This window comes from Cajanus cajan, chromosome 5 (genome assembly GCF_000230855.2).
Source record: "Cajanus cajan strain Asha chromosome 5, NIPB_CcT2T_4, whole genome shotgun sequence".
Lineage (NCBI taxonomy): Eukaryota > Viridiplantae > Streptophyta > Magnoliopsida > Fabales > Fabaceae > Cajanus > Cajanus cajan.
This window is the reverse complement of record NC_138521.1, coordinates 54,991,761-55,045,258: the sequence shown is the minus strand read 5'-3', so window position 1 is coordinate 55,045,258 and position 53,498 is coordinate 54,991,761. Positions and strand designations below refer to the sequence as shown.

General features: G+C 29.7%; 3 protein-coding genes and 1 long non-coding RNA gene across 4 annotated transcripts; 2 read left to right on the top strand and 2 right to left on the bottom strand.

Moving 5' to 3' along the window:
- Positions 1 to 7,934: 7,934 nt before the first annotated feature.
- Positions 7,935 to 12,324, top strand: BETA-VPE (beta vacuolar processing enzyme). Its single transcript, XM_020370788.3, has 9 exons — positions 7,935 to 8,406; positions 8,490 to 8,654; positions 9,788 to 9,944; positions 10,634 to 10,719; positions 10,815 to 11,014; positions 11,168 to 11,216; positions 11,296 to 11,505; positions 11,600 to 11,806; positions 11,919 to 12,324. The coding sequence occupies exons 1-9, from the start codon at positions 8,182 to 8,184 to the stop codon at positions 12,099 to 12,101; spliced, it is 1,482 nt and encodes a 493-aa protein (XP_020226377.1). The 5' UTR covers positions 7,935 to 8,181; the 3' UTR covers positions 12,102 to 12,324.
- A 1,652-nt stretch (positions 12,325 to 13,976) lies between these two features.
- LOC109807020 (auxin-responsive protein SAUR36-like) lies at positions 13,977 to 14,497 on the bottom strand. Its single transcript, XM_020369545.2, has 2 exons — positions 14,145 to 14,497; positions 13,977 to 14,046 (listed from the first exon to the last, which is right to left on the bottom strand). Exons 1-2 carry the CDS (start codon positions 14,495 to 14,497, stop codon positions 13,977 to 13,979), a joined length of 423 nt encoding a protein of 140 aa, XP_020225134.2.
- Positions 14,498 to 36,574: 22,077 nt separating this feature from the next.
- Positions 36,575 to 42,690, top strand: LOC109808913 (NAC domain-containing protein 7). Its single transcript, XM_020372097.3, has 4 exons — positions 36,575 to 37,296; positions 39,513 to 39,695; positions 39,801 to 40,072; positions 41,816 to 42,690. The coding sequence occupies exons 2-4, from the start codon at positions 39,536 to 39,538 to the stop codon at positions 42,464 to 42,466; spliced, it is 1,083 nt and encodes a 360-aa protein (XP_020227686.1). The 5' UTR covers positions 36,575 to 37,296; positions 39,513 to 39,535; the 3' UTR covers positions 42,467 to 42,690.
- On the bottom strand, positions 41,785 to 45,691 carry LOC145958372 (uncharacterized). Its single transcript, XR_014434114.1, has 2 exons — positions 45,010 to 45,691; positions 41,785 to 42,454 (listed from the first exon to the last, which is right to left on the bottom strand). It is a non-coding gene; the product is annotated as an uncharacterized LOC145958372 (long non-coding RNA).
- Positions 45,692 to 53,498: the final 7,807 nt, after the last annotated feature.

The window sequence follows — 53,498 nt, the reverse complement described above, 5'->3', positions numbered from 1 at the left end:
CCTTGGCCACTTGAATGTTGAAACTTGAGAGATGAAAACCAGATATTTTATTTTAATATAATTCAGCCTTAATCAATACAAATTAAAACACCTAAAGGCTAAAGATAATATTCTTTAGGGGGTCATGGATTCGTTCAATACTCAATTGATTACCTATAAAATATCTGGTTTCAAACATTAATTTGTTTTGTGGTTCTAATTATCTGCGTTGTCATTCAATACGAGAAAACAATCAAGATTGCTAAGCCGCAATAATTAATCCACCGGAAAGGATTGTAAATATATATCACGACAATTGCAAGTGCAAGATATTTTCTCCGTCTCTATACTATACTATGGTTTATTGATTTGGAAGAATCATGAGTTCATAATCTTGGATTGAACCTTGACACATTCATCAATCCCTTTACCTAAAATATATAAACAATGCAATACACATCAATTATGGGAATAATATTAGTTGCGTGAGTGATTAGTTTTCTTTTACATTAGAAAAATTGTAACGGTCACATTGAGTAAAGAAGTCTTTTACTCCCTTCTTCACCGTTAGATTGATCCTTACCTTAGGTCAATATCTAAAAGTTTATTTTCTTCCATACTCAAGAAATAATGTGATGTGTGTGATTTAGTTTGATAAAACTACTATTAAATCTACGAAATGTACATGTTGACATAGTTTATTATATTGACCAGTGACCTAATCGAAGGTTCAAATTGAATTTTATTGAAAATATAAAGGATTAAATTAAATTTATTTAAAAACATAAAAGATCAAATTAAATTTATTTAAAAAGATAAAGAATAAAAATAGAATTATGTATTATTACAATTTCTCATATTGATATATTTAGAAATGAAACATTCTATAAATAGTATAGACTTTGTTAAAATACAATTAATTAAATTTGAATCAATTATGAGAAAGTAAAAAAGGACATTTACATAATAATTTGAAAAAGTTTTAAGTTACAACAAATCACATTATAAATATGAAGTTTCATTTTCTTAAATCATTACAAAAATAGTTACTTCAAATCAATTCGAAAAAAGTTCCACCGCTTAATAAGTAGCTAAAATTAGTTCACAAAAATGTTGCACAAAAGCATTATATTCTAATAGCTAATTAAAATTAGTCCATAAAAATCAAATTAGAAGCTCCATTGATTTGCCTCTCCTTCTCTCAATTGTAGTTGGTTGTATTTAGTTTAGTACAGAAGATTGAGTTTGGGTTGATGCAAAGGTTAGTTGCAGTTTTTAACATTTTTATAAAATAATAATAATAATAATTTATACTTATTATAAAAGAGAAACGTGATAACTAATATTATAAAAAATTACATTTAGTAACATACGAGGAATAAGATTATAAGAAATATTACATACAATAACATATAAAAAAATGTCACTACAAATATAAAATATGTAAATATAAAATTTATTTGACATATAGTTATACACAATTTTAGTATTGATTTATAATGATATTTAACAACATATGTTTTGTGTCATTATAGTTTATACCTATATATCAACGCATATTATATCTATAATGTAGGTAGAAGTAATTTTTAGTGATAAATATTATCTTATTATAGAATGTATATCACTATTTGACAATTTTTTTTTGTATTGTACCCAATTTTGCTCTCTATTTTTAGTCGATTGACTATATCTTTCATTTTTTAAGAAAAAATAAATAAAATAACTCATATTTTCTAATTAACCTCTCACAACTATTCATTCATTTTTTAATTATTTATAATTTTTTTTTAAAGAAAACATAAATGATCTCTTTTGTCTACTAGTAATAGTGATGATGATAATAATTAATTAATTTTAGTCAACTTAAATTAATTTGTGATTTTTATTTTTATTTTAATGAATTAAGAAGGTGTTTTTTCAATGAGATAAAGTTAGTGGATTATTTTTCTAAATTATCCTTCTTTAAAACTTGTAAACAATAATAAAAAAGAACATTAAAAATAGAATCATTATTAAATAAATAATATTTTATAGATAACATTAAATAAAATGAAATTAGTTAAAAATCTCATTAATCGTGAGTCTTTGATAAGAAATTTGAGTACAAGACTACCTTCAACTTTTGGTTTTGCTTATATTTAATACTAATAAATACGTTCTAATTTCTAATGATTCAAAATTAGTACGTCTACTTTGAAACAGAAGATGGGGGGACAGATGAATGAATGTTGTTGTCCTTCAAAAGTCGCACTTGGGTTGTAATGTTATTTAAGGAGATTTCTGGCTTCATTGTTTATTGACATGATAACTTAGTTTTAGACTTTTAGTCCCACACGGTGCTACCACTCGATTACAATTGATAAACGATTTTGCTTATATAGGCTAAGAACCATCGGAAAAATGATGAGAGGTACCAAATTATTACTGCTTAACTAATATTTTTAAATTATAATTATATTAAACATTTAGAAAGAAATTTTTTTATAGTAATTTTATTTAATTTAAATAGAATAGTTTTTATTATAAAAATATATATAATTAATTTGTACCTAAAAAATGATTGGTGAGAAAAGAAAAGAAAAATAAAAGAGTGAGAGAAAGAAAAAATAATATGATATAACATAAAAAATATTTTAAAGAGAATGATAAATTAAAAAAATAAAAATGTTGTACTGATACATGCATATCATCGTTATTTAATTCTAAGGATAAAGTCCCCGGATCAATCATGAAGCACCTAAAGTCTGCTGCTCAAATCTCACAAAACAAAAAGGAAAACTATTTGGTAGAGCCGGTTCCATTCCAACCTGCCATAATACAGATCATATACATCGTTAGATCCCCTTATTTATCGAAATATTGCTTCAAAGTTTAAATTTTAATTTTAAATATAAAATATTATGTTGAAAAGAGAATATTTCTTTTATATAGGCTCATAATTTTTAATAAAAATTAATTATAAATTTTAAATCTTAAAAATTAGTAAATATATTTTACTGTGAATATTTCATATTAATTAATCGTAATTATCATAATTTAAAAATTAGATTAAATTGATTGATTGGACCAATTTAATTAAGAATTGATCCTTAATTAGTTTGATTAATTTTAAGAATTGTTTAATAAAAGCTGCCAATAAATTGGTAAAATTAATTTAGAATTGGTCAAAATTGATTAAATTAACTTCAATTGCTTCAATTAAAATAAAAAATTTATTTTTAAGTTTAATTTAAAATACTTTTAATAAAAATATATGAAAAAAATATAAATTAGAATAATTTATTTTTAATATTTGTCTTACGAATATAATTCAATCATTTATGTTAATTTATAATTTTTAATATTTTTATTTTTTTATAATTTATATTATATTAATTTGATATTCTTTATTTTAAATTAAATTTTTTATTATTAATGAATATTTTTATATTTCATTAAAATTTAAATTTAAATATTATATATTATATTCAGTTTAGAACATAAATATTATATCTCATTAAATTTTATAAATTTAAAAATAATATTTTAATTTTAATTTTTAATGTTAAAAAAATAGGATATTATATTTATTTAATATTAATTTATTATTATTAATAATTATTATTATTTTATTAATACAGTTCAATTACAATTGAATTTGTAACACTGTAGGTTGAAAGCAAGTCTGGGGTTACTAAAGGTTTAGTAACCTTAGGGGAATGGTATTTAAGGTTCTGTTTTGAGTTGGAACCTATTATTTTTAAACTCAACAGAGTTTAGAAAGAAGTTTTAAAGAGAAGGACTCTAGGTCCGTGAGCCCTATTCTCCCTAAAACTCCTCTATTTTTTATTCCTTTTTTCCCTAGATCCTTAATCTCTTCTTTCTCCCCATGAATTCAGGCTTCAATTATTGTGATTGAGAACGTTGTGTTGTTGTTTCGAGGTTGACGAGTTTATCCTTTCTTCTCCTTCTTCTCTTGGCTGTTTTGGGCTTAGATTCAAGTTAGGGAAGCTAGAATAGTTGTAATTTGATTTTGAGCATGGGATTCTTATGTTCCTTGCTGTTTGGGGGGCTACAAAATTTTGAAGGATCTGGATTTGGGGTTCATTCGTTGTTCTGGTTACTTTTGTGGTTGAATGCGGAAATGGGATGTTTTGGTCCCATTTGTTGTTGCATGTGTTGATTTTGAATATTTTGAAGTGCCCAAAGGCTGGTTTCTGTATTGCATGTGATTATTTTGTGGAATTGTAGGTCTAATTGGTGTTAGGAATTGAAAAGATACTAGTTTTGTTCAAAAATTTATGGGGATTTTGTTGTCATATATATACATACATATATATATATATATATGTATGTATGTATGTATGTATATATATATGTACATACATACATACATATATATATACATACATACATACATACATACATACATACATATATATATATATATATATATATATATATATATATATATATATATATATATATATATATATATATATATGCAGTTTTGGGTTTGGGTTGCATGTAGATTTTATTTCAATTTTTGAGTCTTTTATGTTGCATATATGAGTTGTTTTGGTTTAGGGTTGTAGTGGGAGGTTTGGATATAAGTTTGGGGTGGAAAGGAGTGAGTTTGGAAGTGTTTTAAGGCATTTTCGTGACCTTGGACGTTGGTACACTCTTTTGTTGTCTGGTGCAAGGGATGTTTTTGCTACAATTTTGTTGTGCCCGTATCAGTGCTTTATTGATAGAATTAGATTTTGTAGTTTACATGAGAGTTGTAGCCTTGAATGTTAGTTTTCCAATGACACTAAAATCATTTAAAACGAAGGTCTAGAACTCCAGTTATGACTGTTTTAGTGAACAGAGGTCAAGTTGTCAACACTAATTATATCTGTTGCGGTTTTTGAAATATTTAGCTAAGTAGATGATCTTTTTATAATTTTATATCTTCATAAGAGTTGTAGCTCATTCTCTTAGCTTTCTTTTGAGATAGGTTTGAATATGTGGAAGATTTGTTTAAGATTATGGGATGCTATGTTGTAAAGTTGGTTCATATACATGTTATACGATGTAAAATGGTGATTGATTCATAAATATGCTTGAGAGTGATATATGAATATTTAAACATATATTCTAACATGATTTAGTATGCATGTATGTTGATACGAGGATGATGATGATTAGGATGGTGAATTGACCATGTATGTGATGCATTGTTGTATGTTATGCCTTATGACATGTGTCTAGCTTAGGATTTGAGGAGAGAATTTTTTTTTTTTTTTAAATCTTGAAGAGCTCACATAGAGTTTTTTGAAAGTGTTGCTTGTATTGACCACTGATTTGAAAGCTCTCTTAGAGAGGTAAGTATTTGGGAGTGGTTTTTGGCTGAGGTGAGTCTCCTCTAAGTCCTTAACTGATGTTAGAGCGAGGTAGGAGGTCAAGGGTTCTTTCCTTAACCAGGTACCTAGGAAGGTTGTTTGGTCCCTTGCAGATAGTCGATGGGTGAACTCCACAAGTGACTTGGTAATGTATGCCAAGGTTGTGGTAAGCCTATACCCAACTATACTATACCTAATGGTGGAACCAGACTTTCATTAGTGTAAGTGACACGATCCGAGTAAATCCAATAAGGGATTTGATATCTCGATTTGCTATGACCAAGCAGACGCATTGGGCGTGAAAATGGTTGGAGTGATTTCGATAGGATGAGATGTCACTTATACTATTTTGTTAATAGGGAGATCTTTTAGGTGAATGTGTGACAACGCATTAGATGATTGATATACATTAATATCTTTCATGTGTTCTTTAATTGCATGATTTTTGTTAATTATGATGAAGTGTATGACTGTATGGTGCTTACTAGTACAAAAGAGGTGTACTACGTCAGACATTTTCAGCTTTTTACGTCAGAAAACATACCGACATAGAAGCGGGAGACGTAAATTTTACGTCGGATCCACAAAACCGACGTAAATTTACGTCGGACATTACAACATCCGACGTAAAAAAGTAGGAAAAAAAATAAAAAATAAAAACATAAAAATGCCAGCAGAACGGCCCGTTCTGCTTCTAGAACAAGTCATTCAGCTTCGTATAACAACCCAAAAGAAAACGCCCACTACCTATACAAATAGAACAACCAAAAAATCAAATAAAACAGATAGCCAGAGTAGCAATGCGAAGTAGAAAAGTGCTAACGAAACCTTGATTCATACCTGAGGAGCAGCAACAATGTGCAAATGAGTAACAAAGAGTTCATCCCTCTGCAAAAAACAAAAAAAATGATTCAGTAACAAAGGAGAGGGAGAGGGTTTAGAGAGAAAAAAATGAAAAGTGATGAAGAGTGAATGCGCGCGGTGTGCCTCGCGCTGTCTTATTCAAATTTGCGTCCTTTTTTACGTCGGACCTGGTAGGGTCCGACGTAAAAAAGTTCGCAAAAATTACAAAAATGCCACCGCGTTTTTTTTACGTCGGATTTAAGTATTTCTGACGTAAAAGAGGTGACGTAATATGCTAATTTTCCACTAGTGTTGACTTCATGATTGGTGATTTGATAACTGAGTAACATGGATGTTGATTCTTATGCTTGTATGGTTGTTTATTAAATTCTAGCTTATCCTTCTGTTTTCATGTGAATGGACTGTTATGATTATACTATATATGGAAGCAGGTTAGAGTTAAGTTGGAGCTGCTATGATCGTTGCGGAGGTGTTGTAGTTTTGTTTTAGTGTCAAAGTTATTGTTGGAGTAATTGGTTACGTGTGCTTGCCTGGTATTAGGGTAGTACTATTTTGGATGACTGTATATACATAGTATTCTATTTTGTACATAAATATGTGATTTTATCATTACATTTATATAGAGGTGTATATTTTGTTATCCAATTTAATATTTTATCTTAGTCGGCTAGTAAATTCTACAATTTCTCTAAATGTAGGAACTATAACGGATCGTTATAAAATCATTACATCTTAAATCAGTATTTAGATCAATTAAATAATCAATCTAATTTTAAAAAATTAATAATTATAATTAATTAACACTAATTTTCTTTTACTCTAACAATTTAAAGTTATATAACTTTTTCTAAATAGTTTTATCATAAAATACACTCGTAAATATAAGTTGATTTTCAAATATCAATAAAATTCTCTTTGATTCTAATTATAATATAATTTTCTAAATTGTAATCTTTTAAAAGATATTTTACTATTTTTATAAAATATTATTTTTACTATATATGTTTTTTTATTATTAAATAATAATTTTTTTAAAATATTTTTTTTTTCACTTTAAAATTCTTAAAAATTCTAATCGATATTTATCAATTATTATTAATATTGATGGATATATTTTGATATAACAAAATATAAAAGTTAAATTAATACATGATAATTTAAAAATCAATAAAATTAAATAAAATGACTATTTATATTAGTATGTGTAATTGTATTATAAATATCTTATAATAAAAATTGAAGAAATTATTTACTAAGTTAGTTGAAATAGATGCATAAGTATTTAAATTCGATGGAATAGTTACACTCACATTATGACAAATAAAATTAGATTCTGACACAACGAATCGAAAATAACAAAATACTTAATAAGTTCGTCGCCGGTAAAATAAATTATTCATACTAAATTAAGATATATTTATTTCATGGTCTTGTTAACCAAAAACATTAGTTAAAGAACTAATATATAACCTTTTAAATTAAAATCCAAAAAGAAGATACATATACAAAAATGTATATACAAATTGCTAAAAAAAATATTATGGTTCAATTCTTTATCCGTAGCTAAAAGCACCTTAACATGTTGCTTATTTCAATTTGTGTATAGAAGTTGCTTTCACGAATCCTACATATATTTGTTCGTATAATAATTAAAGTAACGTTAATCCCTCACCCAAGCACAGTACCCTAGTCAGTGGATATAAATATACTAAACCAGCGGCAGCAGAATAAGCCATGCTTTCATACAAGTGAGTGGTTTCCTGAAAAGGAGAGAGAGACAAAAATAAGCTCCAACACAGAAGAAAAAGAAAAAGAAAAAAAAATAACAAGTCTCGTCGCGGAGGCAGTCCTAGACACGCACACGGAACCGTTTTTAACGTGTCACGCTCTAAATTTGCATGGCATCTTGTCCTTGATCGAGTCAAATCCTTAATAAACCCTCTCCTCACTCTGTTTTACAACGTTTGTGGTCATGGCGGATCATCGCTCTCATCGAAGCAAAACGACGTGGTGCAGCCTCGTATTATGGTCATGGATGTTGGTGGCGCACAGTGCAGCCGCGAGGCCCAACCGGAGGGAGTGGGACTCGGTCATAAAGTTACCGACTGAACCGGTTGATGCTGATGCGGATGAAGTGGGAACGCGATGGGCTGTTCTGGTTGCCGGTTCCAACGGCTATGGAAATTACAGGCATCAAGTGAGTTTCCTTTTTTAGTTTTTATGTTTTTTATTTATGGATGTGATGATGAATTAAATTAAATTAAATACAATACAATACAGGCAGATGTGTGCCATGCATACCAGTTGCTGATAAAAGGTGGACTCAAAGAGGAGAACATTGTGGTGTTTATGTACGATGACATAGCTACCAACGAGTTGAATCCTAGACCTGGAATCATCATTAACCATCCCCAGGGACAAGATGTGTATGCTGGTGTTCCTAAGGTGACTTTTTTTTTTTTTGGTTAACTCTCCAACGTATAAATTAAGCTAACAAATTTAAGTGCTTAAAGTTTGATTAAAGTGGGATACACGGTGCTGATTATTTAATTCGTTTGCCATCGCATGTGATTATGATCCGATGAAAGCTCTCTAATTCTAAACCAATGTTTCAAGCTTTTGCATCTTTTTTAAATTAATTATTTTTCCCAAAAGGTGAATGGTTGTAATAATATTACTCCATTCTGAAGTGGACAACTTTTTCTTTCTTAAATTTCTTTTTCTGAAAATAATTTGGTGCAACAGGTGTGCACGGGATGGGTATATACTTATATATTCGAAAGGAAAATAAATGATATCGATTAAACGGAATTTTGTTTGGATGTCTTTGATATAGTAATACTATATCAACATTAATTTATTGCGTATAGGAAGAAAACAGGGGTATGTGAAATAAAATGGGCTATGAAATGGAAAGATAAGAACTGAAAAATTGTACAACAAAAAAAGGTGATGTGAAAATAATATTTCTAAAACCAAATAAAAAAAAGCTCACCTAATAGTTGTTGAAAACTAAGATTAAATTACCCATAAATAAAAAGGAAATGGGCATTATTTAACATTTATCTCATGGACGCCTGTGCGTTGGAGCATCTCCTAAGTTGAATTTCTTTTTGATGGAAAGGTACGTTGATATTATATACTTGACTCGCGAATCAACTTTTCTTTTCTTTTGAAAGAAAAAAAGAAGCTCCCTTTGAAACTTTTGTTGGTGGCAATTGATTTTTTTGATTAGAGTAATTGTGGTTCTTTGCATATCCATCATAATGGAGTAACTTCAGATATAATATATTTGGCTTGATAAGTTTGAAGAGAAAATTGGTTAACCAATTGTTGGGTTGTTGATGATAGGTATTAGCGTGGTGAGACGTCTTTGACAAATAAAATAGACGTTTAAAGTTTGCGTTCCTATTGAAGATATTTTTTCAAATAGTAATATTTTAATGGTCAATTCACAAGCTAGCACTATTATTCATTGATTACAGTAACAAAGTAGAAAATGGGTTGTTAGCTATTGCAAGTTGAGTGCATGTTCTGTATATCTTTTGATGAGAATTTTATTTTATTTATTTCTGTAGGATTACACTGGTGATGAAGTGACATCGCAGAACCTCTTCGCGGTAATTCTTGGGGACAAGAGTAAAGTTAAGGGAGGAAGTGGCAAGGTGATCGATAGTAAACCTGAAGACAGAATATTTATATATTACTCTGATCACGGTGGTCCGGGAGTTCTTGGTGAGTTAAGTCTCAAGTCAATTAAGTGTGACTTCAATTTTTTCCTAGGGTTCTTCTAGTCCAAAAATATAAATTAAAAATTCCCGATACCGTAGAACCTTTTCTTTAGTTGGTCTTAAATTATTCAGTTGGTTCTAAATTATTCAGTTGGTCCTAAATTAAAAACTCGAAGTGGGTCCCTAATAATTGGGTTTTCGGTCATGCGAATGTTTTTTAAATTGAGTCCAGCTTTTTTAAAATTGTCTTGGGTTTTTAAAATTCAAGTAAATCATCATTCTTTTAGTGGATTTAAGCTGTCAGAAACTAATTCCAAGACCTTTTTATTTCTTATTTTAGTTTAACAACAAATTTAAAAATTCTTAAACCATTTGAAGACTAATTTAGCCTTGTTCCGAAGTAATATCATGACCCAGTTGCATATCTTACTATTCTTGTACTATTATAAGATTTGGTACACTTGGATGCATTTACGAATTTCGAAATACCAAAATTTGATCATATGATTGACAAATACATTTTAATAATTAATTCCCCACATCGATGAGAATTACGAGAATGATCGACAAATATGAACCTTCAAACTTCAGCCATAGAGATACATTTTAATATGAATATAGTTGTATAAAATAAAATTATCCATGGGTGTAAAAATGATCAAAACAGCTTATTCATTTCCTATTTGTTTGCAGGGATGCCAAACATGCCATACCTCTATGCCATGGATTTTATTGACGTTTTGAAGAAGAAACATGCATCTGGAGGCTACAAGGAGATGGTAAAAATTTCATATCTCTAGTATATCATGACTGGAAATGATGACATTTTAATCATGATAACTTATTAAGGAGTTATGTATCATGTGTCATGTAGGTTATATACGTGGAAGCTTGTGAAAGTGGAAGCATGTTTGAGGGTATAATGCCCAATGATCTGAACATTTACATCACAACTGCATCGAATGCTCAAGAGAATAGTTGGGGAACTTATTGTCCAGGAATGGAACCTTCTCCACCTCCAGAGTACATCACTTGCCTAGGGGATTTGTACAGCGTTGCTTGGATGGAAGACAGGTACTAATATATTGTCTTTCACATTGGAATTCAATTGTTATTAATGGCCTCAAATTTTAAGTATTTTAATGATGATTGAAGAATTAATGGGTTGATCATGTTGGCACCTTAAACATTAACTTTCTCTCCCTCTGGTGCTTGAATTTGCTGCAGTGAAACTCACAATCTAAAAAGAGAATCCGTGAAACAACAATACTATTCGGTAAGACATTCTTTTAATGAATTCCAATATTTATTAGCATCGGGGAAAAGAACAAAAATACAAAGCTATTTTTGTGCAGGTTAAGAAACGCACTTCAAATTTTAACAACTATGCGATGGGTTCTCATGTGATGCAATATGGAGATACAAACATCACAGGTGAAAAGCTTTATTTATACCAAGGTTTTGATCCCGACACTGTGAACTTTCCTCCACACAACGGCGAGCTAGAAACTAAAATGGAAGTTGTTAACCAGAGAGATGCAGAGCTTATCTTTATGTGGCAAATGGTATGGCTATTTTCCCCTGAAGTAATCATCATATACTTGTGATCTTGTAATAACTAACATCAATACATAAAATTGTTTTTTTCTTTTTTTACAGTATCAGAGATCAAACCATCATCCAGAAAAGAAGACAGATATCCTGAAACAAATTGCGGAGACAGTGAAGCATAGGAAACACTTGGATGGTAGCATGGATTTGATTGGTCTTTTACTGTACGGACCAGGAAAAGGTTCTTCTATTCTACAATCCGTGAGGGCCCCTGGTCTACCCCTTGTTGATGACTGGATATGCTTAAAATCAATGGTAAACATAAAGCCTGAGTATTCTTGTTCCTTTTAAACATTCATTGCACATGAACAAGAGTTTAAATGTTATCATCTTACATTGATTATTGATATTAAACATGGGGTTGCAGGTGCGTGTGTTTGAAACACACTGTGGGTCACTGACTCAGTATGGCATGAAACACATGCGAGCATTCGCCAACATTTGCAACAGTGGCGTTTCTGAGGCCTCCATGGAAGAGGCTAGTGTGGCAGCCTGTGGTGGCTATGATGCTGGGCTATTACATCCATCAAACAGAGGCTATAGTGCTTGATTTTGGGTTCTAACACAAAGCCTTAAAAGCCCGTTTGATAATGTAATACCCTGAATTGCATTGTTCCCTACTGTTTGTGTCAAATTTGTTTTTGGTATAACTAGACCAGTCGAATAGCATACCAAAGTGTTATACGTTCGTGCATTAGTCATGTACATATGTGTAATACCTTTTACCTTTTTATAAGATAAATTAGTTTATTAACATCCATTTGGGATGAAAATCTTATGTCTCCCAAGTCTGTCATCAATTCCTCACGTCAGTTAAAAAAATATTAACGGAGTAGTTTCACTTCACCTCACAACGGATTACCAGAGAATGAATATGTTTGGAAATGTTTCTTCCATGGTTTACGTGCGGTTTCCTGCTGTTTTTTTTCCATGTTTATCTGGTTCTTGTTTCATTTTCTACCATAGTTATTCCATTCACACCACATGAATTGAATTCCACCTCTTGCACAATTTTGGTTTCCTTCCTTTGATTGTACAGTAAATTCCTTATTCTTTAATTTCTTCAGCATGGTGTCTAAGTTCAAGGGACTAGAAAAGATCTTTGATTGCGTTAAAGTTTCGGAAAAACATTCTCTACCTGTTTTCTGTGATTGTTGATGCATCTGAGGTGCGAAACAGACCCAGGATTATTAGAAAGCCTTGGCCAAACACAGATAGATTCGCAGAAATTAGAGAGAAGATGGAAAACTGACCAAAGACGTAAATTAATTTTAACTTTAATCTAAATTTAACTGATGTGATTATTCATTGACGTGGCATTTTGTTATTGGGGGACAGAAATTAGGCACAAGGTATAAGTATAAACAATCTATTCGATGTTCTATTTTCTTTGGTGGAGCAGAGTATTCTGTTGCTTTCTTTTCATGAAATTCATCATTAAGTATAAACAATATATTGGTCTAAACTTCTTACCAAAAGAGAAAAATCAGTTCCATTGGACCAGAGTAAATTAATAGTGACTGTAACGAAGCTTGAACCATAATTGAGATTATATTTTTAGCTGAAAATTGGCCTTAGTGTTTCGAAAATACCACTGTTTTTAGTTTTTATTTTAATGTCAAACAATTAATAAAGTGAAGGTTAATTAAATATTTGTCTGCATTACTTATTTAAAATATAATAAGATTTTGAATTTAGAAAAAAAAAAATCATTTAAATATACATTATTTTTTAATTTAATATGGTATACCAACATGTAGAAGTTAAGACTAATTAATTGTATTTAATTCTATTCAAGACAAATAAAAAAAAATGAATATATAATATCTTTAAGGCTTAAATATGTTTTATGTATTTAATTCTATTCAAGAGAAATAAAAAGAACACATGAATATATAATATCTTTAAGGTTTAAATATGTTTTTAGTTCTTCAAATTTAAGACAAATTTATTTTTGGTCTCTCAAATTTAAAATTATTGTTTTTAGTCTCTATAATTTTTAAAAATCTTATTTTAGTTCTTTAGGTCACTAATAACATATTTAAAAATGATTAATTAAGACAGTTATGTATTATCAACTAGATTTAATGTGATATTTTTACTAATAGGGATACTAATAGATAAATTTTATGTAATAATGTTTGATAAATTTTTTAACAAAATTTAAATATAAGGACTAAATTAAGATTTTTTTAAAATTACAGAGATTAAAAATAATAATTTTAAATTTGAGGGACTAAAAATAAATTTACTCTAAATTTAAAAGATTAAAAATACATTGAAGCCTTTCTTTAATATATAGTGTTTCATACTATCTTTCAACTAATAAGTTTTGGATTGGACCATGTTTTAAAATTTGAGTTTGAGCCTCAAAAGTTAACTCTCACTCGTGTTCAACAGCATGGATAGATCCACTATTGACGACTTATATGAGTTGAATATCCAATGTTTTGTATAGAAACAGAGAAGAAGCTTTTGAGTTAGAAACCCGTAAACTGAGTGAAAATTGCATTAATGTTATTACAGCATGGTACTGAGAGCATTTTGGTTTTACTGTGATTTTAAGTTGATGGAAGCACAAGTGCCAAGGCACCTGTGATAGCTTGGGGTGGTGGCAATAATCTTTTGAACTCTCTCAAACTCGGAGATTTTACAGGGTATGGTTATGACACCAGGATGATCGAATCCGTAAACATTTTCTGCATCCTCCAATAGCTTTCCAAGCAGAGGGTGATTGAAGTGAGTAACCGGTACCAATACACGCTGTTTCTCATCTTCAGATTCACCCACATACACTGCCAAGTGTCCCTTTGGTAGCTCTATTGGGCTCTTGCCCAATTGCACATACTTGGGTTCCCACTCTGGCAAACACAACCAATTGGTTCTTTGTCCAAAACATCGCACCAATTTCAAGATCACATACTTGGGGTTGGCACACTTTCTCATCATTCTCACGGCCTATGGCAATAGTTTCAACTTTCACACGAGTATGTACTCTTTTATTAGTTGATTATGGTCCTTTTTAAAGACCCGAATGAAATAGTTCCGTACTATGATTCACTTGGCATCGGAATTTCGCTCGTGTTTTTATTCGAACGATAAGATAAAGGAAGAGCACTAGAGGTGAGACAGAATAAGTGGCAAGCCGGTGAATGGTCCAAATATTTATCTTGTCTTTTATGGAAATATGACAATTAAATTTGGAAGAATTTTCTTGTTAGCCTTTTCAATTCTTGGTTTTTATCAACCGGCATATCCTTTTCCTTCGACATTGCCCAGAAAGGTTTTTTCATATTTGTAGCTTGGGAAGAGAGAAAGGAAACACGATATATCCGTCCTTGTGAGATTATGTGACGCAATTGGAGTTAAATAATGACCAATTTGTGGTACTTTTCGGAATAAAAAAGGTTCAATTTATGGTGCAGTTTGAGACTTGGTAGGGGAGAATGAGTCGGATTATATATTTGGATGATAGTTTCTAGGCTAATTCTATAAGAGACTTAGTTATGCAAGTTAATGTCGTGGTAGGCTCACACCAAGCTATTCTACCCTGGGATGAATACTAGATTTCCTAGTTTAAGTGATGAAATTCAAGAAACCATGTTATGAATTTGTATCCAAATTGGTTATTGGTTTAAAATGTGTAAAAAGATTGTGTTGGTTTAGTAGGATCAAATCACTTAGACTGCTCACTTTTTTTATAAGAGATCTCCGTAGATAAATACATGATGACTAATATAGTTGAGGTTTTATGCATATGATGTGTTGATTATGATGATGCTCATATGCTATGTTGAATGACATGATTGTGGTGTAAGTTGAAATGTTGTGATATCATCAAGTTAGTTACCTTTTAAGGTTGTTGAATACCATGTTGAGGTGTTGTTGTTAAGTTGTTATGTTGTAAGCCATGTTGTAGTTGTGTTGTGTGGTGTACATGTTGGTGTGAGTAGTATAATTGATTAACTTCTATACTTATTATATAATTATTCTTGTGTATACTAATTTATCCTTACATATTTTTTTGTAGTTGGACTACAATGATCATATTTATATGAGAGCAAGGATGGGAAAGGTTCAAGGTTCAAGGCAGAGATGTTTAGAGGCCATGCAGAAGGAAGACATGTTATTTTGTTAGGTTACTCTGATATAACTAATTGGTTTAGTTATTGTTTGACCAATTACTTAGAATTATTATTTAGTACTAAATTTTGTACATATGTACATACTTGTATAATTATTATGTTGCATTAGTCATGGTTGCAAAATTATTTATATATATATATATATATTATTGCTTTAGTTGTTCCGAAATTCTTTACATCTATATATATTATTGAGTTTATATCTAGGCATTTGTTATATATAAATCTTAGATAATTAAATATTTTTTGTTACTAGTAATTGAACCATTAAGAGTAAAAATGACAAGTCATTATACTAAAACTATTATTTTTTAATAAATAGTATTAATGATTTTTTCTTGTTACTTATTTAATATTTTAAAATATGCAAACTTTGCTAATAAAAAATACGAAAACTTTTAATTAAACTGTGTGTCTGTCTGCCATAATAAGAAATACAATGTTATGCGTCGTAAAGAGTTGGGACTTATATTGCATGTACATTATTAACTGTTTGGTAATTAATGAAGAAACTGTATGCAAATGACCACTTGTAAATGTTTTAACATTTAAGTAAGTTTTAAGTTGTTGTAAAAAAAAAAAAAAAAGTAAGCTTCGAGTTTAATGAAAAATTGTAAAAATTAGAGGAAATAAATATGAAATCTCTATATTTCTTTTTCAATATATTTATTTTAATCAATCAACTTAATAGATAGATAGATAGATAGATAGATAGATAGATAGATAGATAGATAGATAGATAGATAGATAGATAGATAGATAGATAGATAGATAGATAGATAGATAGATAGATAGATAGATAGATAGATAGATAGATAGATAGATAGATAGATAGATAGATAGATAGATAGATAGATAGATAGATAGATAGATAGATAGATAGATAGATAGATAGATAGATAGATAGATAGATAGATAGATAGATAGATAGATAGATAGATAGATAGATAGATAGATAGATAGATAGATAGATAGATAGATAGATAGATAGATAGATAGATAGATAGATAGATAGATAGATAGATAGATAGATAGATAGATAGATAGATAGATAGATAGATAGATAGATAGATAGATAGATAGATAGATAGATAGATAGATAGATAGATAGATAGATAGATAGATAGATAGATAGATAGATAGATAGATAGATAGATAGATAGATAGATAGATAGATAGATAGATAGATAGATAGATAGATAGATAGATAGATAGATAGATAGATAGATAGATAGATAGATAGATAGATAGATAGATAGATAGATAGATAGATAGATAGATAGATAGATAGATAGATAGATAGATAGATAGATAGATAGATAGATAGATAGATAGATAGATAGATAGATAGATAGATAGATAGATAGATAGATAGATAGATAGATAGATAGATAGATAGATAGATAGATAGATAGATAGATAGATAGATAGATAGATAGATAGATAGATAGATAGATAGATAGATAGATAGATAGATAGATAGATAGATAGATAGATAGATAGATAGATAGATAGATAGATAGATAGATAGATAGATAGATAGATAGATAGATAGATAGATAGATAGATAGATAGATAGATAGATAGATAGATAGATAGATAGATAGATAGATAGATAGATAGATAGATAGATAGATAGATAGATAGATAGATAGATAGATAGATAGATAGATAGATAGATAGATAGATAGATAGATAGATAGATAGATAGATAGATAGATAGATAGATAGATAGATAGATAGATAGATAGATAGATAGATAGATAGATAGATAGATAGATAGATAGATAGATAGATAGATAGATAGATAGATAGATAGATAGATAGATAGATAGATAGATAGATAGATAGATAGATAGATAGATAGATAGATAGATAGATAGATAGATAGATAGATAGATAGATAGATAGATAGATAGATAGATAGATAGATAGATAGATAGATAGATAGATAGATAGATAGATAGATAGATAGATAGATAGATAGATAGATAGATAGATAGATAGATAGATAGATAGATAGATAGATAGATAGATAGATAGATAGATAGATAGATAGATAGATAGATAGATAGATAGATAGATAGATAGATAGATAGATAGATAGATAGATAGATAGATAGATAGATAGATAGATAGATAGATAGATAGATAGATAGATAGATAGATAGATAGATAGATAGATAGATAGATAGATAGATAGATAGATAGATAGATAGATAGATAGATAGATAGATAGATAGATAGATAGATAGATAGATAGATAGATAGATAGATAGATAGATAGATAGATAGATAGATAGATAGATAGATAGATAGATAGATAGATAGATAGATAGATAGATAGATAGATAGATAGATAGATAGATAGATAGATAGATAGATAGATAGATAGATAGATAGATAGATAGATAGATAGATAGATAGATAGATAGATAGATAGATAGATAGATAGATAGATAGATAGATAGATAGATAGATAGATAGATAGATAGATAGATAGATAGATAGATAGATAGATAGATAGATAGATAGATAGATAGATAGATAGATAGATAGATAGATAGATAGATAGATAGATAGATAGATAGATAGATAGATAGATAGATAGATAGATAGATAGATAGATAGATAGATAGATAGATAGATAGATAGATAGATAGATAGATAGATAGATAGATAGATAGATAGATAGATAGATAGATAGATAGATAGATAGATAGATAGATAGATAGATAGATAGATAGATAGATAGATAGATAGATAGATAGATAGATAGATAGATAGATAGATAGATAGATAGATAGATAGATAGATAGATAGATAGATAGATAGATAGATAGATAGATAGATAGATAGATAGATAGATAGATAGATAGATAGATAGATAGATAGATAGATAGATAGATAGATAGATAGATAGATAGATAGATAGATAGATAGATAGATAGATAGATAGATAGATAGATAGAGGAAGATTCAAATAACACCGGTATAACTTTTACTAAGTATTATATCGCTAAATAACTTTATATTACATATGGATTTTACAAATCCAACCATTGAATTATAACTTTATATCACTTTATATGTTTATATCAATTTTTGTTAAAATTAAACAACTTGAAGGTAATCAAAATGTTCATATTTTATTAGATTTTGAAATGTATATATTACATCAATTTTGTTTTTATAAGAATGAAGTATCAAATCATCTTGGATTAATATAAAATTTTGTTTATATGATCTAAGAGTAAAGAACTTTCAATCTAACGATTGGATTTATAAAATTCACATTTAATATAAAGTTATTGAACGATATAATATTTAGTAAAGGTTACACCAGTATAATACTTAGAGAGAAAGAGAGATTCACTTACTCTAAGAGTAAGTTTACCTATATTTACTTCACACAATAAATCATGTTCTATATCAAATTTCAACAATCTAACCGTTGAATAAAAAATTCTTAATATATAGATCAAGCTTGTAAATTTTTAAAATTTTGAAAACTATTTGATACTTCATTTCATTAATTCAAATGAACATATAAAATATTTTTATGATTATCCATCAATTTGAATTAAAGAAACAAAGTATCAAATAATTTTAAAAATTTGCAGACTTGATAAACTTTATATATAGACAACATAACTAATTCAACAACACAACAACCTATGTGTTGTCATGCATATCAACTAAGAGATCTCTTATAACATTGGTGAGCATTCTAAGTGACTTGACCTTACCAAACAAACAACAACATGATATCAATCCATAATACAACATGGTTTCTTGGATTTCACCTCTTAAATTAGGAAAGTCTAATACGCGACTTCAAGAATAGTGTAGCTTAGGTATAAGTCCGTCATGACATTAACATGCATTAATCAAGTCACTTATGGTTACAACCCACTAATTATCCCTATGACACCATGCATACCTTTCTATTAATCAATTAAGGATTTTACCTCTCGACTTCATACCTTACTCAATTTGGCTACTTCTAAACTAGTATGGTTCGACCTAACCCCTATATGATATCAACTAAGGACCTAGAGGAGACTCAATGCTCCACTTCAAGACACAACTATACTCAAGAAGAGTTTTTCAAAAACTAAGCTCTAAAAGATAAAAAAGAAGAAGGGAATTTCTTTAGCTCTAGAGCCTATCTATCCAATTTCTCTCTAAATTTCTTAAGAAAATGAATTTATGAAGTTCAAATCTTAAAAAAATCTTATATATATTATCTTAAACTTGATCAACAATGACTTTAGCTCAAAACAACTCTAAATAACTAAAATCATAAAATTCATTAATCTTTAGAATTTTAAAACATTAAACAACAAACCATATAAATCACATATTTAATAAATTTAAATAAAGAATCATATAATTTACAATATTACAACTAGAACATCATTAAGACATCTCCAGTTTGAAATTCTCTTATACCACGCTTAACCCTATTTTTTGCAGCAGGACCACTGAAATGGCGTGTTAAGTTATACGTCCAAGATTCAAATTAAATTGTTGGGAGACGGTGGTTGGCACATGATTGTAAATTTTAATATGTCAGGGTAAAATAATGGAGTAAGAGGGTAATCATTCCAAGTTCCGCACTCTGAAACTTTGTTTGTTCTCATTTCTTAATCTTATTATTAATGATATAATTGTAAGTATTATTTTGAAGGGGACATGTAAACCAATTATCATCATGTATCGATTAAATATAGTATAGTCCGTGTAGCCTTTCACATTATTGTTGTTTATCTCACTTTTCACTGTCATTACAGTCATTCCCAATCCGCCAATCGAAACTTAAGAACAAGTTACAACGTATAAAAAATTTATGATTTTATTACCCTTTTTCTTAGAAAATCTTTTAAATTTTAGAATAAAATATTTCTGTAAAAATTTAAATTAATAATATTATTGCTATAGTTTCTCATCATAATTTTTAATTAAATTTTTATATATTAATTGGTTTAATTATTTTCTAGCCAAAAAAAATCACATTAATGAGTTCTTTAAATATATTAAGATATTAATAAAATTATGATAAAATTAAACTGAAAATAAAATAAAAAATGTACTAATAATTTTTTTAAAAAGCTTAATTTATTAATCTTTATTACTTCCATTTCTCTTTACCTATATCCTCTCAAGAAGCTAATATGCAAATTAAGACAAACCATTAAGTTTTACCTACTAATAAGAGAATTAGAATATATATATATATATAATTATAAATTCAAATTTTATTGTCATCATTTCAATTAAAAATAATACAATACATTATGCTTTCATAAGTTAAAATAGTATTTTACTCGATCCTTAAATAAATTTACAATTACTACAACCTCTTTTAATAAAAGATCTGCTCAATGAATAAAAAACTTAATTACACTTATAGTTATTCTAATATTATAATCATGCTAATTTAGTCACTTAAATTTCAGCCACACAAAATTAAAAGTAGTATCAGTTCGGATTAAATTTGATTTTTTTACTAAACCTAAAGGCAAAATATAAACACACCTATTTTTTTTAAAATTATTTTTAACCCCTTAATCAACAACCTTAATTTACTAAATAGGGCTTGTTAGTACATTATTTTTGAAAAATAAAATAAAGTAAAAGGACACTGAAATTTGTAATTATTAGCCATCGAGCATTTAGCCAACAAACGATACACATGATCTGTGCATGTTTTTCCGTGCCAGAACAGTTATTGACCGGAGCAGTCGGTTATAAATTTATAATACGAGTATTATGATGAACAAGATTATCCATGACTTTTATGTACATTTATTTTAGGTTGATTTAAAAATATCTGTTTTAAACTTTTATAAAAAAATAAAAATAAAAATATTCTAAAATAAATTAAAACTTAGACATGCAATTTCATCTAAACATTAAATAAAAATTTCATTGTAAATTTTAATAAATTAATAACAACTATATGACAAACTTCAGCTTAAATATCATCTCTTCAAATCACTTTACATATCCTCATATAATATATGTAAATTTTAATATTAAATAATTTGATTATTTAAAGAGGAATAATTTTTTTTAGAAAAACTAAATTGCTAAAAAAAATAATTAATTCCTTCAAAATAAATCATACGCACTTCAAGCTTCTCGTTATTATTTAATTGATTGTTATGATTAATTAAATGCATATACGAGTGGGCTAACTCTAATTATATCAACTTGTTCTTGAAGATCGAATTGTTATCCAAAAATTAATTACAAAACAACATTTTTATTACTTCATAAAAAAAATGTCTTCGAACTAAAGAGGAAATTTTTTAGTATTAATTAGATGTGTTCGTTATAGTATATAAGCTGCAACTTGCAATGTGTTTCTTGATCTCTTGGACGGACTATCAAATCCTCCTATCATATTATATAGGAGTCTGCATTTTCGTTTTGAATGAAATAAAAAAAATATTATTTGTTTTATTACATGAATTCAAAATTAAAATTAAACCATTAATATAATAAATAAAACAAACTGGTATAATTTTGGCTAAATTGATTTGACCTTGTTTGGGATATCTTTTTAAAATTAGTTCTAAAATTATATTTCATAAAAAATGTTTAAAACTGATTTTAGTTCGACAATGGTTTTTACCCTAAATACGTTTGAAATTTTGATTAAGACTATGTTGATGGGTAGTTCTTTAATTGAATTCTTTATCGGCATGCAGCGGGATGTTTGTTTAATTTAATTTTGACTGTATTGGATAGGTTCCAGATTTTCATACATCGAAGATAATATTCAATAAGTCGAGGAATTCTCAATCTTGTTAGACACATTTACTCTATGATTAAACTCTGGAGAAACTGGTGTATAAGTGTTACATAATAATAAAAAGTCTTCTTTGTATTTAAATGATTGAATTTTTAATCATATTATTTTTTCATCTATAAATATCTGCAATTCACTTTCAGAAGATATATTTTTATTTAAAAATATACCTAATACTCCAAACACTTCCTATAAGTATTAGAATCATTTTTACAGATTTACAAATACTGTTTGCAATCTTAATAAAAACTAATGACCAAATACTTTAATTTGAAGAGTTTTGAAAAGTATATTTCTCAACAAGTACATGACTATAATATTACAAGTTTGTTTAGGCCGAGGGTGTAAGGTAGGATCCCTAATTGGATGCATTCATTACAAATTCTAGATAAAACTCTCATCGTTAGTGGAATACAAGTAATGAGTAAAATGTATATTCAGGTGCAAGTGCGACGAAAAGTAATTCCATTTTTAGTTGGTGGTGACATTATATTTAATTAATGGAATCTATCTTACGTGTGCTCCGCGATTAATGATGATAAATCCGTTGCGAAATTTATCATGCATAAAGTGGCTTTTAACTTTTGTTTTCTCCTTTCCTCTAAGGATTTCAGTATTTATTTATTTATTTTTATTTTATGTTTTTTAACTAACAAACATATTGCACATTTGTACAAATACATATGAATACCATTGGTAATAATAGAGTTATGGATCTCTTCTAGAGGGACCTTTCTTTTAGTATAGTGCCTTAGTTGTTTGTCATATTTTTCCCATGTACCAAAAAAATACTTATAAATACGGATGAAATATAAAAATATTAATAAAAAAAAAGCATATAAAAGTTATTTAACTTTCCTATAAAATAAAGTTATTTTACTCTTATTAAAATTAAATTACAATAGAAGTATGAATTTTCTAACCTTAAATATGAAAATTCTCAAAAATATAAGGAGGGTTATAATAATACTAGTGTAACTTTTATTAAGTAATACACTACTCAATAACTTTATATTAAATGTGAATTTTGTAAATTCTACCGTTAGATTGAAAGTTCATATCACTTTATATGTTTATATCAAATTTTGTTAAAATTGAACAATAACTTGAAGGTAATCAAAGTGTTCATATTTTAGTATAGTATAATTTGAAATGTATATATTACGTTAATTTTGTTTTATAAGAATGAAGTATCAAAGCATCTTGAATTAATATAAAATTTTATTCATATGATTTAAGAGTAAAGAACTTTCAATCTAATTGTTGAATTTATAAAATTCACATTTAATATAAAATTATTGAGCAACGTAATACTTAATAAAAGTTACATTGATGTTATTATAACCCTCCTTCAAAAATATATAACTTAACTAATAGAAGATTATTTTGATGATAGTTATTACTCAAAAAAATCTAAATATTAATTAAAATAATTAAATAAATTTAAATATTTTATTAAATAATTAATAAAGAAAATGTAAATTTACTTTGATATCTAAGAAAAAAAAGTAAATATGTTAAAACAAAAAGAAGTAAATATGTATCACTATAAAAATAAAAATAAAAAGAAAGAAAGAAGTTTATTATATAGAGACAGATTAACTTCATTTCTTCCTTCTCTCTCTTAGATATCAATCAATAAACGTCTAGTTTTTCTTCCTCCACCATCCTCCACCAAATTTTTTTCATATAATTTCTCCACCGTTATCTATTTTCAATTTAGTTTCTTATCTATTTTTTACATCGTCAGAATTTAAATAGAAAAGGAAATAAACTTAGACAAAACAAATTAATAAGATGCAGAAAACTCAAAAAGACCACTTTTTTTTTTTTGGGTATGTGTTGTTGTGCATTAGGGAGGTTATCACACATGTCTCTATATTAGTGAGATATTGTCCGCTTTGGGTCTAAGTCCTCACGATTTTGCTTTTGGACATCAACCAAAAGGTCTCTCAACCAATAGAAATAACTGTGGGTATATAAACTCATGTTCATCTTCTTGTTTGAACAATGTGGGACTTTACTTGCATCCCAACAATCCTTCCCTTAAACAAAAGACCACGGTTTACCCCCTCCCTTACAGCGGAAACTACGAGTATTATCTGATGGTGGCCCCACAGAGCTCACTACTCGCGCTCAGAATGCTTGCACCGCCGCTCCATCATGACCCTTCATGTTACTAGGAAGTCTCTCTTCCACATGGACCCACCGTTAGGAAGACTTTCGACACAAGGGATCCCAAACTTGAATCCACCTGCCAACTCTCATACTTGTCGAGCCGGTCACCTGATCATACTATCGGCTCTAATACCACTTATTGTGCACTAGGGGTTACCACACATACACACATGTCTCAACATTGGTGAGATATTGTTCGTTTTGGGCCTAAGCCCTCACGATTTTGCTTTTGGACATCACCCAAAAGACCTCTTAACCAATGAAGACAACTGTGTGTATATAAATCCATATTCATCCTCTTGTTTGAACGATGTGAGACTTTGCTTGTATCTCAACATGTGTTTAGGTGAATAGTTGTAAAATCGATTTTAGTTAAAATTAATTTTTATGTAAAGTGGTTTATATTCGCACGCTTTTATCTTGAAAGCGAGGTAAACACGTTTATGCAAATTTTAGTGTAAATTTTTCACTCAACACAAAATCTATATTTATCTCTTATAGTCAAATTGAAGTTTCTTCGAGGCAAAACTAAATTTTACCTAACAATAACTAAACATCTATATATATGTGCATGTTTGGGTTGAATTCACCTATGCTTTCACATCGTATTGGAAATAATCTTGTATAGCTTCCAAGTTTTTATTGAGAGATGAAAAAATAAGGACATATATATGCACGTCTTTTAGCCGAATCCAAACAAAACACTACTAGAAAATTGCAAAATAGCGACCGAAATTAGCGACCAAAATTTATCAGTTGCTATTTAGTGACTGATTTAGCGACCGATTATGAAAAATCAAAATAGCGACCGTTTTAGCGACCCAAATAAGTTGTCGCTAGAAAATCGGTCACTAAATAATTTTTTTTTTTTTAGCGATGGAATTAAATTCGGACGCTAAATTATAAATTTTGATTTTTTTTAGCGATGGAATTAAATTCGATTTCTATTTCAGTCGCTAAATTATAAATTTTGATTTTTTTAGCGACGAAATTGAATTCGGTTGCTAAAAAGTAGTTAAATTTAGCGACGAAATTAAATTTGGTCGCTATTTCGGTCGCTAAATTATAAATTTTGATTTTTTTTAACGACGGAATTGAATTCGGTCGCTAAATAAATAGTTAAAATTAGCGACGAAATTGAATTCGGTCGCTAAATAGTAGTTAAATTTAGCAACGGAATTGAATTCGGTCGCTAAGTATTAGTTAAAATTAGCGACCGAATTGAATTCGGTCGCTATTTCGGTCGCTAAATTAGAAATTTTGATTTTTTAGCGACAGAATTGAATTCGGTCGCTAAATCAAAAATTTTGATTTTCTTAGCGACGGAATTAAATTCGGTCGCTAAATATTAGTTAAAATTAGTGACGGAATTGAATTCGGTCTCTAAATCAGAAATTTTGATTTTTTTAGCGACATAATTAAATTCAATCGCTAAATATTAGTTACAATTAGCGATGTAATTCTATTCGGTTGCTAAATATTAGTTAAAATTAGCAACGAAATTCTATTCGGTAGCTAAATATTAGTTAAAGTTAGCGACGAAATTCTATTCGGTCACTAAGTAAAACTTAAAAATATTTATAAATTACTTAAAAGTGATGATAATATTTTTGTTGAGTATCGATCCCATTTTCTTTTTTTTGTAAGAGTAAGACATTAATTTATATTAAAAAAATATTTATATGCACTCCTACATAATTAATACCAATATTTTTAGACAGTTTTTTAATTAGAGTATATGAATTTTAAAATTTCTTATTTATTTTGATCCATATTTATAATATATATTTCTAACTTATGATAACTTTATTTTTAAATGAATTTTTATATTTAACTTTTAAATTAGTATTTTATTAATGGTTGATAATTAAAAATAAAACAAGGATAAATACATTTTTTGAATTTTATATCTTAGATTTAAGATGAATAAATATATTAAGTTAATTAATAATTTATTTAAAATGTTAAAATTTAATTTATAAAAATAATATTTTAAAAGAGAATGGTTATAATAACATCGGTGTAACTTTTACTAAGTATTACATCGTTCAATAACTTTATATTAAATGTGAATTTTATAAATTCAACCGTTAGATTGAAAGTTTTTTACTCTTAGATCATATATACAAAATCTTATATGAATTCAAGATGATTTGATACTTCATTCTTGTAAAACAAAATTGACGTAATATATTCATTTCAAATAAAATATGAACACTTTGATTACTTTTAAGTTGTTGTTTAATTTTATCAAAAATTGATATCAACATATAAACTGATATGAACTTTCAATCTATCGGTTGGATTTACAAAATTCACATTTAATATAAATTTATTGAGCGGTGTAATACTTAGTATAAAAGTTATACCAGTGTTATTATAACCATTCTCATTTTAAAATATATAAATTATTACTTAAACTTTTAAATTTATAATAAATAATTTAAATTGTATCATAAAATTAACTTTAAATAGAAATAAGTATATTGTTAATTATAAAAGTAAGTATATATATAAATAAAGATTAATTAAATATAATATAATTATTATTATTATATATTTATAACGGTCCGGATATACCAAAATGATAAGGATCCAAAAATAATATAAGTATGAGATTGGATAGTTGAGGATGACTTAAATGAATTAATTTGTACTACTTATACTAACAACATGCATTTGCTTTTTGGTAGCTTATCTCATAAGAATTTCACAGTTAAGCGTGCTCTACTTGGAGTAATGTAGGGATGAGTGACCTTTTGGAAAGTTTCCAAAAATTGTGTAATTAAGGACAAAACATGCTAAAAACTTAAGTATTGTGAAATAAAATCCTTAAGAGGCCAAATATGAGTAGTTCATAGCGACCAAATTTGCGACGTCTATAAAATTTAATAAAATAAAAAATAAATATTTAGCAACCAATTTAGCGACCGATTTATTCGGTCACTAATTTGGTCTCATATACTTCAATTTAGCGATCGAATTAGCGACCGAAATTTTCGGTCGCTAAATAGCGACTGGATATTTTTCGGTCGCTAAATAGTTTAGCGACCAGGGTTTTAGCGACTGATTAAATTCGGCCGCTAAGGTAAATAACGACCGATTTTTGCAATTTAGCGACCGATTTTGGTGGTCGCTAAATTGCATATTTTTTGTATATATATTTTACTAATATCATGTTGAACCATAAGTAAATTTTGTAAGACTTTGATTTTTTTTTCAAAATTAAATCGATACAATAGTGTTTATGAAATATTCTTTTTCTGGTTTTTAATTAAATAAAAATTATTTTAGAATTATTAATTGGACTGAAAATAGAAATGGTTGTTTTTTTTATAGAAAAATAAGTGTTGAATGAGCTGATGTGTTTTATTTAAAAATAATTGTCAGAATTTAGTTTTTGTGAGCCTAACACCAGAGCATTTAGAATTTTAAGACCTAGTATCTCCCTATTGCTTACTTTTTACTTTTATTTTATTTTATTTTTTGAAATTTTCATGTTGTCAAAGTTGTGAATAGTGGAGCAAAAAGTTTGAGAAATATTCATTGATGCATCCTTGTTATGCGAAATCTTCTTTATAGATGAGGGAAAAAGATTTATCTATCTCATTGGTGTGAAGATTAAATTATGAATAATTGGATTAGCCTCAATTTATCTTATAAGTTTGTATTTTCTATTTTAATTACTCTAGGCGAGTTGTTAATACTCGAATAAATTTTGTTTTTCCTATCATGAGTTATGAAGTATCGACTCCAACATAAACACTAGGCATGACATAGACACTATAATGATCCAATAAGTCTCTATATTTATTATAATTTAACAACTAAGTAGTGAAAAATATAATACATCAAACCTAGGATTCTCATACAATCAGTATCTTGATATTCATGCAATAATATATATGTATAAGAATAAAAAAAATTAAAGTATAAAACCCCTAAGTGATATTACAACTCAATCTTGTACATATATAGACATGAATATCAGAACACAAAACAGTTGCTTGTCAAGTAATAACTAGCTGTATTAGAACAACCTCTACCAAAATAAGCATTACCAATATGACACAAAATCCTACTAGCCCTCCAATCTAATATTGTCCTACTATCATAATAATATGATCATTGCAGTTCAACAACATGAAAAAACAAGAGTAAACTTGTATGCAAAGAAAATAACATATTATAAAAACAATTAAACTAACTATAAAAACATCTTCATGTCAATTATATAACCACAACCATAAGCTTAATTTTATATACCTCAATGCTTCCCGGGTCAACTCACACACACTTAAGTTATATCTTCTATAACTTAATCCTATAGTTATCTCAACTCTAACTACCATGCCACATAGGACAAAAATAATTAAAAAGCCATAAAACATCATTCTTAATTACATATATCATCAATATACATAATTAAAAAAATACGATGTTATAGATACAAATCACGATCTACTAATACCATAGTGTCAAATTAGTGAAATGACATCTTCAATATTTTTTTATAGAATGTTAATTCAAGTGATACAATCATTGTACATGATCGATGATATTAGTAATTAGATTAAGTATATAAAATTACATATAATTTTAAATTTATTTGGTAGTTCATTATATCAATTTATTTTAACATATTATATGATATTCAAAATATATGTAAATATCTATTATTAGATAACATATACATAATAGTCCAAATCATTTGAAATTTGACATATGTGATCATGAGTATAATATCATCAAATACAATGATCGAGTCGGTTGAATTTGCATTCTATAAAAAATATTGAAGGTGTCATTTTACAAATTTGACACCACAGTGTTAATAGATAATGACCCAATATGTGTATGTGTGTATGAGGTTTACTATTATACTTACCCCTTTGTTTAGTTCGAATGCATTAGGAATCTACACAAAAAATGACAAAAATAACCCCATAAGTAGTTATTTTGTTTTAACATATTTAATTTAAAGATAGTATAGTAATTTATCATATATATATGCAGGAAAAAGAACATTTTTTTCTTTTTCTCATCTTGATCTTTTTGCATAACATGATTGATGGCTTCAACCACATCCTCTCATGAAATATGGGAATAGTGAGGTTTTAATCTTTCGGGACATTCAAGTTTAGTGAATATCCATGATCCTTGCCTTGATGTTGTACATTCTTGCCAACCCCCAAATTTTCATCCACCTTGTTAAAACCTATTATGCTATATCATGTGAATGAATGATTTGTTGTTTAGACTTGTAAATGTTTTTGACATTCAACTCTAGTTGTGCAAGTGGTTCCCTTTGTCGCACATCCATAGTGCCCACTCTACCTTCTACTAAATTCATTAACAATGTTTTGTATAAATAAAGTATTATTTATCAAATCACTTTTGACTCTTACAAAAAGATAAACTGATGTAATCTTTGACACAAAAACCTTTCTAGGTTTTTGACATAAGTATACTTTGACTATAAGTCTCTTTTGACTTTCTCATTAATAAAGTTTAAAAGAAACTTTGAGAAAAATAACTATTGTCTTCTAAAAAGACAAAATATTTCAATTTTGGGTTGGAGAGACAATTTGAATAGTAAACTAATTAGAGCTTGAATATTTTTAACAACATGTGTTCTCCATTTTCAAGAAAGTTCCACATCTATTTATAACTTTATTAAGGAGATGGTCATTGTAACTTCCCTTCTTGTGTCCTTTCTCTTTGTTGGCTTCATCTACTTCTTAACATGAACATCGAAGAAAACTATTAAAGCACAAGATTATTTGCATTAATGCTCCCTTTTATCTGACCACTTCTTATCTAGTAGTAGGGTGTTCTTATCTTGCTTTGCTCATAGTGAAAACAAATTTTGTGGAGTTGTTTAGAGTAGGTTGACTTCTTTGTAGAGAAACAATTTTTTTTATAGACAAAAGTGGGAGGCAAAATTTGTCTTCTTGTTAATAAAGCCTCTTTCCAAAGATATGTAGCTCATTCACTTTGTAGAATTATTAATCCTTATGTCGATTTCATTTTATTTTATTTTGCAAAGGACCAAAAAGAAAAAGGCATCAATTCATTTAAGGAACAATTAATACAATCTATGGTGTCCCGTCTATTACAAGTGATACTTATAAATTATACATATAGAACAAAGAGCTCAAAGATACTTTGTTTGAAGCATAAATTCACAATAAAGAATATGTTTCAAAAACTTTGTTATGTTATAATCAAAACATAATCACAAATAGGAGTCCTAATTCATTCTTTGAACTAAAACCCTTTGTAGTTCTTGTGCTTAGTGTGCATGGAGGTTTCAACGATTACTAGGAGACCAAATAGTTAGTGTGGCTCTCATGCTTAGTGAAACCTTTGCCTTACTTAATGCCAAAAGAATAGAGATGCATTCTATTCCTTTATGAGTCTCATACCTAGTGTGTGGAGACCCTAGGTTAGTTAATGACCTAGAATTGGGGTTCTATGAACTCCTTTTTAAACTCACTTTTTTTTAGTCCAATTCCTCTTAGTTTTAACTCAAGTTTATGTACTCATTCTCAATAGGTTATTCGGTACAAAGGAACACATACAACATCAATTGAAAAATCATAATATTATGACACTAAATTGGACCCACAATTAATTCACATCTTGAGGGAGATAACTCATTAATTTTCCCTTATTTGAAAAAGGTGTTCTCCTTCATGGCAAATGTGTAATGACATTGATCTTCAAGCTTCTTGCTTTTGATGATTTACAACACTAGGATTTCAAGAGAAAAACACCAAACAACATAGTATTAAAAATAAAACTAGAAGCCTGTTTGGATACAATTATCTTATAAGTGCTTTCAAGAACTATTCTCAATTAGAAATAACTCTTTATTTTCATTTTTCCAATAGATAAATTCTCAAGAACACTTTTATGTCAAATAAAATCTATATCAAACTCAAATAACCTTTATAAAATAGTTGGGACAAGCCCAACACTCCTTTTTAATTAAAACATCAACCCTATTTTTTTTCTTTTTCAAAATCCTCTTTTCATGGCATTTTACTCTAAAATACTTATTACTAAGTTAAAACATTATAAAAGAGCGGATGTTAAATAGAAATAGTCGGTACGAGGGATTGAATCTGATGTAATAGAATGACTTACAGAATTAATTCAGTATACGTAATCCTATTTTTTTTTTTTTTTTATCAAATTAATCAACATTTCGATCAGTTTTTCATTCAAACTAAATCCTCCTCTTCCTACTACTTCATTGGAAGTCCATTATCTTTTACACAACATAAAATCCTCCTTCTAATACCAACAATCTAGAGTCCTAAAAGGCTTAGGACTTCAATCCAGACATTTTTCTTTTACTATAAATTCTCAAGTTCCATGCATGGCAACTTGGCTATTTCTCCACCCATTTTTCAAACAACCCTAGCTATATATCCATTCTGCTCGTCATAACTTTTATGCATGTCTTATATACCAAGAAATTTTATTCCAATTACGCAGATCTATCAACTCTAATAAATTCAAAAAGAACTTCTTAAAATCCCTCATTAACTTTTTTAATCATTTAGCGTTTTCCTCCACCGTATTAAGACACACAGCGGTAGTACTCTACCTATAATCAATTAAGATTAGGAAATTTGGGTGGCATGATGTTTGATCAGGCTGAAGTTTGCTATAAAAACATATTACCGGCTTTACAAACGTGGAATCTTAGCCAGAGGAATAGAAAACAACAATTTCTAGGCTCTCTTCGCCGAGAGAATGCTGTGAGTGTAAGCTATGAAAGAAACTTATATTAATTTGACTAGCCTAAAAAATAATTTTGACTAAAATAATTTTATTTAGTACGTTACATTAAAAAAAATTAACTTATTTTCATATCTTACTTCAACTATGAAAATAAGTTAGGTTATGAACCATGTAATTTTTTTTTTTATTAATTACTTTAATTTTCTTGCCTCAAATAAATAAATTTTTATATCATTTTATGTTTATCATTTAGTCATATAAGATACTTTCAATTCAATCAATTAACTTACAAATTTTTAATTTTTTGATTATTAACTTATAATTTATAAGTTTTCAACTAATTTATATACCACTTTTACCATATACAAGTAAAATGGTAGGTTTCAAAATTCTATGTAAAACAGTAAAGAGACGTTTTTCAAGTTATATTTTTCAATTCTAAAAAATAAGGTAAGAATATCTATTCCTATGTTGGTAGAATATTAAAAAAAAAAAAGCTTAAATATATCTTATTCTCAAGAATGTTAAACCTTTTGTATTTGACATACTTCTCATTCTCATGGTGAAAAATGAATATCATATAATGGAAGTTACTTTCTTTAATAACTATCTCTTTCCATTTATTATTTCAAATTTCTTCATTAGTTTTCACCTTTTAATTAAATAAAAAATTCTAAAATTAATATATGTGAACCAAACATAACCAAACATGTCCATGGTAATAATATTTTAAGAATGAAATTTTAGGAAACACAATATTATACTCTGAAATAAAACACCCTAAGAAGTAAGAAAAGGATAATGACGTACTCTCACATAATCACATTCCTTTGGAGTTTATACTCGACTTAATTACTCATTTACGCTCATAAAATAGATTAACAAGTAAAGTAATAATAAAACATTCGATGATACATTATACGCATACTACGTTTGGTTTAATGAAGTTAACTTATAAAATATAGTTTTATTTATTTATTTTGTAAATTTTTAAAAATTAAAAATAAATAATTGTTTCTCTAAATTTTTAAATTGTGCTAAACACATGGTTCGATTCAAAAATAAAATAAACATAAAAAAGGTGTGAAAAATCATGAGGAAAAAAGTTAATTGATAACATAGAGTGTATAGGATAAGCCAGAGAATGTTGGAGTAAGATGGCAGGAGCAGATAAATATAGTCATATGTTGCAAAGGGATATCGAGAGCTTTTTTTGAATTTTTATAGAACGCTTTTTGAGGAGTTGCCCATCCTCACTTGAACGTGGGGAACCAAAACAATTATGTGTCTATATCAGCAATCATTATCTATGACCCCACTCTTTACCTCTGGTGTCTTCCACTTGCTCACCCCATTACTTTCGGGCTAATACCGCTTGAGAAGAAACAAAGTTTTATCTTATGTTTTGAAATGTCCAAAACTACCGCTGAACTTCTGATAATAAAGAATATACAATGTCTAAGTAAACCTTTTTCATATAGGCTTTTAGCAGAACTACTTTTAGAAAAAAAGGATGATTAATTTGATTAATTTTGATGCATGTTTGTGGTTTCATGAACCTAGTTTATTTTATATGAAATTGTTATCGTTTTTATGAAAACAAGGGTACATAGTAATTAAAATAATGGGTTGAAGGAAGCTAAGGTTGTAGCGCGTAGGCATGGTGGGGACAGGATGACACTTGGATAACGTCTGAGACTTTTGCTTCACTTCTTTGCTAGTTTCAACTTACAGACAAACCATTGTGCACTGTAAACTCTCTTACTTTAGCTTTTATCATACCCTTTTCTTTTGCCCTCCCCCGCTTTTCTCGATCTTTAGCCGGAGTTCCATGGCTTAACGTACCGGCATGCACAACCACCAAACACTTTGCAACACGTGTCATTCTTTTTATGGTTCAATGTTTCTAACATTGGTGTTGCCACACCCCTAAAATCTTATAATGCTCTTAGAAACTTCACGACTAATTCAACGGCTTATGTACAGTGCACGTGCTTTATTTTTAGTAGAACCTTTTATTTATCTTTCCACAGTAGTATTTATACATTTCAGTAATACTTTTGTTTACCTTTTTCTATTCTCTCATTTTGTTACATCACATTGTTTAATTTATCATACTTTCACTAATTATATACGACTAAAGATTTTTATAATCGCTATCACGTGACGGCCTCTAATGACACGAACACGAGGCTTAAAATTTCAAAACAATAACTATATTTTGTTTTGTTTAAAGTATTACTTAAAAAAATTGGGAAAATACTAAATATGCATTTTTAAAAAAAAGATGAAACCAACTTGAAGTAATACAGTTGACAAATAACTACACTCTTTATTATTCAGTAATTCAACCTCCTTATCTATGTGTATAAAAGAATGTTTGTTAAAAATAATCATTTTCTTTAATAAAAATAGAATTAATCTCTTAAATGAATCTTTACATGATCATTTAATCACAATTTAAGATAAATTATAAGTGTATTAACTTTTATCCTTTTGATAAAGATATTAGGGCAACAAATCTTAAATTTGGATGAAGTTTATCCCTTAAAAAACAATTTATATATGATAGATTAGTTTCTGAATATTGACACAAAGATGGTAGGGCAACAAAAAAGAAAGATAGTTGTTTTTAATATTTTGTTATGATTTTTAGAATAATTAAAATAAAGTCTCAAATGCGCCAAACCAAATAACGGATTCGGAGCCAGTAGCAATGGTAATGAACTTAAGACAATGCTGAAGCCGAGTTCGGCTTGGTAACATGAGCTGAGAGGCTTAGCAGACTCGTCCATTGCCAATGAATTGATAAATAAGAATGTGATTTTTTAATATTATCTTTATACCAGAAGGTGTATTTGGAGAGGTGTCGCTATCGTATTGCCTACGGTCGGTTGGTGGGCCCAGATTGAGGAAGCTTTAGCAACAGATTTTATTTATTTAATAATATAGTGTAGAAAAGGAAAAAGAATTATACACTGCAGACAGATTTAAAAAATAAAAAAGAATATTGCGGACCAACCAACCAGGGCTCGCGTGCTGTTGCTGCAACTGAAAAAGAATTATTATTATTTTCCGAAACCTTAAAATGATGCAGCACTTGTGTGTTACTAATTTATTTGCACTTTTTGAAGAGCACCACACCAGCAACTGCAACACTGCTTCGTTCAACACCTCATTTTCACACAGCAGGAGAGGGAGCTAGCAAGATGTGGACCAACTAACTTTACGCAACACTTAACAAAAACCAAGATATTTTTATAAAGATAAATAACTAACAAAATCAATGGATCATGGATGTTCATATTGGGAACACATAAACCTCTGTTTATATAAGCAAAAACAATTTCAGGATATTAAATGTTGAAAATGGTCAGACCACATCAAATTAAACAACCGCATTGTGCTTAATTTCTATACTAGAATGTTTTTTTTTTCTTCTTCTGAAAAGGTGAAACAATTAACTACATGGAGTACAAGGAACTCGAGTGTTTTCATTAACAATTTGCTAATGCTAGAATGTGTTTATTAACTAGGTACAATTATAGCTGAAACACCCACCGGGGAAAATAGTGATTTCTTTTATCAACGTATTTGGATAAATTAACTTTAATTGATTATCCCAATGAGTGTACTGGAAGTTTAGCTCACCTTTTGATCATTCAATCGATCAACCTTCTCTTTTACTATTCATGATCAAATTGTTGTTGCTAATAAACGATTATATTATACAATTAGTTAATTCTATTAGGAGAAGGCATGTGACACATTTTGAACAACTGAAGAAACCCTATATTCCTGTATTCCTATATATACAAAACACTAAACTTTTTTTTTCTAAATCTGATCGTGTACACCACGCGGGGTGGACTCAACTAGCAAACGAATTGGAATATCCTCATCAGTGTAAAGATTATTTTTTTTTTGGGCATAATTAAGGGGATTGTGTAACTTTTGGCGGGAGGGAGATGTTATAAGTTATAACCATTAAGGGTCACCACTTAAACAAAGCAAAATGAAATCCTTAATCGATTGCCTATCATTATCATAATTTTTGTTGATTCATATATTTCATTATTTGTATATGTATATTTTAAAGAACCCCATTCGATTCGTTCTCACGGTTTGATCTATGTTGCGTTCTCTGTTCTTCGGCCCCGGCTACCTCAAACGTTAACACCACATCATTGCTTTTAGGTCTCTATCAGTTGCTGGTGGGTGGACTTAGAGGTTGACATCTCTTTCTCTTTCTCTCTCATTCTCATTCTCAAGCCGTTTTAGCGCCACCCTTTTATCACTCAGCTTACAGCAATCTAGCTCCAACCAAATAAAGAGAGAGAGAGAGAGGGATGAATGCTTTATTAGGGTTCTCATATTTGCTTCGTTTCATCCACTGCTCCTCCTGAAACCCTGAAACCTCTCTTTTTCCTTCTCTTTTCTCTCTTCTCTTTCTCAATAATCCTCGGGATCTGATCTCTCTCTCTCTTCTTGCGAATAGCAACTACTACTTGACGCAGTTGCTGAAAGCAAAGAGGTTTGAGGACAAGGAAGGAGGAGATTCAGTTCAATTCCCGAGGAAAACAGTTAACTTTCCACTTTTCTTTTCTTGTCTTTTTTGTCCGCTTGTGTCTCCTTGCCTTTCTTTCAGTGCTGTTTTTTTGTCTGGTTCTCTTGGATTTCATTTGACCAACTTGCTACAAAAAGGTTGTTCACGAAAGATAGCTTAAACTAGTTTCTCATCAACCTTGTATAACTGAGGATTTAGTGCTGTGAACGAAGTTTTTGGTTTCATCAGATCCGCACCGGAATTCTACTAGTTACATCCTTGGGGAGAGCAATATATCAAGGTTGTTCTTTTGCCCTTAGTTGTTTAACATGTTCTTTATTTAGTGCTTTACATATTTATCCACATCGATCTGCTATATCACATGGAGTTTGGCTTCTTTCTTCTTAATCTTAGTTCATGTTCTTTAGTATATATTTATCACGTGAATGTTCTAAATGATCAGCAGTGTTGAAATGGTGGATCAATTTATATATTCTATGTTTTAAGAAACAAAGCACGACAAGAAAAGACAAATAAAGGAGAAGCCGAAGTCAAATGGTAAAAGTCATAAAATCTTTGACAAGACTGTGATCTGTGTTCGGTTGGTGTTTGAATGTCATCCACACCAACCTCCAAATCATGCTTTAAGCCTTTAACCCCCTCACGCTGGTCCTCTTTTTGGTTTTACACCTAATAATACAAATTTATTTTCATATATATCCAAGTGCAACCTGGACAGACCACTGTTTCTGGTAATTGATGATGTTTTTTCCCCCCAAATCGCTTGAAGAAGGAGCTTCTAAGTCGTGCTATTTCGCCATTATGTAAATGTGACTTCCTTTGAGTGCTCTATCAAGCTCTTTGTAGGCTGGAAAGCTTAATGTTTGGTGCTATAGCATACAACATCATTCACTACTTCATACCACCCCATAATTGCATTGTAAAAAGTGTGTCTTCTATGCCGTGTGTCACAGACTAATTTTGTTTTTCTTCTTTAAGGAAAATGAGTCAACGTTTCACAAGGTAAAGTTTTGGAATATCTAGTATGGTTTTTCTGTGAAGAGATTACTCAGAGTCTCAGACAATCGATCATATATTTTTATATTTTTTTTACGTTTTTATATATCTTTTTTATTCAATTATATAACTTGAATTTGATATACGTATAGTGTTTGGAAAATATCTTCTTCATACTTAGTATTGTTTCTTTTTCACTTCATTCTTCTTGTATTTCTTCGACTTCTTTGGCGATTCATTGGATCTAATTAATCAAACCCAGCTGGAGGAAATATTACATTCAATGTTGAAAATGTGAGCTGAGGGGATAGACGAGAAAGTTCATGTATATTTTGAAAATTCTAATGACATGGTTATTTAATTAAGTTGTTTTGGGGCAGATTTGTTGGGTTTAAGACTAGGAATGCTTACCAGCGGTTTTTATTCTCAGAGTATAAATGAAGAGATCAATAGCTGATTCAGTCCTTCATACCGGATAATCACATGTGTCTAGTTGCAAAAGTTCCAACTTGAATGTATGTACAAATAATTGGAGGACAAGATGTGGTCTTTTGTCATCAATTATTTTGTTAATTCAAAACACGTTTTAGATAATCTTTTGCTTTTATGATACCATAAGGAGACTATAATGTTGTCAAATAGATAGTTAGATGCATATTCCACAACATATATTTCAGTAGTGGAAGAATTTAATTAACATGTATGTTTTCCGGTACAAAATTTCGAATCAATTCATATCCACTTTGTATCATTCGTTTTCTTTTCGCCCTTTCTTTCAAAACAAGGGACGTGTTCTATAATTACCAAGATTTTCTTTTTTGCTTGGTAATAAACTGACTTATCTGCAACTCAATCTTCGACACGTTGCTGTTAGTTGAATCATGCATGAGTCTGAGTAGCCTCTTTATTGATTATGGGTGCAGCATAATTGTTTCCTTATAAATCTTGTTGCTTTATGTAGAACGTTCATTAGCTACACATTGAAACAAAGCAACTGTTTTTTACGTAGTGTCTAAGACATGAATTACTATTCTTCATTTGCTTTGCTTTTCGACTTTTTATTTTGTAATATTTAAATCATTTTTTTTATTATATTATTATTTAAACTTCTAATACTATCTTGAGCCTTCATTCAGTTCAGCTCTATCAGTGTTCAATGTTCCCTTTTTCCTGATTACAAAGCGTATCAAGTGTTTTCTCAGGAGGATATGTTAGAAGTGACGAGTTTAGATCATATTAAGTTCTTATTCTTTGGTCATGTACTCGATCAAACGATCAATGTATCATATTGCCACCTGGCATTACATTGTTGTATTATTTTAAAATTTAAAGCACGTGCATATATAACTTGTGACATATTAATTATCATTTCTGGAGTGGTCAATTATGAATGTTTAAATATAAGTGGTAGCAATATTTTCGTTATAAATGCGAGAAAAAAATAATAAAACTTTATGTTTACAATACAGGTGCTAATTTTTGTTCTTTTTCCAAATACAGGTTTTAATTCTTTGAGAGCAGATATGAACACATTTTCACATGTACCTCCGGGCTTTCGGTTTCACCCGACCGATGAAGAGCTAGTTGGTTACTACCTTAGGAAAAAGGTAGCGTCTAAAAGAATTGATCTAGATGTCATCAAAGATGTGGATCTCTATAAAATTGAACCATGGGATCTCCAAGGTAATTTTTACAAAGCTTTAATTAATCAAAGCATTACATATACAAAGGTACATGTATCATTGTATATATAGTATATACACTCACATTTATTACTCGTGTAAACAGAATTATGCAAAATAGGAACCGATGAACAAAGTGACTGGTATTTCTTCAGTCATAAAGATAAGAAATATCCAACTGGAACTCGCACCAATAGAGCTACAAAAGCAGGATTCTGGAAAGCCACGGGAAGAGACAAGGCAATATACTCTAAGCATTGCCTGATTGGCATGAGAAAGACTCTGGTGTTTTACAAAGGTCGAGCCCCAAATGGACAGAAGTCTGATTGGATCATGCATGAGTACAGGCTGGAAACTAATGAAAATGGAACTACTCCGGTAATTAGCACCTCATTGCCCCCCTCTTTTGGTTTGAATATTTAAGAATTTAATCTCAAAAGTATTTACAGGTTTGGTTTCTAATCCATATATAGTTTTGCTTATTTGGATATAAATTCTTATTTTTTTTCTTAAATTTTGATTTCAATTAATTGATTCAGAAATTATTGATTTATGATTTTTACTCATTTGGGTTTTAATCAATACTTTTTACTCATTAGGATATTAGTCTTAATATTTCATTTATCAAAGATATCGGATCTTAAGGGTCTAAAACAATATATATATATATATATATATATATATATATATATATATATATATATATATATATATATATAAAGACTAAAATTTAAATATGAAGTTGTTAGAACCAAAATTAAAATAAATAAAAATTATGGAAATCCAAATCTTATTAAAATAATTGTTTTTGGCCATTTTATACTGCCTCAATGCAAGCCGTGATGTCCCATATAGTTTCTTCTATTAGTAGTCGAAATATATATTGTTTCATAATATTATCCAGCATCCCTAAATTGTCTAGTAAGTCACCCAAAAAATTTTCGCATACGTTTTATTTATTCATTTTTTTTATAACCAAGCATAATTCATATAACTTAGTTTTTGCTTAAATATATTTTAATTCTTATAAATATCTTCTTTTATCAGTTTTAATATTCATAAAATTTATTTTTTTTCAACAAATCTTATTATCATGTTACATTAGTGATGATGTAATACACATCTAAACATATTACTTTAGCAACTATTCTAAAATGACTAGAAACATTTTTTACATGTTTAAAATTATTTTACATGTTTAAAATTCATAAAATTATTTTACATGTTTAAAATTTATAAGAACTAAAAGCAATAAATAATTTTTTTTTGAAGAACTAAACGAAAAATGACTAGAAACTTCTTTTTTGTATTTCTTTTGTATGATTTCTCATGGCTTCCAATTGTAATAACTTGTAAGTATACTTTAGATCACACGAAATATTAAAAAAAAAAAAAAAAAAAAAGGCATATAGACTTTTGGAAGGGGGAAATTGCTTTAAATCGACTTCAACTAGATTATATAGACTTTGGTTGAATCATGGCTACCTGTTCACTTCCTTAATTTTTGTCTAGTATTAGCGTAAATCCAAATAGTTGGTAACAAAATTATTTTATCACCTTAGTAGATTGACTTATTACAAGAACCTTGTCATCAGTGATTTCTTTTCTAGCTTATATATATCATTCACAAAAAATGCTACCCAATATGAATTCCAGTTGTCAGACTAATAAGATGTATCTCGCTCTTACACCCATGCATTTTTTTCCATTTGTGAAAATTTGTACATCCCACTCAAAAGCAATGTTCTATAATATATTAAAGAAGAATAATGTCAAACACTAATGTCTTTATATTTGTAACATTAATGAAGTTTTTCGAGTTCTGTTGGAATTATTTCACAAAATAATATTCTGCTTCAATTTACATGCATTCCAACAACTAATTCACACGACATTAATCGTTTTAAGTGTTATACTGTACCCCCTAAAAATTAAAGCTCCAAATAATTTTTAAACCAACTACCAACACGTTCCTTTCTCTAAATTTTGTGACCCTGTAATGATCACCTAAGTATATATACCTTCTGTGTAACATTCTTAATTTCTACATGTGCTTTTATGTGGAATTTTAGTTGAAAAAACTAGGCCAGGGTTTAACTTTTAACCTTTTAATCATTCCAGGAAGAAGGGTGGGTTGTGTGTAGAGTGTTCAAGAAGAAAATGGCAACAATGCAGAAAGTGGGAGAGTATGATCAGTCACCCTGTTGGTACGATGACCAAGTTTCCTTCATGCAAGATCTTGAATCCCCAAGGCGCATTTCTCAGCCTTATGCATCATACCACCAGCACCAACCCTGCAAGCCTGAGCTCATGGAATTGCAATACAACATACCCCACGATGCTTTTCTCCAACTTCCTCAACTTGAAAGCCCCAAAGTTACTCAATCTGCAGCAAGCTTGAGTTGCAGCTCAGTTGTCCCTTATGGTTATGAAAACAACAACAATGGAAGCACCCTGCAGTTCTCATCACTTACTCAGGAAGAACAGATACAATATTTCCATCAACAAAATAATAACCATTCTCTCTATGGTAGCAATGATCATGCAGTTGACCAAGTGACAGATTGGCGAGTACTTCACAAATTTGTTGCCTCTCAGCTCAGTCACAACAACCAAGATGTTTCCAAGGAAAACAGTTATTCCAATGCACCTATCTTCCATGTGGCTGATCAACAAATTTCTGTGGTTGACAACGGGTCCAAAAAGGAGCAAGTTTCCCAGGAGTATGCTTCAACGTCAACCTCCAGTTGCCAGATTGACCTGTGGAAGTGAAAATTTATATATATAGTAAGTAAAAGATGCATAATACTAATTATAGGAATTACGTACAAGTGAATGTTGGAAAAAAAGACCATATAGTGTTGTTCCGTGTTCTTGTACATAATAAAACCATATGTTTTATATATATCATTAGTTGTTGAACTTCTGGAGGCTGGAGTATGGACCAGAATGTATTCATTATATTAATACTAAAGGCACTTTATCAATTCACAAAATTCGCCTATATTGCAAACAAATTAGTCCTCAAGGTCAACTCTACAGCAGGAAGTGATTGTGGGAAGAGTTCTGTGAATTAATGTTAAAAGTGTGATTTGTTCACTACAGTACCGCTATTAATTTTGCGTTTACAAATTATTAAATTTACATTTATTCAGTTTGTACTTGAAATAACCAATTACTTTGATCTACCAGAAGTGTTCTATAAGAATGGAGGGATGAGATTTGAGAATCTAAACTGAACATGCATCTGATATATACCTTCGTCTCCATTGTGCCAGTTTAGAATTGACTGTATGTCGAATTCTGCATGTGTACCATTTCTATATATGTAGTTTATAAGATGTGAAGATTTAAACAACAGCCAGAGTTAATCACCGAAAATCATTAACTAAACGCGTGTCTTCATTCGTTAGTTTTGTTCGTAAGAGTGGACAGCTGGACTCTCAGGTTAAATTTTAACGAGTTATGCTTTTACAATTGGGAAAAAGAAACCAATCATCTTTTTTTTATGTGTTTTACCTTATTTATTTTGTCAATGACTCGCTATTATCTACTTTGTATTTCGTTAAAAAAATTTACTCATATTATTTCTTACACTTCATGTAAGAAAGACTTCGTAACATATAGTAATGCTAATTACAATTACTCATAGTCATAAACGGGCTAAAATGATAGCATGTAAACTCATATTTTGTTAAGGCATACGAGTTTAATGAAACTATATATTCTAGAATTTGGCAAATTCTCAAGCTTAATAATGACATAGTGAGCTTGGATTTTTACATATGGTTTTTGTTCTTGGGTACTATCGTTAATTTGCCTTATTTTATAAGGGTTGTATTACTATTACGCATTTTTACAATTCATTTTTATTAATTTTTTTCCTCTTAGTTTTAAGAATATTATATTAGAATTTCTCATTCTGTAATATGTTTTGGTTTGTGAGGGTTTTCATTGTTATTTTTGTTCTTAAATAACAAAATAATTAATGAAGTGTTGAGACAAGGATAATATAACAGTTTGGTTAAATAGAGTTATATTTATTTTACAACTCTTTGCTTTGCTTTGTTATGAAGTTTAGATGTTAGTTAAGAATTATGTTATGCCAAGATATACGTTTTAAAAAGGATATAAAGAGGAATTTCACTCTATTGACATTTTGACAAAGATACAAAAGTATAAATATAATCGATAATATATGAACACTTCTATATTCATACACTTATTTTGACACATTTAATTTACTTCTCTTAGGGTCTCTCTCTTTATATTACTTACATATCACCTATCATATCTTCACTTCTTTTTATTTTATCTCTTTTTCTCTTTACATGTTAAATAATATCAAGGTATCTATTATAATTTTTTTTTCTTCTTAAATGCTATAACATGATAAGATTAGTGATATATATATTAAAAAGAATGTCAAATGACTGTTTGCAGATTGCAGTATACGAGAGTCCATATGTCATTATATAATATTTTTGAAGCATGTAAACTACCTTGTTTTTAGTCAATATATAGTACGAACTGGACCGTGTTAATTGTTGAGATTGCACAAGTTTACCTAAACTTTCGATTATACCTCGCCAATAAACTAATGTATGATCACTTGTAAATGGAGTCATTCTATCAGAAGTCATGTTTATTTATTATTTTTTCGAGGATACGATAAAGCCGATATCTTAACGCAAAAAACAAGTTGTGTGGGAAGATAAAACGTTACGTGACATTTCCCATATTAAATACTTTTCAAAATTAATTCTTCTTCGGAGTACTTATAGTTAAAGGGACAGATAGGATCAGTGTTAGTGTCTTTCTATGTATCAAAAACTACAGCGACATATAATTCAAGAGGGGGATACAAAATTAGAGAAAAATGGTATAATAAAAAAGTGTTGTCAGTGTAGTATTCCTTCTAAGTTCTGTGCATGTTGATGCGTGTAATTCAAAAAGGGTTGGAGCTTCTTAACTTTGAGATGTTGTTCCCTAAAACAATGCAGCAGTAATAGCTTAAAACTAAAAAGCAACTAAAGAGTAAAGCAAGCGGAGATCCAATATCCAATGAATCGCTAATGCATGCATGAAGTGTCAATCAAGAACTTAAAGCTATACCAAACTTCTATGGAATTGATCAAAATTCACGAGTTTAACAGTACAGTTGATTGCAAATTGAAACAAATGATCATATCAACTTGTCGAGAAGATACAGATTACTGGAACTCTTGAATCCTAAAATACCATTTTATATCATACTAATAGTACTATTATTACCTCAACTAAGAGACATATTTCGCTCCATATTCAGGGCATACCTGTGTTATATATGAAGATGGTTCCTCAGCGTCACCTGCCAAAACATTCCTCCTTCTAGCTCATGCGTTCTCTTGGTCTCTTGCTATAACGTGCTACTTTGAGTACTCAGTGTGCGAGTGGTCATACACAGTCTCAAGTGTTTCAACATAACCGGGTCCAAGTAGAGGGATTATTCAAAAGTTCCACCATGTGACGTGAGTTTTCAAAAGTTGCTGGTTTATATACCCGTAACAAAGCAAATAGATCTTAAAACAGCCAATCATATGTGAGATTGCGATTCAAGGACAAGGAGTAGTTGTTATTTGTGTGGCTGTCATTGAAAATTGAGGACAAATAATAAATTCTTTTGTCGGAGTCAATTAAAGAAAGAAGCAAACTAAATTCCTTTCAAGTAATGGCACGACACAATGATTAGGCGTGCTCCCATAAACTTAATCATGATGCATGTTTCAACTCATAGTCAGACTCGTCACTTGCACAGAAAGAGAGGAGTGTGAAAGAGCTTAGCATGCTTGCCTGAAGGATTCTCTCATATGGATGAGGATTGAGGAGGGAGCACCACCAGAGCAAAACTTTAATCAAAAGTTTCTTTCGTACCTCATTTGACTTAATGACTTGTAGCTGTAGTCTTTATTAGGGTTTATCCTCATAATATTGCTTCACATGTTTTCTTCGGCATAATAGAGTAGAGAGAGATTATAGCCTTGTGTTCACCCTGAAATTAAAGCCAAAACAAGCAAGTCATGCGCATTGATGCCGTGTGTGACTGAATAAGTGGGGTTTATTTTTTGGTTAGATTGACCATGTTATTCAGCTCCATATTAAGGTAACAATAACATCGTTACAATGTCCTCGTTCAGTTCCCCAAATTTTCCAAACTCCCTCAGTTACCGGAGTTACAAAAATGCTCATCCTTCTTGCCAAATACAGTAATCTCTTTAATTAATAGAAAAATTGAAATAAATTTTATTAAAAAAAAAGTAAGAGGGAAAGAGAAAAGATACCTTAGTTCTAATTCAAGTTATGGATTTAATTCCTCAAAAGTACAGATACGCTTTAAATAAAACTACTATAACATATTACTTTGCCTTGTTGATTTGAAATAATTAAAATTTTGATATTTTCAATTTCATATCCATTTTTTTTTATAATTTACATATACATTAAAAATAAATTATGAAGTTTTTAATTAAAATTTTAACTACTAATATCCTAATTAATAAATGGTTTATTATTCTGTATTTTATTTTATAAAAGTATATTCGAGACTATAGGTGCCAAATCCTTGAATTAATACATTAAAATTACTGTCATACATAGGACATGGATGCATCTAAACCCCCTACGCACAATTTCCGGAGTCACAACTCACAACGTCCTTGCCAAGAAAACTAAATGTTCTTTTAATAAAAATGAAATTATGATAAATTACGCGTAAGAATGGCAACGGGGCGGGGCGGGTACGGGTTTCATGATACCCGTCCTCGTTCCCGCAAGTTAAACTCATCCCCATCCCCGTCCCCATACCCGTCGGGTATAGATTTTCATCCACATCCCCGTCCCCGTCGGGTATTGGGTATACCCGTACCCGTACCCGTCAATTTTTTTATTTTTTATTTTTTGTAAAAAAAATGATATTTTTAAATTATTTTTTTTATTATATTATAATTATAATTAGATTATTTCTTTATCTCATATTATAATAAATAATCGCACATAAAAAAATATTAAAATTTTTTAATATAATTAAATTGAAAGTGAATATTAAATTAAAAATGAGAACGGGGACGGGTATGAGTACGGGTACGGGTACGGGTACAGGGCGGGTAAGTACATACCCGTACCCGTACCCGTACCCGATTTAATATATCGGGTTTTACCCGTACCCGTACCCGTACCCGGTCAAACCGGATATTTTCCGTCAAAGTCGGGACGGGTTCGGGTATTACCCGCGGGTACGGGTATATTTGTCATCCCTTTACGCGTTACCTGTATATATAAAATAAACTGGAGTTATTAAAATTTTAGATATTTTAGTAAATGGTTATTACTAAACATTCTATCTTATAGAGTGCATTTTACGTTACTATTTAGACTGAAACCCTTAAATTAGTACATTAAAAATGATTGTCATACATAGGACATACTGACATAGATACATACATCTGTGTTCCAACTTAAACTTTGCAAGTCCAGCTCTTGGTTTGTCATCCCAGACGCCAGATTAGATATTCAAATGTTTTTAAAATCAACCACAGTCAAAGTTGATTGGATAAGGGTGGTCTGGTTTTCGTTGATATATATGTTTGAGGCGTATATATATTTTCCTCCATTTTTTTAAGCCATTATGAAAGAAAAAGCTAATTTTGCACAAATGATTGAAGAAGAAGAGGGTCCTAAAAAAAAGTAATTACTATACGTAGATTAACTCCGGATTTGTAGTACACAGACAGTACAAATACTCCGACTCATAAAGACAATTGATATTATTTGAGGATCATGCATGCCAAATGATAATAGAGAAGACTTTGAGCCTTGAGGTGACGAAAGCTCCATCAAGTTCGTGGCAAAACTTTAGGCCTAGCTGGTAGGGGGTGGTCCCCTAACCCCCAAACAAGTAAAAACAGTGCAAGCCCAAAACCATGAGCAATGGAAGTGTAATGCAAAGAGGGCACATTCCCTGTGTGACATGTTGGGAAAAGGGCCATAAAGGAGACAAGTAATTCAGTGTTTATTATCATTGATGACTTACTCTTTCATGTTACTAGTTTGTAAATCCACTTGAAAGGCAAGGAGGCCAAGAAACCTCGATCCTTCCCCCTAAAAAAGCATGTGAGTAAAAAAGAATAAAATAAAGGGTTTTGTAAAGACCAAGCAACATGATTGATTTGTTTAGTAGGTTGTTCAGATCTTGGCTTGCGACATGTGAGAGTAGGGGTATTCTTGACCATTGCTTGTGTCATTGTGGGCTTTCATTGAATGATTCAATTTATGCGAAGGTACTTTCCGTGCAAGTTGGTCTTGGCGTTCAAGGGCCCTTCAATCATCCCCAAAGGCAAATAAGCCTGCAATTCAATAGAGTAATAAGTTCATGAGTTTACTTTTAACTTAATTAATAGAATCATAGAAACGGATTAATAGAAGAATATATTAGAATTTTATATCATATAAAACATATTAACAATTAATAGAATAATTATATATATATATATATTATTAATATGAAACTCAAAATCTAATTAAGAATAACACAAAGAACTCACATAATATTATTACATGTAAGTTCTATCCTTTATCTTTATCTCTCTTAGCAAACATTTGTTTAACATCCTTAGCTTGACGGAGTTGAGTTCTTCAATGATTTTACAATGTGACTACCTCTTAATTTCACCACTCAAGTAAGGCTGCAACTTTTTGTTCACCACCCAACTTCTTTAGGTGGAAGGATCCTCGAGCTCAACTACTCCATAAAATTTTACTTATTTGATGAAAAATGGATTTGACTACTTGGATTTGAGTTTACTAGGGAGAGCTCTCAACTTATAATTAAGTAAGAGGATTGATTGGTCAAGCTTGAGCTTCCATTTGAGGATCTTCTTGTCATTATGTTTTCTCTTTTTCTTAATTGATTTAGGCACAATTTTATTGTTTAGATGCCCAAGATTTTAGAGTTTTTCAAATGACTTGTAATGTGAACTTATCAAGTGTGTCTATTTTGAGACATTCTTCTCTTCTAATTGAATTTGGTTGTTGCTTATCCTCAAACATACTAAAGTTCACTTCTTCTTGTGCCCTCCTTTGCAATTTGATGTCATCCACATCTATGACTACCTTGATTGTTTTCATGAAATTAGAGGAATCTCCACGTCTTCAACCATGTCCATCACCACAAAATCAATAGGAAATATGAATTTATCTACATTGACCAGAACATCCTCAACCACACCTTGTGGAAGTTTGATAACTCTATCATGTAGAGAAAAGAGAGACACTAAAAGGGAGTTGAATAGTGTTACTAAAAAAACTCACAATTTTTGTAAGACAATGAAATAATAATGTTACAAGTGTAGATTAAGAGGTAAACAAAATAAACATAGTATTTTTTATACTTTTTCATCCTAACCATCGAGATTATGTTTAGTTCTTAATCCAACCTGATCAAGTTCTACTATCTTATCCAAGATACAAGTATTCTTTATTAAACCACTTTTTGGTTCAATCCTAAGTGTTTTGATTTGTCTCTTTGAGCAACTATTCAAGTATTCCTTTTAGACAAAGTTTCTTCAAGTTTGAACATCGAGTATTATATTCTTTTACAAACAAGTTTCTCCATGCTCAAACCCAACAACTAAAAGTTACAAAGGTTTACAAAGTTATTTTGTCTTCCTTTCATAACATGATACAACCAATAAAGTACAAAGTTATTTACAAAAACAATGAGGAAATAATATTTCTTTGTATATGCGTTCTTTGTCTCTATTTTTCTTTATATTTATGCATCTATCTGTTAATTATCTGAATCATTGAGATTACTTATATAGGTGCTTCAAAAAAGATGATTGTTACAAATCCTTGAGTTTCTCTCACATGATTTGTTTCGCTTGTCTTCATATTTTGCTTCTTGAAGAGAGAAGTGTTCGTTGGTGTAATAAATTCTTACATTAAATGTTTTCACCAAATTTTCACTTCTTATCTGATCAGAAAAGTTATTTATCACCTTTTAGGTACCAAGTCGGTAGAACCATGCGCGTATCAAGTTGGCGTAGTGTCGAAACAACTTTAAATGCAACTTTTCATATTTGCAGGGATCTACTCATCCTTTTCTAACACAAAGCATGTCTTTCTTTCCTTTTCATGAAATGTAGGTACCGAGGAAATATTTTTGAATTTGATTTGTTAAGGAAAAATTCAAACTTAGTCATTTTCCTTTTTAGAGATCATAAATGATAAAGACTAAATACATATCTCTCCTTATAAATAAAGCTTCATTTGAGTTAGCAAAAGTAATAAGATCATCTTAGTGCAACTTTCGTCTTACAAGAGAATTTGTCTTATTTGCATCTTAGTGAGAAGTTGTGTTTTATCAGAAGATTCATTTTAGTCATCTTGAAAACTTTTCTATTAATAAAAAAACATCTTTACTTGTTAACAACAAAACTTCAAAACCAGAGGGATCTAAAATTGGTTTTTGACCTAATATATCAACTAATTACAAGGTCATTTTGGTAGGCCTAACATCCAAATCTTTTATTTTGTTAAGCATTGACAATGGCATGAGAGTGATACTAACACCAAGGTCCATCAAGGCTTTATCAATGGGCAGACCTCCAATAGTGATAGGTATAGTGAAACTACATGGATCTTTGGATTTTGGCGAAAATAGCTTTTGGATAATAGCACTAAACCCAACTTTTAACTCAATGATCTTCTCATCAATAAATTTTCTCTTCTTGGCTAGAAACTCCTTCATGATTTTTGCATAGGTAGGCACTTGTTCTAGTGCTTCTGATAATGGAATATTAATCTGAAGCCTTTTGAAAATGTTTAGAAAGCGGGCAAACTGTCTTTTCCTATCTTTCTTAGAGGGAGCATATTGACATGGCAAATCCTTAACTAATGGAGCCTTGGCTACACCTTTCTATTTCTTTCTTGCTTGATTCTTTCTCTCATTTTTTTTTCTTTTTCTTCATTTTTTTCTCTCACTTTATTCAACTATACTTCTTGCTTATTCTCATTTTTAACTCCTTCATTTTTCTTGTCAACAATAGCATCCCTTATTTCATTCAAATTATCATCTATCCTTCACCACGATGCCTCTCCCAATAGTAATTGATTGGAAATATTCCTTAGGATTAACCTGTGTGTTGGCTAAAAAATTATTGTTTCATTGTTATGCTAGTTGTTTATCCAATTGTCCACCTATATCTCTAGATTTCTAAACAATGGCTTAAGTATTCTTTTGATTATTTGTAGATACCTGCATGAACTGTGTGAGTACTTCCTCCATCTTTGATAACCTATCTGGATCATAAGGTTGTTGACTCTGGTATGACTACTAAGGGGGTTGTCTCTAAAAAGGTCTTGTTTCCTATTTCCACCTTAAATACTGATTTTGATTACCCTCCAACCTTGGTTGTAGATGTTGGAGTAATTGTCTTACCTCCCTAAATTGTTCATATAATTAACTTTTTCCTCTTGTTCTAGATCAATAATAGTGCAATGACCTATTGGATGGTCTCTTGAACAAAAATCACATTCCAACACATGCTCCCTAAGGTTGTTGACTATAGTATTTCCTCCATCTTTGATAACCTGTCTAGATGATAAGGTTGTTGACTCTAGTATGACTACTAAGGGGGTTGTCTCTTAGAAGGTCTTGTTTCATGTTTCCACCCTAAACACTGATTTTGATTACCCTCCAACCTTGGTTGTAGTTATTGGAGTAATTGTCTTACCCCCCTATAAATTTCTCATATAATTAACTTTTTCCTCTTGTTCTAGATCAGTAATAATGCAATGACCTATTGGATGGTCTCTTAAATAAAAATCACATTCCAACACATGCTGAGCTTAAGAACATGAAGATGATGCTACTTAAAGCTTAAACAATTGTTTTTTTTTAAATCCTTCATTTGTTGTGAAAGAAGTTTTTATTTTGAGCTAGAATAGCATTGTGTGTCTAACTCCATAATTCCTCACTTGTGGGGTTGGTTTCTATCATGATGAACTTGATAATAATTAACTATCAGAGCATCAATAATTACAATAACTTCTTCATAATCCATCATCATCGTTGATTCACCTACAAAAGCATGAGTAACATCTTAGTTTATGGTCTTAACCCATTACAAAACATGTTCAGTTGTGTAACATCATCAAACCCATGGTTTGGACACTCCTTCAACAAGGACTTGTATCTCTCCCAAGATTCACATAAATTTTCATCAACTCATTGAGAGAAAGTTGCAATTATTGACTTGGCACTAATATATACCCCAAATCCTAAACCATAAAATCCTAAACCTCAAACCCAAGATGGAGGAAAAAATCTAGCTAGGAACTTCCTTTCTACATCCTCAGTGGCAGACCTTAAGTGTGACAGGGGGGAGCCACGGCTCCCCCAAACTTTTCCAAATTTTCTTATATATATATATATATATATATTAATATTATATTTGTATATTATTATATTATTAATTATAATAAAATTAAAAAAATTGAATAAAGAAAAAGAAAAATTCTATTATTTTTTAATTAATAAAAAATTTAATTTATAATTATATATATATATATATATATAATAATTTGGCACCTCCAAACTTTTTATCCAAGTTCCGCCACTGTACATCCTCCCACCTAGTCTGACACTGGTTTAGGCGAAATGGCAACTATGTCTTGGCTTTTCTAGTCAAAGAAAAAGGGAACAATCTAAGATAAATTGTTTCCCTGTCCTCACCAAGTACTCCCATAGTGCCACACAACTAATAAAAGGTGGATAAGTAAGTGTAGGGGTCTTCATGATCCATCCCCGCAAACTGATTAGAAGTGATTAGAGATAGCAAGGCTAGCTTCATTTCCACTTTTTTTTTGGCCTGACAATGCTAGAGAAAGGCCTACATCCCAACTGGTTAGCATATTCCTCTAAGAGTCTTAAAGGATTTTGATTATTATTGTTGTGTTGTCCTTCACCACTCACACCACCTAAATTCACCATTAGTTTAGGTTATGGAGGTTGAACCGAGATTGAAATGAATGTGGCTTCCTATTGTTGTCTTTCCATGTCTAGCTTATTTTTCTTCCTTGTATTATTAATATTCCTCCTAAATGTTCTCTCCATTTTAGGATCAAAAAGAAAATGCTAAGTTGTAGTCTTACCTTGCATACATAAAAAGAAAACTAAATAGAGAGATTAGCACAAAAAGTAACAAATACTAACTAACTAATAGAAATATATACAACTTAAATACAAACAATCTTTAAAAAGGATAAACTAAAATTACTAAATATCTTGACACAAGTCCCCAACAATGGTGTCGAGAGACTTGTTGGGATTTTGCAACAATTGCACCAATTCTGTTATAGTATAAAATTAGAGTATAGGTTGTTGATCCTTAGGGACTTGGAAGATATTTCATGATTTCTATTATCCTAATTAAAACTTGCAAAAGAAATATTTACACTAAATATAAGCATATTGTTGTGCATTTCAATATTGAATTTGTAAAGAGAATAACAATAAAAAAAACCAAGGATAAAGTTGAGAGGTAACATTGCAAGAAGCTATTGGGATTAAATTTTATTTATCTCACTTGTTTGTTATCCTAAGATTATCTACATATGATTATTATCACTTAGTGTTATTCAATTCTCAAAGATTATTCTCAATCAATTTCTTATCTTTAGAAATTCTAAGGATTCTATTTTAATAATTGATTTCTTAGTTTACTAAAATAGATTCCTTGCGTTAAGTACAAACATTTGTTTAAAC

Bases quoted from the DNA above. Each gene is read 5' to 3' on its own strand.
- LOC109807020 (XM_020369545.2), bottom strand. From the start codon at position 14,497: ATGAGAAAGTGTGCCAACCCCAAGTATGTGATCTTGAAATTGGTGCGA. The intron at 14,047-14,144 runs GTGCCTTGGCAC...ATTTTCACTCAG, and splicing joins ACCACCCCAAGCTATCACAG to TTTACGGGTTTCTAACTCAA.
- LOC109808913 (XM_020372097.3), top strand. From the start codon at position 39,536: ATGAACACATTTTCACATGTACCTCCGGGCTTTCGGTTTCACCCGACC. The intron at 39,696-39,800 runs GTAATTTTTACA...TCGTGTAAACAG, and splicing joins TGAACCATGGGATCTCCAAG to AATTATGCAAAATAGGAACC. The intron at 40,073-41,815 runs GTAATTAGCACC...TAATCATTCCAG, and splicing joins ATGAAAATGGAACTACTCCG to GAAGAAGGGTGGGTTGTGTG.
- BETA-VPE (XM_020370788.3), top strand. From the start codon at position 8,182: ATGGCGGATCATCGCTCTCATCGAAGCAAAACGACGTGGTGCAGCCTC. The intron at 8,407-8,489 runs GTGAGTTTCCTT...AATACAATACAG, and splicing joins ATGGAAATTACAGGCATCAA to GCAGATGTGTGCCATGCATA. The intron at 11,807-11,918 runs GTAAACATAAAG...ATGGGGTTGCAG, and splicing joins GGATATGCTTAAAATCAATG to GTGCGTGTGTTTGAAACACA.